Source organism: Rutidosis leptorrhynchoides, chromosome 1 (genome assembly GCF_046630445.1).
Source record: "Rutidosis leptorrhynchoides isolate AG116_Rl617_1_P2 chromosome 1, CSIRO_AGI_Rlap_v1, whole genome shotgun sequence".
Lineage (NCBI taxonomy): Eukaryota > Viridiplantae > Streptophyta > Magnoliopsida > Asterales > Asteraceae > Rutidosis > Rutidosis leptorrhynchoides.
The window spans coordinates 80,030,674-80,102,762 of record NC_092333.1 but is presented as its reverse complement, the minus strand read 5'-3'; the positions used below and the strand labels follow the sequence as shown (position 1 = coordinate 80,102,762).

General features: G+C 35.8%; 3 protein-coding genes and 1 non-coding gene across 4 annotated transcripts; 2 read left to right on the top strand and 2 right to left on the bottom strand.

Annotated features, from left to right (window-relative positions):
* Positions 1 to 15,950: 15,950 nt before the first annotated feature.
* Positions 15,951 to 16,057, bottom strand: LOC139887165 (small nucleolar RNA R71). Its single transcript, XR_011773006.1, has one exon. It is a non-coding gene; the product is annotated as a small nucleolar RNA R71 (small nucleolar RNA).
* Positions 16,058 to 28,401: 12,344 nt separating this feature from the next.
* On the bottom strand, positions 28,402 to 29,928 carry LOC139885967 (protein FAR1-RELATED SEQUENCE 7-like). Its single transcript, XM_071869713.1, has one exon. It carries the CDS (start codon positions 29,926 to 29,928, stop codon positions 28,402 to 28,404), a length of 1,527 nt encoding a protein of 508 aa, XP_071725814.1.
* An 8,465-nt stretch (positions 29,929 to 38,393) lies between these two features.
* On the top strand, positions 38,394 to 43,435 carry LOC139885957 (uncharacterized). Its single transcript, XM_071869707.1, has 6 exons — positions 38,394 to 38,511; positions 38,653 to 39,091; positions 39,239 to 40,182; positions 40,290 to 40,650; positions 40,794 to 41,665; positions 41,775 to 43,435. The coding sequence occupies exons 1-6, from the start codon at positions 38,394 to 38,396 to the stop codon at positions 43,433 to 43,435; spliced, it is 4,395 nt and encodes a 1,464-aa protein (XP_071725808.1).
* A 749-nt stretch (positions 43,436 to 44,184) lies between these two features.
* Positions 44,185 to 46,210, top strand: LOC139885946 (TGACG-sequence-specific DNA-binding protein TGA-2.1-like). Its single transcript, XM_071869697.1, has 8 exons — positions 44,185 to 44,223; positions 44,319 to 44,369; positions 44,842 to 44,901; positions 44,984 to 45,061; positions 45,172 to 45,199; positions 45,311 to 45,582; positions 45,719 to 45,964; positions 46,064 to 46,210. Exons 1-8 carry the CDS (start codon positions 44,185 to 44,187, stop codon positions 46,208 to 46,210), a joined length of 921 nt encoding a protein of 306 aa, XP_071725798.1.
* The last annotated feature ends 25,879 nt before the right edge of the window (positions 46,211 to 72,089 follow it).

The following is a 72,089-nucleotide window of genomic DNA, read 5'->3' as shown; positions in this document are numbered from 1 at the left end:
TAACGTTTTTGCAATAACGTGTTTTGACAAAACATTTGTTGTACGCATTTAGCGTTGATTATTTACTCATTTATCTCCACTATAAATTTATAGACATTTATTTTTAGTATGTTTTTGAGAGCAAAATATATGAAAAATGAAAGGATTTATACTCCGTAATATTGCAGTATTTTTTTGATTAAAAAAAGTTAGAAGATGCAACGGCCAACTGGACTTCGTATTTGGTAGCCACATGATTTGGTCAACAATTATTTTACTACTTTGACTTACCCCTTTACTCTCGATTAATCGAATAGGTGGTTTCGGTCGTGAGATAAAAAATTAGTTTTCCAACCCAATATCATATTTCGCTGCGGGATGATTTTGATCGGTTAACGATAAGTTAATTATACGTAAAAGGAAAACGGTTACCGGTAATATTAACATACTCTAAAGTTTATATAGAGTGTAATATAAGAATTTAATTTAATTGATGTTCGAAATATAAATCTTTACAATTTTATGTAGGTTCAATGTTTTGTGTAACACATATTGAAGCTAAAAAAAAAATTTAAAGTGGTAATGTTTATAACTTAGAGGTTCAGTTTGTCATTTTCATCGTAAATGGGGGTGTAAATAAAAAAAAATAAAGTAAAATGGGTTGATTTCATCCACATATCCATCCTACCCTATCTTTAGTACTCCGTATTTTCTCCTTTAACAGCTTATTATCCTCTCCACCTATCTTCTCCAATTTTCCATTCTCATTTTCACTACCATTATAATATCTTACACTAAAATCATTAAAAAAAAAATCAAGAAAAATTATATCGATGGTTGCGGTTGACTCGGTGGTTTCCAGTAGTTCCGACCACCTGAACTCGATTTAGTTTTTGGGTTTTTCTAACATCCCACTCTCAATAGAGTTGTACTATTTGTATGGTTAGTTGTACCGTGTGCATATTTAGTTGTAATATATATGTGAATAGCTAGTTGTACTCAAGAATGCAGGTAAGAAAAAAAATTATTATTTTTGATGTTTTTTTACAATAGTAAGGTGTTGGCCGACGGTGAAGGTCGACGGCGGCGTCGGCTGTTGTGATCGTAACTGTTGCCGGAAATAGCTTTCCACCGCCACTCTCGTGTTGTGTTGGGCTATTGTAGTTGTTCTCCTACAGGAGGTCCAGCGCTTGACATTTATCAGAGCCACGGTCGTGAAAAACCCGACTCAAAAACTTGACTTTTCCGGTATGTGTTTTTTCTAACCACTACCAAACCGTCCTATGTTCAGATTTGTTTATTGATCGGTTGATTTTTAGATTTGTTTTAGTTCCTTTAATATATATGTTTATCGTTCCCCCCCCCCCCCCCCCCCCGCCCCCCTTAAATCAGACAATTGGGTGGACTCGTGAGGTATTTGATATGCTGGGTGTCTTTTAAGTTTTCAGGTATGTTTATATATTTCATCAAACACTAAATTGCCCTTTGTTCCGGAAGTTTGTCTCATGTGTGGATCTGGATGTTTTTTCTTTAGATCAGATTTGATGGTGGTTGAAAGTTGTGGACGGTGACGGTCGTAGCCGGCCGTGAAATCGGCGGTGGTAGGTGGCAGTGCATGGTGGTGTACTGTGGCTGATGGTGGCGGTTGCAGGTGGTTGGTGGACATGGAATACTGGTGTAGATGGAAAAGAGACCCAAAAATTAATAAGTTCATGGTTTTTTTTTCTTTTTTTTTAATATATGTAAAAAGACGAATATTAACTGGTGGTTGTTGTATAAAATCAGAAAAATAAATAAATTATCTTAAAAAAAAAAAAAAAAAACAAAAAACTACTGTAGCTACAGTGCGCTACAGTAGCTACAGTGTTTTTGGGGGTATGTGGCGGGTTATGATTGGAGGATGTTGTCCATATTTAGTATATAGTATGCTACAGTAGCTACAGTGTTTTTGTGGGTATGTGGCGGGTTATGATTGGAGGGTGTTGTCCATATTTAGTATATAGTATAATATAATATAATAATAAGAATAAATGGTATGATAAAAGGTCGGTAATTCAAATTATTTGAAACCCGACTACATACTGACTACTCCTTATAATAGGGACGGTTAAATCGATCATTGCCAGCTCTAGAAAAAGAATGGATCATCAAAGTAGGCTTCTAGATAATAAGAAAGGCCCGGTAAGCTTCAACTGCATTAAGTTTTGTCACTCGGTCCAAGAGCAAAAAGATGTACCTTAATATACTGAAAATCAAAATAGGAAGAGACTTACTACGAAAGATGTAAAAAATGTATTGTGTGTAATAGTTTTGTTAGCATATTCAGAAATAAAAGAAAGGAAACTAAAATAACATCATAGTTAGAAGCAAAACACACCTTATCACTCTTCTTTCTTACTTTGGCTGCATCTTCCCCTTATGTTTTCCATGATCATAAATATGAGGAGATACAAGACTCCGAACATATATAACGGCGCCAATAATTGTTATGGACCTGAAAAAATGTATATCATGACACAACCACCAGTCATATGGAATGCCCTTCTTCAGTTCTTGCAACCAGTGTACCACATCGTTCTTATTCTCCCAACCATCATGTCCCACAGTTTCCCAAGAACCCTTTACATTCTAGTCGTTCATTTTCCATAAGTTTTTTGGAATCCATTGTGGATCAAATATGCATACACATTCCTCAATAGTTCCCAACATTGGACGTCTCATAAAAGATTGATATGTCACGTTGTTATCAGGTTGCGGAATTTCATTGAATTTATCTTCGGATAAATCAAAAGAAAGAATAACCTTATTCATATTTATGCCCATCATTAACCAATGAAGCGCTCTGTGGCCTAACACACCAACGCTACTAACATGACTATACTTCACTTGCCCAACAAGTTTCCAAACACTGGATTTCAAACTCAGAACGTGAAAACACGTCACATTCTCACTTTTCATAAACCCGATTATAACCTTAGTCACCCATAACCAAATCGTATCCAAAACCCCAACATAAGGAACTTTCCAAAACTTTTATGCCAAAGCTAGACAATCACCTTTAAACCGGTTATCTAACTTGCAATATCAATAGGCGGTCATGGTATCTGTACATCCAAACGTGCCTTGAAGAAACAAACATATGTATTAATCATTAATTAATATTGACATACCAAAAACAAACATATGTATTAATCATTATGGTTTACTTACGTATGAATCATTAATTAATATAGTTTACTTATCATGTCACACTCCCACCATGGTGGAGATAGGTCATAGGTCCCGAGTACCATCAGCAAATCCCTTAACATACTTGGAGTCAATACCCGTATCTACTAGGCACTCGACCCATCCAAAGCTTTATCTTTTTTCTTTAGGACTTGAGGTGCATCTTTCTTGAATTTAATCAAACTAATATCAATAAATGCAATAGGAATTATCGTCCACCGCAATGGAATTCTGAGGTAACTCAAACGCGATCGATATCTCCATCACAATACTATGTTTGACCAACCGTCAATATGTTGTAATGGTTAAAAAACAGGATAGAAAACTAAATATAACGTATATGTATAATATGAAATATAACGTATATGTATAATATGAAATAAAATCTCACAATATATATTTTCAATTTCACCAAACAACCGACCCCACCAATCTCCTCCACTCAAAATTATTTAAGTATACAAGTTCCAAATAAACATGCATTCAAAATCATAGCGACAATCATATAGATCTTCAATAGTGGATGGACCTAGAATCTCTCAGCTTATTTACTATCGTTGTTGGACAAGGAGTGAGAAGACGAGTGTCATTAACAAAATTGCCGATCATTTCAACAATATCACCAATCTCGATAACTTCATGTGCTTTATTAGCTTTATGCTTCTTAGCCGGCTTACAACCATATCCAGAATAGTCTTAGAATGCTCAACGACATGATCCAACGTCTGCTCATCCTCTATAGGTGGCTCGATACCATCTACAACATCCTTTACATGTGACTCGCTATTCTGGTTATATACATCCTTTACATCATCACCTAGAAGTGACCTGGTATTATATGTTTTCTTAACTTCACGTCTTTAACTCTTCCATTGTCTCAGCCACATCAAAATTAAATTCTCAACCCCCTACCTAGCTCCACTACATTGGGATTAAATCCAAAACCTTGTGTCTAGAATACTCGTGATGATGTGCACGTTGGTTGATGAGTCATTGCATCATCTATTAGGTTTCCGTCATTTATACCCAAATCGATCGCCTTCTCCAAAGCTTTCCAGTCTCGAGGCTGAGAAGCTTTGAGGAAGGTCGCCGATTTTAGGTTCAGATGCCGGAAACATGGTGAATAATGTAGTGAATTATATCAAGCAACGTATACATCATCAAGAGTGTTTTGAGATACAGATTCCACATATTTAAATCCAGTATTGTTGGGTTAGGTAAGAGGCCAGAATTTAATTTAGATGTGACTGAGACAATGGGACCAACTAAGAGAAGTAATGTTAAGAAGACATATAATACCAAGCCACCTGTAAGGGATAATGTAGAGGATGTATACGATCAGGATATCAGCCACATGTTGAGGATATAGTAGACGGTCCTGAGCCACTTATAGAGGATGACTTGACGTTGGATAATGTTATTGATCGTATTGAGTACTTGTAGGATTAATGTGCAAGGTACAACATATAACTATATGGCCAACCTCATTTGAGCCTTCGGGGTCACACACATATACACCGAGACGTCAAATAAAATATATATATGATGTATATATATTACTCAAGTAACAAAATAGTAAATCGAAATTAATTCATTTACTATTCATGTGAATAGTAAATGAAATGAAATTAATTAATTTACTATTCACATGAAAGTGACATGATAGAAATTATTAATTATAAGTTTCATAAACTACCCCTAAAGTATTTGAGAAATACGACTTTTTAAAATATAGCATTGTATTTGAAAATGATCTTGATTTCTTTTGATTTGCTTTTTGCTATCAAACAAACGAATCTTGATTTCTTTTGATTTACTTTATGCTACCAAACAAATGGGATATATTATATATTCATATATGTGTATCATATTACGAAGTAATTTTTGAATCATTCTAATGCTTTCGATGAACTAAAAGGAAAAACATATATTACATATTTTGGGTTCATAATATTAATCAAAGGTTGATTGATTATTACTTGGGTTTGGACTAGCATCCATTGACGTTGTTTGAAGTGTAGTGTGGACTATCCAAAGAGACGGTCATATTTTTGATCGTAGGTTTCTCTCCTTCAATCAGGTTCTTCAAGAAAGGTTTCTCTCCTTCAATCAGTTTCTTCAAGAAAGGTATATCGTTTACTCATCTTATGATTTATATTCTTGACAATTATTATGGTGTAACTGGATTTTTGGGATCGTTAATCATGTGCATGTTTCATTAAATAAGTGAAAATTTAATCTTGTTAAATTTTGTTCATAAAATAATAAAAGATTATTATTTTAACTATCCGCTGCGTTAATCTGTTTTGGTAAAAGTACACACGATTATCAACAGTGGTATCCGAGCCGCTTTTACACCATCTTAATTGTCGCGTGATTTTCTTTAAATTTAGCTTTGTGGTGAATTGGTAAAAGTCGAAACCTTTTTGGTTTTTAAAGTCAACGCGGTTGATTTAGACTTAACCTCATGACGCACAAATATGATTGAAAGAATATCACTATTTTAAATTGTAGATTTAATTGTTATGGCTTGAATATTTATTATAATTGTTGATTGTTATATTCCATGGTTATACACATGCATTGTAACCATGGACAAGCCATATATAGGTTTTAATAATGTAGTTATTAAAATTGTGATTGCATACATAGCCCGTAATGCCCCGACCTATGTGATTGTTGTGATTGTTGATTACGGCAATATTATATCATGTTGATTATTTATTTTATTAGAAATGCCATTTTGAAGCCAAAGTTGTATTGTATTTATTTTTCATTTTCATAGTATTGTATTTCAGTTTATTTTAATTTGTAAAAGTACTAGTTTAGTTGTATTTTCAAATTTAAATAAATGTAACAAGATGAAAATTGAAGATAAAGATGCAACACGAAGTTTGACTTAGAAGATGGCGAACAGGTCAAGTTGACAACGATGGCGTTTGTCAAGTTTTCACTTGATTCTTGAATTAAGTGGGAGCTACGATATTACCCTTAGTTTGACCTCTTGATCCCATGTCGGCTCATGGGATTAAGCATAGGATTTTTTGGGCTAGGCTATGTGTGTGTGATGCATGGTTGTGTTTTATTTTACGCATTTATATTTAATGGTTGATTATAATATATGCTAAATGTTTTTGATGAAAACATTAAATAAAACCGGTAACGAGTTTCAAATATTAAAATTGATGATTTTAAAAGGTTAAATTCTAACGAGTTTAAAGTTAAATAATTTTGAGACTCAAATTATATATATATGTTTTTTTGATGAAAACATTAACTAAAACTCTAAACGAGTTTCAAAGATTAAAATTGATGATTTTAAAATAAGTTAAACTCTAACGAGTTTAATGATAAATGATTTTGAAAGTCAAATAAAATATATGGACGACATCTTTTAAAACTGTTTTAAAACGATACACGTTTGTGTATTTGTTATTTTTATATCCTATAAATTAAATAACAAATTAGATCACAAACATAATCGACATATACAATTGGTTAAAATGTTTTTTTAACTAGTAGTGTAGCGAATCTTGTGTGCATGCATTATTCGTTGACACAAACTTTTTACAAAATACCCGTCAAATTTAAGTCATGCCATCCAATGAGCTTGCAAACACTCCTCGTTATTTTTCTGATCTAGTGAGACTAGGCTGAATTATAGCCACGAGGTGGATTTTTCGATCTAGTGAGACTAGCGTGAATTTCCACTGTTTTCAAATTGGACGACTTAATCGTATTCGCGGTGAGACCTGAGTTCGAGGCAAGGATGAGACAAACATGTTAGTAGATAATAGTGGTTTGTTGAACTACACATATCTCAAGGTCTCATAAAGATCTAAGAGTTGCACTTGTAATGCAATTGGTACCCGTTACCTACCAATAGACTCCATAACTGCTAGCTGATCAACAGATGTGGCTATGGAACCTCTATGTGGATCTTAGGCTTTCGTAAATTAATTGTTTTTTTTATAATATTATAAAAACTTGGGTAGTTAATTTATTAAAGCTCAATATCGAAAATACTAAATTGAATCTTATATCTATTGTAGATGTCAAATAATCAAGACGTAAACCAAAACACACTTCCTTCTTTGTTGGAGAAGGATAAACTCAATGTTCAAACTTCCTAGACTGACACTGCAACCTGAGAATTGTTCTCAAGCATACATGGAAGTTGAACAAAATTTAGAACCCTTATTCATACTTCCTGTTGTGGCAGTTGCTGCTGCTCAGCAAAATTTCTATCGGATGTTGTTCGATGATCAGGAAGAAATATGATTGAAGGGTGAAAAAGAATAAGCCGAATATTTTGTGGAAGGAAAATGACAAATCATTTGCTAGGAAAAATATTCCACCTTCCAAGAAGGAAAGCCCAACAAAAGACGCCGAATGTTTCCATTGTGGAAAGGTTGGCAATTGGAGAAGGAAGTTGTCCTATCTTCCAATCTGAGCTGAGAAAAGGCAACGCTGGTGAGACTAGCAAATCAGGTATATTCCATAAATAGTTATATACTTCTTCTAGTGATTCCTATATCTTTGTTAACTGGTTGTGGCCTTCACACCTGTAACAATATGAAGGGAATGAGAAGAAATAATAGACTAAAGAAAGGCACACTGGATTTGCAAGTAGGCAAGGGGGATCAAGCTTTTGTTAAAGCTATTGGTACCTCTGAACTTACTTCTCTAAGTGGTCTTATTGTTTTGTTGGAACAATAGCATTATGCTCTCAATACTGCGAGCGACATAGTTTGAAAGATGCTAGTTTTGAACTTGCATTTACACACTTAGATATTTCAGTTTCTAAGGATAATATATTTATCTTAATACCTATCCACGTGATGGTATTTTTGAAATTGATATGCATAGTGTAATTTCAAATGAGAATTCTGTGTATACCTACATCGCCAAAGTCTTCAAGCAAGACTTGAATAAGACCTATCTATGACATTGTCATATGAGTCATATAAACAAACAATGCATTTCAAAACTCCAGTCTAATGGACTTTTGGAATCAATTGGCTCTGAGTCATTTGATGTATGCGAGTCATGTTTATGTGAAAAGATGACAAATGCTTCTTTCTCCGATTTAGGTAAAAGAGCTAAAGATCTTTTAGGACTAATACATACTGTTGTATGTAGCCCTTTAAGAACAATGTATAGATTTAGTTAATTTTACTTCATTACATTTACTGATGAGTATAGTAGCTATGATTATGTTCACTTGCTGAAACATAAACATACAACTATTTTACCATTCAAAAGTATTCCAAAATGAAGTAGATAATCAGCTTGGAAAGACCATTAAAGCACTTCGCTCCGATGGAGTAAGTGAGTTTATGAGTCAAGAGTTTTTGGACCACCTAAAGAATTGTGGGATTGTCTCATGGTTCACTCTACCTTACACACCACAACACGATGGTGTGTCTGAGTAAGAGGAATCAACTTTACTTGATATAGTTTGATTTATGATGAGTCTGATTTCTCTACTACCGTCTTTTAGGGATATGTATGAGAGTCTGCTGCAGGCATACTCAATGTGATTCCAACTATGAAGGTAGAAAACACACCATATGAGTTATGGCATGGGAAGAATCCCAAGTTGTCTTATCTCAAATTCTGGGGTTGTGAAGCGTATGTGAAGCATGACACTTCAAACAAATTAGTACCCAGAACTATCCAATGTTACTTTGTACGATACATAAAGGAAACAACAGGTTACTACTTTTACTACCAAGCTGAAGACAACGTGTTTTCTGCTCGGTCTGCTGAATTCCTAGAAAGAGATCTTCTCTTACAAGAAGTCAGTGGGAGTAAAGTAGATCTTGAAGAAATTCAAGTACTTTAAAGTAACATACCTTCAATAAGCACTAGCAATCCACACGTTGAAACTGAGCACACTGTTGGTAAGCCAGAACGTGTTACACCTGCACTTTATAGATCTAGTAGAGCTCATCGGCTTATGAGGTTTAATTATCTGATTAATTCAGATAAACCTCAACTAAGGGATTATGATGAACCCTCTAGCTGTGTGAGGCCATATCAGATTCTGAATCTGAAAATGACTAGATTCTATGAATACAGATATGCAGTCCATGAAGGATAATCAAGTATGAGACTTGATTGATCTTCTACCCAATTGTAAGACAATGAGGTAAAAATGGGTCTTCAAAGGAAGACTGATATGGACGGTAATGTAAACAATTTTAAAGCTCTATTGGTGACAAAAGGTTATGATGAAAGTTTTTCACCAGTCGTGAGCCCTAAAACAATTAGGATACTTATTGCCATGGTTACTTTTCATGATAATAAAATATGGCTAATGGATGTCAAAACCGCTTTCCTAAATGGCGACCTAAGCGAGGACGTATATATGGTTCAGCCGGAAGGGTTTATGAATCCTAAGCATCCTAATAAAGTATGCAAGCTTCTAAAATCCATTTATGGATAAAAGCAAGCATCCAGGAGCTAGAATCTTAAGTTTAATGAGAAAATCAATTCTCAAAACCAAGATAAGCTCTGAGTTTACATTAGAGCTAGTGGGAGCAGAGTAGTCTTCTTGATCTTATATGTTGATGACATATTACTTATTAGAAATAACATTCCAACTTGCAAGATGTCAAGTCTTGGCTTGGAAAATGTATTTCCATAAAGGATCTTGATGAAGCTACTTATATTATTAGAATGAGGATCTATACAATAGATCCAATTGGCTTATTGGTTTGAATCAAAGTACATACATTATCTTGCAGAGATTTAGCATGCAAAACTCCAAGCATGGAGCTTTGCCAATGCAAAAGGGCATAACCTTGAGAAAGTCTCAAAAGTCCTATCACAGTAGATGAGATGAGACAAATGAAATGTATCACATATGCTTCGGCTATATGATCCATTATGTATGCCATGATATGTACTATACTCGATGTTTCGTTAGTTTTGAGTTTGACGAATCATTGTCAACATAATCCGGGTGAAGTACATTGGATTGTTGTTAAGAATATTCTTTAGTATTTGCATAGTACTAATGATATGTTCTTGGTTTACGGTGGTTTGAAAAAAGAGTTAAGTATTAAGTTTTATACTTATTCTAGTTTCCAAACTGATCAAGATGATTCTCGATCCAGTCACGTTGTTTCTTTGTCATGATGGGCAAGACATTTGATTGGAAGAGCTCTAGGCAGAGCACTATTGAACAATCTACAACAAAAACAGAATACATTGTTGACTGAGAAGCTACTCAGAAAGCTGTCTGGGTAAGGAAGTTCGTTGTTATACTCAGAGTAGTACACAACATTTAATCTTCTATAATATGTACTGTGATAGTTCGAGTGTTAATATACTTTTGAAAGAATCACATGTATATAAAAGTATCCGGCACATTCTTCAAAAGTTTGACTACATTCATTAAGTCATTAAGAGGAATGATATTAGTATTCTTAAAGGTTCATACAAATGATAATGTGGCTGACCCGTTCACGAAGCCCATGATGCACAACAAGCATGATGATCATGCTAGTAATATTGGACTTCGTTATGCTGCTGATCTTTTTCATTTGTAATTTAATATTTGGATATTTTTGGAACATTAAGCAGTTTTATATTAATGAACTGACATACTTGATATGGTCGTTTTCATTTATATCACTGTGTTCTATATTAGCATGTTTAATCCATGAATAATTGTTGATTATTCAAAATCTCCATAATCGGTCATGTTATGGGAATAACATGAATTAAGATTAATGTGAAATTTTGGTTATATTCATTGATGATGAATAGTTAACTTGTTGAGACCAAAATTCATATGTATTCATTGATGATGAATATTGGAATGACCCAACCATGAGATGTCACTACATGGATCGTAGTCAGTAGTGAATCTTTTAGTGATTATGTCTTTGTGTCCTTAGACTTGAGATGCACGCCCGTCTTGATGAGTGTAGCATTGTATTTTGATATGGTTAAACGCTGTCCTGAATAAGGCTGTTATAAAGGCCATTATTGGGTATAATGTAAAGCTCGTGATAGACACGTGTATGCAATATAGGATTTGTTCCTCTAAAATGTTTGGAGTTAGATACTTTTTGAGCTCCTCTATGAATGAATAAGATATTTGTGTGGCCGCACCCAGATGTAATTAAGATGATACTTAATTAATTTGGTGATCTAATTCAGTTCTAAGATCGATAAATAAAATTGTTAAACAAATGAGAATGACCGATGATCCATATCTCAAGTTTAACTAAAGTATCTGAAACAAAAGGACGAATGACATTTAACACTTACCATAAACAGTTTCGAGAAACTATCCTCACGTGAATTTGGGGACAATGACGTGTTGCTAGACGCTTATCATTGTTTGTATAGTTACTTGGTGTTGTGCCATGCACAAGTGGGAGTCTGTAGGATTAATGTGCAAGGTACAACATATAACTATATGGCCAACCTCATTTGAGCCTTCGGGGTCACACACATATACACCGAGACGTCAAATAAAATATATATATGATGTATATATATTACTCAAGTAACAAAATAGTAAATCGAAATTAATTCATTTACTATTCATGTGAATAGTAAATGAAATGAAATTAATTAATTTACTATTCACATGAAAGTGACATGATAGAAATTATTAATTATAAGTTTCATAAACTACCTCTAAAGTATTTGAGAAATACGACTTTTTAAAATATAGCATTGTATTTGAAAATGATCTTGATTTCTTTTGATTTGCTTTTTGCTATCAAACAAACGAATCTTGATTTCTTTTGATTTACTTTATGCTACCAAACAAATGGGATATATTATATATTCATATATGTGTATCATATTACGAAGTAATTTTTGAATCATTCTAATGCTTTCGATGAACTAAAAGGAAAAACATATATTACATATTTTGGGTTCATAATATTAATCAAAGGTTGATTGATTATTACTTGGGTTTGGACTAGCATCCATTGACGTTGTTTGAAGTGTAGTGTGGACTATCCAAAGAGACGGTCATATTTTTGATCGTAGGTTTCTCTCCTTCAATCAGGTTCTTCAAGAAAGGTTTCTCTCCTTCAATCAGTTTCTTCAAGAAAGGTATATCGTTTACTCATCTTATGATTTATATTCTTGACAATTATTATGGTGTAACTGGATTTTTGGGATCGTTAATCATGTGCATGTTTCATTAAATAAGTGAAAATTTAATCTTGTTAAATTTTGTTCATAAAATAATAAAAGATTATTATTTTAACTATCCGCTGCGTTAATCTGTTTTGGTAAAAGTACACACGATTTTCCAACAGTACTTGAGACAGTGGAGCAGGTACTTAATTCAGATATGGTGGGAGCCAATTAAGCCGGCTAAGAAGTGTAAAATTAAGAAAGCACATGAAGCTATCGCGATTGATGATATGGTTGAAATGATCGACAGTATTTTTAATGATGTTGGTCTTCTCACTCCCCCTCTTTGTCCAACAACGATTATAAATAAGCACTAGATTCTCGATCCATACACTGTTGAAGATCTATATGATTGTCGAATGATTTTAATGCATGTTTATTTAAAACTTGGATACGTACATAATTTAAATTGAGGAGATTGGTAGTGTTAGTTGGTGAAATTGACAATGGATATCTTGAAAACATTGTAAGGGTTTAGTTTTTTTATATTTTTTTATTATATACACATATACATCATTATTTGGTTCGCTGATATCGGCCAAAAAGTCACGTTTTTACCCCCGATATTGAGCCCTAAAACCATAAAGTTCCAAATTTTATCGCCAAAATAATCATTTTGTTGGTTAATTGGGTAGATTTAGTCATTACAAAGGCTATGTTTCAAGAATCACTAAAAACAGATGAGAAACGAGGAAAAGCGAGCAAAACCGGCTAAGACGATTAACTCGCGTTTAAATAACTTATTTTATAATTTTTGGGAAAGTTTAATTACTTAACCTCATGTTGTAGGATATTCAATTACGAACGCGTGGGCGCAAGAATCGTCAAAAACGGAGCTAAAACGAAGATTCTATAGCGAAAACGAGAAATCAAGTTACGATCCAGGGAATCAAGGCTGACCAGCACAAAAATCCGCCCTGCCAAACGGCCTGCCAAACGGCTTGCCAGTATGGAAACGGCCTGCTAAAAACGACCTGCCACACTGCCTGCCAAACGGCTTGCCAAGCAAACGGCCTGCCAAGCGGCCTGCCAAGCGGCAGGCCGTTTTTCAGCCAAAAAATTACAATTTTGCCATCAAGCTTTGCTTATAAAAGGAGGGCTTCATTTCTCATTTCAACACACCAAAAACACACACCAATTCTTCACTTCTCTCTCTAAATATCTCTCTATAGTCGCTCTCTAGTGATCTATAGGAGATTAGTTCTCTCTCTACTTTCTCTCTCTAGTTCCTAGAGAGAGAAAAATACAGAGATTAGGAAATGTAGTTATCTCTCTATTGTCGCTCTCTAGTGATCAATAGGAGATTAGTATGTAGTTAGTAGTAGAAGCTATCAAGCATTGTAACGCTATGGATATTATGAAGTAATACAAGTGTTATTCTGCCGACATTATCCGGTACTATCTATCCTTTTCTTTTATTAATTCATCATAATGTTCTTGTTTGTTGTTTGTGATTTATTAATGATTGAAATGCTTATTGCCATAACGTGTGAGTAATTGCTTGATTGTTTGCCATGATTTATTAATGTTAGTTAGGGATGATTATCGTTTCGTACTCACTTTCTGTCTATGATATTAAACCTCGTTATTATCGTCCTTCCACCAATAAACGTGATTAAAACCTTTTATAAAGTCGACATTATAAAGGTAATTAGTTATCTGTGTTTATACATTGATCAAGGTATGAACCCATCGGAAATACTATAAAGTACATGGGAATTACCATAGGACCAGATCAAGACATTGGTCAAGAGTATAAGACTCGAGGAAATACTGTTACAACAGTAGAGTACAGTGTTGATGTACTATAGGACCACTTGAGCATGGTCAAGGTTAGAAGCTATGGAACCACTATAAGTCTAGTACATGGTGGATAACTAAGGGATTTATTGGGTAGATTTAAGTAAGAGATGGTTTAAATAATAAATGAGAATCTAACGCACTACAATACAAACTAAGCTTATAAATCTTTAAGGATGACTGAGAACTATTTGATGTTCTAATTTGTCTACAAACCCTTAGATTTTACCAAACCATTGACAGAAAGGGATTCGAAGCACAATCATAACTACTCACTTGGGTGATACACTAAGGTGTTAAGAAAGGTTGGATATTCTATGGCTATGCTACTTTATTCGTGCGCTCAAGGTATGCACTGCATCCAAGATGGGCCGCTTATATCCTTAAACCAGATAAAGCGTCGGGAGTTGAGCATAGTTCATCCGATCAGAATCTTCAAAGCATAGTTCCTCGTGACATGCTAACCGGGAAACCGCTTAGTAGGGAATCTAGTGTTCACACCAAGGTATATCTATCCAAGGAGTGTCTCACAATCATCCCGACACTACGTTATCTTAAATCATGGTGAACCACGTCTTCTCTGTCCTTAGCTGTTGCATGCTAGCTAGCTTATTTTAATTATATTGCTTTAATATCTTATTTACAATTATATAAACTATTCAACCCAACTATTGCCTTTACACAATTTGATATTCCGGATAAAGTGGTGTCTAGAATAAACCGGTTGGACTTGGTTGTTGGATTTTCCGAACAGTCGCCAATTTATTGGGACCAAAAGGATCCTGCCACTCCACACAAGGTGTACCTTGCCACTAATCTTGGATACTAAATTGTGTATAAACACAATCTTAATTACTAAATTATCTAGATAAGCTCCGTTTCAAATTCGACCGCTCAAAGAATGACCTTAGGTCATATTTGCCCTTACTAACCCATAGGAAGGAATAATAGATTTAGGCCCCGCACATATAAATTAAACATTCAGCTTCTCCCGTTGGTATCCTGAATTGACGTTTTGTGACCTAACGACACCGCATAAATAAACCGTTCGATTCCGGCATATCACGGGGTAGTTAGATTTTTGGCGCCGCTGCCGGGGAGCGGTTGTACGATTTGGAGCTTGTTTAGATCAGTTAGTTTTTAAGAGAACCTTCTGACCGAGACTAGCTTTGTCAAAAGTTACTAGTTTACCGTAGTTAGGTTAGATAATATTAGCTTAATTTAGATTAATTAGAAAATTTAAAATGGACTTCTTTATTAGTGAACCTTTAGGATGGTTTAACCTACTTAGACCGCTAAGAATTCTTCCGACACATCCTTTCTTCTATCCGATATCATGCATTGTACCCATCCGACGAGATCCACACTTACATGCCGATAGTTCGACGATGGCCGCACGCATCACTCTCGCTGACATCACCAAACCCTCGTTAGAAGGACGAGGAGGACCGATACTTTATCTAGAGGTTAATGGAGCGTCTTTCGTGCTTAAGCATAGCATCATACAACTCATTCAGAATCACTGTCTATTCCATGGCTTACCAATTGACGATCCCAACTCTCACTTAAATAGATTCCTCTCCTTATCTAACTCATATAAGCAAAACAGGGTTGAACAAGATGTAGTTCGTCTGTATCTGTTCCCCTATTCCTTAAATCTTCATGCAAAAGCCTGGTTCGGGGAGTTAGAACCCAATTCTATCACCTCATGGGAGGAAATGGCAACAACTTTCTTAATCAAGTACTTTCCCCCATCAAAACGAATCAGACTTAGGAATGACATCGTAAACTTTCAACAAGCTTCCGATGAATCACTCTACACTGCATGGGAAAGATTCAAACATTTGCTTCGAAGATGCCCGAATCACCGTCTTGAGAGCTCTGATCAGATTTTGACCTTCTACAAAGGTCTGAATCAGAACAATAAGTCTACTCTTGATGCTGTTTCTCAAGGTAACTTCATGAAATTCACTGCTGACGAGGCCTGGAGATTGATCGAGGAAATGACTATGCACCATTACGATTGGAACAAGGAAGAGCACATTTCATCAGCAACACCGCTTTCCGCCTTCGATCCTATCAAAACCATAAAATATCTCTCGGACCAAATGGAAACCCTCACCAAAGAAGTTGGAGAGCTAAAGAAACTCCCGCAACATGTGTCTCAAGTGCAATTATGCCAGAATTGTACTGAACCACATTCGGCCAAGGTATACGAGGCTGAATGTGAGGACTCTGTTGCCTACACTGATCAGATCCTAGCTCATCCACACAACTCACCCACTAAACCCACTACCTCACCAGAGATAAGTCCAGACGATGTCCTACTACGTATCATTTCCATGATCACAGCAAGACAAGACGCAACTGACTTAGTCATGACTAATCACCTGAGTAGTCTTGAAAATCAAATAAGCCAGCTAAATCAACGTCTCGATTCTCTAGGTTGCCCTAAAAATGACTCAAAGGTGGCACATAGCCAACCTTCAGTTTCTTCTAAGGAGAAGAAACTAACTAATACCGGTTCGGTAGTAGTCATTGAGTCATCACCTAAACCCAATGGGAAAGCACCCATTCCATTCCCTAGCCATCTCAAGCAAAGACATAACAAGATGAAATCTTTCAACCTTGACGGTAAATTTTTGGACACTATGTCTAAAAATCCTCATAGTAAGAAGTATTTTAGGAAACTGCTATCAACCAAGGATAAGGTACCCGAAGTACCCAATGTCCCGCTGAACGCGAATTGTTCAGCCATTCTCTTAAATACTCTTCCTGAAAAACTAGGGGACACCGGATGATTCACCCTTCCTTGTTCTATCTACCAATCTGGTACTATCTATTCTCTCGCCGACCTTGGTGCCATCATCAATCTCATGCCCTACTCACTGTTCCAGAGACTCGAAATTGGAAACCTTAATCCTACCAAAATGAGCATCCAGCTAGTTGACCAATCTACTAGATATCCTAAGGGAATAGCTAAGAACGTCATGGTTAAGGTCGACAAATTCCTCTTTCCGACTGACTTTGTGGTTACGAACTATAAAGAAGACATGAAAACCCCTATCATCTTAGGAAGGCCTTTCATGAATACAGCCAAAGCGATCGTTGACGTTTATTCACGGACTATCATCTTGAGAGCCCGTGGAGAAGAGGTCACTTTCACGATTGACGAGTCTGTATGTCCTTCTGATGGGAACGCCGAAGTAAATACCATCTCCACTAGGAAAGTCACCTCTTATTCCAAGAATGAAGAGAAGAAGATAGAAGTAGAAGATAAGAAGAATAACCACTCCACACCTACCCAATCTTCACTCCCACCTTATTTTGATCTTTTAATGACTGGAAAGGATTTCGTTCTAGAAGAACTCCCTGAACCAATTATACTTGAAACTCCTGACCAGAGTGATGAGGAGGTAGATGAAGAAATTGAAATGGAGAGCCCAGAGAAGAAGAAAGAGATGAAGGATTCTAGCACCGAAGTAGTTGTTAATGTTGCTACCGTATTGGAGACGTCAATGGACATCGTCCCACCTCCATCCTTAGAGTACAACATTTCGACCAACCCAAAGTCACAAAGAAGAAAAACGGGTTTTGCGTCAGGGCTACCCTATAAACCATCACTCAAATACATAATGACATACACATCATGGAGTGATGAGGACCCCTTTGACCAACCCGCACAAACCAAGGAGGTAAAAGAAGTTGATAGCTTTGTTACACCTCAAGTTAAACAAATCATTCACTTCAAACCACCTTCTCCTCTCATTGGGCATACATTGTTCTATGTCCGCTTCAATCTCATCAGTATGTTCCAATATTACCTTTTGTGTCTACTGATGGATGCAAGGGAGCCGCCTGGATTTCCTGAGAAATAAGGCTAGAGTCAGGCTCGTGACTCGAACAAAAACAAGCGCTTCTCGGGAGGCAACCCGCGTGTGTTTATTTTTCTATAACCTTAGTAGTAGTTAGATTAGGATAATTAGGTTAATTGAATAAATGAATAAATGAGAAAAGTGAAATTTAAAATGAGATTTTCAAAGTTTCTTACTTGTCATGAACTTAATTGCAATATTTACATTATTTCAAAAGTCTTAAAATTAAAGGCAGTCAACACTTTAAGTGTGGGATTAAGATTTTAAGTCATACACTGATTTGTTAAATTTTCAAAAAACTAATTTTGAAACCGTTAAGTTTCAAATGACTTTTTCATCAAAACACAAATCAGTGAGTCCATGGCCTAAAGCTTAATCACCTGTCTAGGTTTAATGTTTTCCATTTTTACAAGTAATAGACAGTTATTGACGCCTATGGAGGAGACTCTTTGAATAATGATGAAACGACAAGGAAACTCGTTGATTATTTCATTGCAAGTTATTGGTGGATGTTGTATGGAGGATGAAAGCGCCCTAATGAGCTCGAGTACACTTCAAGAAGACCGATTCGAATCCAGTGGTAGATGGTTACGACTCAGTCTACCTTCAGATCCTCAGCTCACAACCGCAAAGGGGAGTAATTCGTTTCTTTCTCTTTTTTTAGTTATTTTGCTTCGCTATATCCTTAAACTATACCCTATCCTAAGCTTATCACTAAGTGTGGGATTCCAACCCAATATTGAGCTTAGATACATTTTCCGACATGTTCAAACTCTAAGTGTGGGATTTTAGTCCCTAAAATCTAAGAATGAACATTAGGGACAATGTTCATCTAAGTGTGGGATAGCGGTGTAGTACACCGTAATTAGCTATGGGATGCTCGAAAAATGTTCTTAACTTAAAATTTTACTAAGCTTTTCGAGTATACCTACTATTAGATTCTTTGTCTTCAACGTAAATTTTTCAAAAATTTTGACTAAATGATACTTTCTGAAAAAGTACTTTCGAAAATCAAGCGTGTTTGTTCAAAAAAAAAAAAATTAAGACAAATTAAGACATAAATCTTCTTAAGGATGAACCAATTCTCTAAAAGAGCATTGCATGACTAGGCACTTTCAACCCAGTATAATTATTGTGAATCACCCCAAAAATGGCCCAATAAGCATTCATTTTTAATGCTTCACTATCTTTTCCGTTGAGAGTGCCGATGTTAGCATTTAGAGTTAGAACTTGACATTGACATACATTTCGAGGCCAATGGTTAGTAAGCGCCATACGTGGTGTAGGTGCGATACTCCTTCCGAAATCATTCTGAATAGAGAAGACAAAAACCATCCGTTTCTGTTTCCACTCCACGCATTTAAACCGACCAACTCACATCAAGGAGTTGATGAATCAGAAAATACTCACCCCAAATTCACTATCAAATACGTTACCCTTTCCACCCTCTTTCCTTTCTCATTTCCCAAAAATTTAGAAATTCAAAGAGATAGATCGACCAAGTTTACTTCAAACACTTGTCGAAAAATTCCAAAATTTCAGACTGTTTTTGATAGGTCAAAAAGACCTATTTCTGGTGAAATACCTTTCTCTCTGGGCACAAGAAGAAATAGATAAAATTATGAAGATGGGATAAAAAAAAAAGTAGTTGAGCAAAGTCTCAAAAATAAAAAAGAGAAAAGTCTTCAAATAAAAGCATAGATCCCCAAGAAAATGAAGATTGTGACTCAGGAGGACTGCAGAAAAGAAGCAAAGTCTTCGCTGAAAATCAGAACCCTCTAAAGGAACTCTTCAACAAAAATAGAGTACCATCTTCCCTAGAAAAAGTATATCCTCATGAAATCGAAATCTATCAAATCTCTCTAAATTTCAATGATTCGAAAATCACCCTTTTCTCCATATCAAAACCTTCTCTTTTCTCCGCAAACCAACCTTTAAACCCACTCTTCCTCTTGAAAGAATGATTAGGGAGAAGATCAGTGACGTCCTTATCTAACCGGTGGAAATTTGATTCTTGGTCAAGCCTATGACAATACTTGCAACATGACAGGCTATGAGCGAATTCATTTCATAGATTGATAGGGAACCCCAAACACTTGAGTGATTGAGTGACCCGTGTAAGAAAGCCAATGTCATGTAACCTCCTCTCATGCTTGCAGAGATAGTTTCTACCCTTTTAGAAGACGATTTGTCTGATCTTGCTCTTATAATAAATAACAAGCCACTTGAATAATAGAACGGAAACCTCAGAAGCATCCTTGAACTCAAAATAAAAGAAAGGTTTGCTCGAGGACAAGCAAAGTCTAAGTGTGGGATATTTGATATCGGCCAAAAAGTCACGTTTTTACCCCCGATATTGAGCCCTAAAACCATAAAGTTCCAAATTTTATTGCCAAAATAATCACTTTGTTGGTTAATTGGGTAGATTTAGTCATTACAAAGGCTATGTTTCAAGAATCACTAAAACGGATGAGAAACGAGGAAAAACGAGCAAAACCGGCTAAGACGATTAACTCGCGTTTAAATAACTTATTTTATAATTTTTGGGAAAGTTTAATTACTTAACCTCATGTTGTAGGATATTCAATTACGAACGCGTGGGCGCAAGAATCGTCAAAAACGGAGCTAAAACGAAGATTCTAGAGCGAAAACGAGAAATCAAGTTACGATCCAGGGAATCAAGGCTGACCAGCACAAAAATCCGCCCTGCTAAACGGCTTGCTAGTATGGAAATGGCCTGCAAAAACGGCCTGCCAAATGGCTTGCCAAGCAAACGGCTTGCCAAATACGGCCTTCCAAACGGCCTGCCAAGCGGCAGGCCGTTTTTCAGCCAAAAAATTACAATTTTGCCATCAAGCTTTGCTTATAAAAGGAGGGCTTCATTTCTCATTTCAACACACTAAAAACACACACCAATTCTTCACTTCTCTCTCTAAATATCTCTCTATAGTCGCTCTCTAGTAATCTATAGGAGATTAGTTCTCTCTCTACTTTCTCTCTCTAGTTCCTAGAGAGAGAAAAATACAGAGATTAGGAAATGTAGTTATCTCTCTATTGTCGCTCTCTAGTGATCAATAGGAGATTAGTATGTAGTTAGTAGTAGAAGCTATCAAGCATTGTAACGCTATGGATATTATGAAGTAATACAAGTGTTATTCTGCCGACATTATCCGGTACTATCTATCCTTTTTTTTTATTAATTCGTCATAATGTTCTTCTTTGATGTTTGTGATTTATTAATGATTGAAATGCTTGTTGCCATAACGTGTGAGTAATTGCTTGATTGTTTGCCATGATTTATTAATGTTAGTTAGGGATGATTATCGTTTCGTACTCACTTTCTGTCTATGATATTAAACCTCGTTATTATCGTCCTTCCACCAATAAACGTGATTAAAACCTTTTATAAAGTCGACATTATAAAGGTAATTAGTTATCTGTGTTTATACATTGGTCAAGGTATGAACCCATCGGAAATACTATAAAGTACATGGGGAATTACCATAGGACCAGATCAAGACATTGGTCAAGAGTATAAGACTTGAGGAAATACTGTTACAACAGTAGAGTACAGTGTTGATGTACTATAGGACCACTTGAGCATGGTCAAGGTTAGAAGCTATGGAACCACTTGAGCATGGTCAAGGTTAACTAAAGTATCTGAAACAAAAGGACGAATGACATTTAACACTTACCATAAACAGTTTCGAGAAACTATCCTCACGTGAATTTGGGGACAATGACGTGTTGCTAGACGCTTATCATTGTTTGTATAGTTACTTGGTGTTGTGCCATGCACAAGTGGGAGTCTGTAGGATTAATGTGCAAGGTACAACATATAACTATATGGCCAACCTCATTTGAGCCTTCGGGGTCACACACATATACACCGAGACGTCAAATAAAATATATATATGATGTATATATATTACTCAAGTAACAAAATAGTAAATCGAAATTAATTCATTTACTATTCATGTGAATAGTAAATGAAATGAAATTAATTAATTTACTATTCACATGAAAGTGACATGATAGAAATTATTAATTATAAGTTTCATAAACTACCTCTAAAGTATTTGAGAAATACGACTTTTTAAAATATAGCATTGTATTTGAAAATGATCTTGATTTCTTTTGATTTGCTTTTTGCTATCAAACAAACGAATCTTGATTTCTTTTGATTTACTTTATGCTACCAAACAAATGGGATATATTATATATTCATATATGTGTATCATATTACGAAGTAATTTTTGAATCATTCTAATGCTTTCGATGAACTAAAAGGAAAAACATATATTACATATTTTGGGTTCATAATATTAATCAAAGGTTGATTGATTATTACTTGGGTTTGGACTAGCATCCATTGACGTTGTTTGAAGTGTAGTGTGGACTATCCAAAGAGACGGTCATATTTTTGATCGTAGGTTTCTCTCCTTCAATCAGGTTCTTCAAGAAAGGTTTCTCTCCTTCAATCAGTTTCTTCAAGAAAGGTATATCGTTTACTCATCTTATGATTTATATTCTTGACAATTATTATGGTGTAACTGGATTTTTGGGATCGTTAATCATGTGCATGTTTCATTAAATAAGTGAAAATTTAATCTTGTTAAATTTTGTTCATAAAATAATAAAAGATTATTATTTTAACTATCCGCTGCGTTAATCTGTTTTGGTAAAAGTACACACGATTTTCCAACAGTACTTGAGACAGTGGAGCAGGTACTTAATTCAGATATGGTGGGAGCCAATTAAGCCGGCTAAGAAGTGTAAAATTAAGAAAGCACATGAAGCTATCGCGATTGATGATATGGTTGAAATGATCGACAGTATTTTTAATGATGTTGGTCTTCTCACTCCCCCTCTTTGTCCAACAACGATTATAAATAAGCACTAGATTCTCGATCCATACACTGTTGAAGATCTATATGATTGTCGAATGATTTTAATGCATGTTTATTTAAAACTTGGATACGTACATAATTTAAATTGAGGAGATTGGTAGTGTTAGTTGGTGAAATTGACAATGGATATCTTGAAAACATTGTAAGGGTTTAGTTTTTTTATATTTTTTTATTATATACACATATACATCATTATTTGGTTCGCTGATATCGGCCAAAAAGTCACGTTTTTACCCCCGATATTGAGCCCTAAAACCATAAAGTTCCAAATTTTATCGCCAAAATAATCACTTTGTTGGTTAATTGGGTAGATTTAGTCATTACAAAGGCTATGTTTCAAGAATCACTAAAAACAGATGAGAAACGAGGAAAAGCGAGCAAAACTGGCTAAGACGATTAACTCGCGTTTAAATAACTTATTTTATAATTTTTGGGAAAGTTTAATTACTTAACCTCATGTTGTAGGATATTCAATTACGAACGCGTGGGCGCAAGAATCGTCAAAAACGGAGCTAAAACGAAGATTCTATAGCGAAAACGAGAAATCAAGTTACGATCCAGGGAATCAAGGCTGACCAGCACAAAAATCCGCCCTGCCAAACGGCCTGCCAAACGGCTTGCCAGTATGGAAACGGCCTGCTAAAAACGACCTGCCACACTGCCTGCCAAACGGCTTGCCAAGCAAACGGCCTGCCAAGCGGCCTGCCAAGCGGCAGGCCGTTTTTCAGCCAAAAAATTACAATTTTGCCATCAAGCTTTGCTTATAAAAGGAGGGCTTCATTTCTCATTTCAACACACCAAAAACACACACCAATTCTTCACTTCTCTCTCTAAATATCTCTCTATAGTCGCTCTCTAGTGATCTATAGGAGATTAGTTCTCTCTCTACTTTCTCTCTCTAGTTCCTAGAGAGAGAAAAATACAGAGATTAGGAAATGTAGTTATCTCTCTATTGTCGCTCTCTAGTGATCAATAGGAGATTAGTATGTAGTTAGTAGTAGAAGCTATCAAGCATTGTAACGCTATGGATATTATGAAGTAATACAAGTGTTATTCTGCCGACATTATCCGGTACTATCTATCCTTTTTTTTTATTAATTCGTCATAATGTTCTTCTTTGATGTTTGTGATTTATTAATGATTGAAATGCTTGTTGCCATAACGTGTGAGTAATTGCTTGATTGTTTGCCATGATTTATTAATGTTAGTTAGGGATGATTATCGTTTCGTACTCACTTTCTGTCTATGATATTAAACCTCGTTATTATCGTCCTTCCACCAATAAACGTGATTAAAACCTTTTATAAAGTCGACATTATAAAGGTAATTAGTTATCTGTGTTTATACATTGGTCAAGGTATGAACCCATCGGAAATACTATAAAGTACATGGGGAATTACCATAGGACCAGATCAAGACATTGGTCAAGAGTATAAGACTTGAGGAAATACTGTTACAACAGTAGAGTACAGTGTTGATGTACTATAGGACCACTTGAGCATGGTCAAGGTTAGAAGCTATGGAACCACTATAAGTCTAGTACATGGTGGATAACTAAGGGATTTATTGGGTAGATTTAAGTAAGGGCTGGTTTAAATCATAAATGGGAATCTAACGCACTACAATACAAACTAAGCTTATAAATCTTTAAGGATGACTGAGAACTATCTGATGTTCTAATTTGTCTACAAACCCTTAGATTTTACCAAACCATTGACAGAAAGGGATTCGAAGCACAATCATAACTACTCACTTGGGTGATACACTAAGGTGTTAAGAAAGGTTGGATATCTATGGCTATGCTACTTTATTCGTGCGCTCAAGGTATGCACTACATCGAAGATGGGCCGCTTATATCCTTAAACCAGATAAAGCGTCGGGAGTTGAGCATAGTCCATCCGATCAGAATCTTCAAAGCCTAGTTCCTCGTGACATGCTTACCGGGAAACCGCTTAGTAGGGAATCTAGTGTTCACACCAAGGTATATCTATCCAAGGAGTGTCTCACAATCATCCCGACACTACGTTATCTTAAATCATGGTGAACCACGTCTTCTCTGTCCTTAGCTGTTGCATGCTAGCTAGCTTATTTTAATTATATTGCTTTAATATCTCATTTACAATTATATAAACTATTCAACCCAACTATTGCCTTTACACAATTTGATATTCCGGATAAAGTAGTGTCTAGAATAAACCGGTTGGACTTAGTTATTGGATTTTCCGAACAGTCGCTAATTTATTGGGACCAAAAGGATCCTGCCTCTCCACACAAAGTGTACCTGGCCACTAATCGTGGATACTAAATTGTGTATAAACCCAATCTTAATTACTAAATTATCTAGATAAGCTCCGTTTCAAATTCGACCGCTCAAAGAACGACCTTAGGTCATATTTGCCCTTGCTAACTCATAGGAAGGAATAATAGATTTAGGCCCCGCACATATAAATTAAACATTCAGCTTCTCCCGTTGGTATACTGAATTGACGTTTTGCGACCTAACGATACCGCATAAATAAACCGTCCGATTCCGGCATATCATTCGCTATCCTAGTTTCTTTTTTACTATTATCGCATATTGAGGGTTGGGCCAACATGCTACTGTGGTGGAGATATCGATAACGTTTAAGTCACCTCAGAGTCCCATTGCGTTGGAAGGGGTTGAGTGCTTAGGAGATATGGGTATTGACTCAATTATGTTGTTAAGGGGTTTGTTGATGGTACTCGGGACCTATATCCGCAATGATGAGAGTGTGACATGGTAAGTACACTATATTTATTAATGATTCATATATAAGTAAACCATATTAATTAATCTTTAATACATATGTTTGTTTCCGGTACACCAATATTAATTAATGATTAATGCATATGTTTGTTTTCCGTTTAAACTACGGATATGTGATCATTGGATTTTGCTAGTACTTGATCTTATGCATTTCAAAGTGAGCGATTGCCTGGATTTGGTACACATGCCAATAGACTAGAGATTGTTAAATACTTGGAAGATGCCCTTCCCGAATATTTGAGTGCTATAGATTAATGGAGCAAGATCAACCAGGGTTTTATTAATGAGTTTGACAAGCAACAATATGAGCCAGTGGAGGTGCCGAAACAGAGCATCTTACTAGGAGACTGTGGAGTATGGGTTTGCCTACACATGGAGAGGACGCCATCTAGGATATGTGACCCTATCAAAGAAAAGACACAGAAGATAGCCGAGAATTACAGGAGGAGGATGATAGATACCTTCTTAAGGCACGTTTTGATGTATAGATACCCTGACCGCCTATTGATATTGCAAGTCAGATAACCAGTTTAAAGGTGATTCTTGTTAGTATTAGTAGAGGTTAGTTTTAGTTGATGCTTACACACGTTTGGTCTATCTTCTTATTAATAATGGATGTGGTAAACAAAATTAGAAAAACTTGCAGTTCTACAGTAATTTCAGTACATATGAGTTTTTCTATTTAATGAACTTTAGCTGATTTAGATATTGTTTCAATCTCTCTAAATATTCAGTAAAAGTGACAAGATTAAAATAAAAACATTTATTATGATGCAAAAACCTGAAACCTAATTTTAGCCGACCCAACTGGCCCACCATCCTGTGTACTCCAAACCCAAAAAAACAATATTTAAGTCTTGAAATACGAGAAACCGAACTTGACTTATCCTTGTTTAGGGCCATCATTGCCACTCCAAAGCAAGCATCAGTAAAGCAAGGTCTTTGGTAATAGGCAAAGCCCCAAGCAGCTTCATCGGCGTCAAATTCTAGAATTTTTTTTTAAAATAGTAATTTTTTCAAACCAATTTTTAAAAATGGAAACTGAAGCAAAATCGTTGCAATAATGGTAAAACCGAAGTTTGGAACTTCGGTTTTGCCATTTCCGAAGTTTCAAACTTCGGTTTTGGGTGATCTGTCACCAGAAACCCTAAACCGAAGTTTGGAACTTCGGTTTTACCAAATCCGAAGTTCCAAACTTCGGTTTTGGTATTTGTTTTTTTTTTTTTAACACTAATTATATAAATAACTTGGTTTTGATAGTTAATTTACAGTTTCATACGCTAAAATTACTTTAATAATATATAATAACATTACAAACAATAAAATATTAATATTAGTAAGATGCAAATACAAATTTTTTGAACAACACTTTTATTAATATCAGAATAACGGTTACATTTTTTTGAAAATAAAAATACATAATTTAAAACAACACATAGAAATTTAACACATATTTAAATTAGATGCAATGGAAGAGGTTGGTTTTTCACAATTGCTTCGTTTTTGATCATAATCCATTCATCTTCCTCACAAAGATGCTCGAATTTTCCTTTACCTTCATTCCAGAACATCACGCCCGAATGTTCAACCGTTATGTTTTCTTTGAGCCACTCAAACACTTTCGAAATTGTTGTCATCTGACTAACATCCACATTTTGAAAGTACATATATTTGTACCCCCAGTAAAACTTTTTTTGTGTTGAAAACTGTCCATTCCAATAGACATTAATTTGAACAGGAATTGGTGACATGTTTATGTTTACAAAATTAAAATTTATGTTTGGAGAAGGGAGAATAGAGTGATACATCCGTTTGTTGTAATAGATGTCGGTTTATATAGTGTAGTTAAAATTGAAAAACCGACCTTTTAAAGTTCGGTTTCAGTAAAAGCTGCCGAACAGTAAAAGGTAATAGTAAAAGGTAACAATATTGCTTTTTATGACATGTCTAGTACCTGACAAACCGAAGTTTCAAACTTCGGTTTTGCATGCTTTTTTCTGATAGGTCTGAAACCGAACTTTAAAACTTCGGTTATATGTAGATTCGGGATTATAAAAGTGATCTGTGATTGTTTCATAAATACATAACAAAAAATGAATCCGATATACGTATCAATTGACATGTATCATGGTTGTGATTTTGAATGGAATGATGGTAAAACGGAACTCTCTAAAGGGCCTAAAATGACGTTTGATAACGTAGATGTTCGGGGCTTTAATATGGAAAAGTTGAATGAGTTTCTTAGAAGAAAAGCTACCAAAGAATCCACGTTCAATGGACATATACTACTACAAAGCAGGAGCAAGTGAAGCCGAAGCAACGTGCTATGATGAAGAATGGTATTCATTAGTAGGGAAAGCGTGTATACTTTCAGAAAACATCGAGTTGTATGTTTTATTTGGAGTTTTTGAAGATGCACTAGAGTTCGATACGATGTATGATAGTCATGGTGAATACTATTATGCACCTAGACCTTTTATAAATTAAAGTTACTTGTAATAGATTAGTAACTAGAATAAGATTGGTAACATGGCAATATTATTATTTCAACAACACCTTTTTATTCATAAGAAACAAAGTACAAGAAACAAACTACAAGAAACAAAGTACAACAAACTAAATACAACAAATTACTAATGAAAACCTATGGGTTTCTAGTACGTGGACAAGTATTCCTGTTGTGACCTTCAGTTCTGCATATACCACACTTTGGAGCTTGCTTTTCACGTTCATCCATCTGGTTCTTAATACGTTTTGATTGCTTCCGCCCTCTGTGCTTAATCAATCTTGATGGATCGGCCATAATTTTCCATTCTATATGTGTCCAGTAGCTCGCATCTCTTAAAGGATTAAAATGATCGCTATATTGCTCTCTCCATGTAGGAGTTGTATACTTTTTACTGATTTGTTTATTTATATCCTCGTTTAGATGGCTACATACGGAAATGGCATGAGAGCAAGGTAATCTTTGGTGTTGCCAAATACCACATGAACACCTTTTCCTTTTAAACTCCACTGTGTAATCAGTGCCACCCTCACCACTTCTTTGATACGTTGAATGAACCTTGTAGATACCTTGTTCTTCGTGATAACATGTTGTTTTGTAACGTTGAGCTCTTTTTGCCCGTTCGTTAAAGATGTTAAACATGTACTTCGAAAGTGGTGAATTACATATCCTTGCTTCTCGACTTTGGTCGTAGAAGTGTTGTCTGGTGTAATCAAAGGTATATTCGATACACGCTTTGATCGACATCATTCGGGCATGACGGAACAAATTGTTGAGGGACTCAGTAATATTTGTCGTTGTGTTACCCCAACGACTCCTCTGACTGTCCCTATACACAGTCCATTTACCTACATCAGCATCTTGCAAATATTGCCAAGCCTCAACACTAGCTTGTTTGATGGCCCTAAAAGCATTCTTGTACCATATTTGATTTGTTGTTGAACCGACTGTCCAACACAAGTGTTTGAGCGATTTCACTTTAGTGTATTTGCTCAACAAGTTACTACGAATGTGGCGCAAGCAGTACCTATGTTCCCAACCATATGTTTGAGCACCCATTGCATGTAAGATACCTTGGTGTCGATCAGAGATGACACACAACTTTTCGTCTCCAATAACATTTTCTTGGAGCATTTGCAAAAGCCAAGACCAACTTTCGTTACTTTCTTCATCAACTAGGGCAAAGGCAATAGGTAGAATTTGATTGTTAGCATTTTTGGCAACCGCTGTTAACAGTTTACCCTTATAACTACCTTTCAAATGGGTGCCATCGATGCAAATCATTGGAATACACAGTTTAAACGCTTTAATGGCTGGACTGAATGCCCAAAACACAAATTTAAAGGTGGCGAAACCTTCATAAATTTCAGGTCCATTTTCAAACATAACAATTGTGTCTGGATTAGTAGTAACTAATTCATTTATATAATTTGGTAAATGAATAAAGTTACTTTCCCAAGTTCCAAACAATCGTTCGATTGCAATACGCCTAGCGTTCCATGCTTTGCTGTAATGGACATCTACATGCCATGTATTTTTTATTTGGGCTTGGATGTTTTTAACAGGATAAGCAACGTCCACACATATTTGATGTTCAATTTCAGTAGCAATTAAGCTAGCGGTTAAACAACGATTGTTGTTTTCTGATACGTGTCCATAACACATGTGTTCATCTTTCCATTTTGTTATTTTCCATACCTTAGATGATTGTGAGACGAACCACTAACAATCCAGGCACAATGGTATCTTTCTTGTGGACCCTTAAAACTTGAGCTAGTTGTTCTACAATGTGCTTGCCAATAACCCGGCTTGCTTTGTGTAACAACTATTTCTCTATTATGATGTATATTCCATTTTCGAACAGCATAAATAAGTTTGGATTTGTTCTGGAACACCATTCCTTTGGAAACATTACCGATCTCCTTATCATAAAAAACCCATGAAGCTTCTTGGTCGTCATCGTATGGAAAACTATTACTACCCTCACCTGAATTAACAAACCCAAAACGTGAAACTGGGGCAGGTTCCAATTGTGGTTCCACTTGCTCCTCTCTACCTTCGTCACCCGAAACATTATCTTCAATGCTATATTCAGAAACTGTATCGTCGGTTGCAGTAGACATACCATCATCGGGGTCTACTACATTTTCTACTTCGTCTCTTCGTTCTTGTTCATATTCAACAACTGTTGAATGGAGGTTTGATGTTGATGGACCACCCTCTAAAGTTTGAATAAGATCAATATAACCCGAACCTTGGGTGGTTGAAAAAACTTCCTCAAACTGAATTTCAATTTGAGCCTCGTAATTTGGATCATTCTGAGAATAAAAATATATTGTTTCCAAAGTGTTATCATCAGTAAGTTCACTTTTCCATTCATTTCCATTGAAAAGAACCCACAAGAACATTTTTAACGTGTGTGATCTTTGACTCGCACCTACATAATTATACGCCATTTCATTTAACTGCATACAGTTAACCTTGGTTGTCAACACAAAACTCCTTCTAATCGTTGTGTTATCACCAGTAAGCCAACCATTTTGGAATGAAATTTGCCCTCCCCAAAGAAAATGAACCATGAATGGACGAATTATAGACATTTTTTTAATTATTGATGTATGAAACTGATTAAGATTAGTTTGAATTGTGTTGTTGGTATTTGAAACTGACTTTGAAATGCTTGAATTGTGTTCTTGGTGATGTTTGTGTTTGAGTCCATGATAAGGGTGATATAAATAAATGAAAAAAGATGATAAATCAGATTTTGACATGATAGGTTAGCAGGTTTCAGTACATAATTGAGACTAGGGTTGCAGGTTTCAGTCCATAATTGTGACTGGTTATGCAAACTGCAAAACCGAAGTTTGAAACTTCGGTTTTGCTGAAAAGCCTGCAAAACCGAAGTTCCAAACTTCGGTTTAGGGTTTCTGGTGACAGATCACCCAAAACCGAAGTTTGAAACTTCGGAAATGGCAAAACCGAAGTTCCAAACTTCGGTTTTACCATTTTTGCAACGATTTTGCTTCAGTTTCCATTTTTAAAAGTTGGTTTGAAAAAATTACCATTTTAAAAAAAAATCTCAAATTCTATCACTGGATCAGTAAAGGCAAAATGTCCCTTAGACTGATACTAACCCGACGTGTAATCAAGCTCGTCAGATGATGTGTCGCCATTTAACGGAAAGTGACGCCCCTAACCGGGCGTCAAAAACTGACGGAGTAGGGCGTCAGTCGGAGATTTGACCTGCACATCATGTGGCGTGAGATGAAGGGGGACCAATCAAATAATTTACTTTTTGTTTTTTATTTTGTTTTTTGTTATTTATTTATTATTTTCTCACCCAATTTCAATCAGATTTTACCACCTCACCCTCCAAATATTTGACACAAAAACTTGACATTTTGGGTTAACGGGGGTCAAATACAGTCACAGTCAAAAACCCACTTTTTTACCAAAAAGTGCATAATCCGACTCTGACATCACAGTGTTAGAAATAGTCTTAATAGGGTTAGAAATAGTGTTAATAAACTGAAAAACCAAAACGGGAGGTGAGCTATTATGATCGAATCAAAATAATATATAATACTCCAATATATTATATTTTTGGATTATAAGAAACAAATATAATATGTACAATATATAATTATACAATACACAATAAACGAAGGGACAATGAGAACACACCTTTCTTTCTATTCTTTGACTGCATCTTTCTCTTCTTTTTGCTATGATTGTGAATAAGAGGAGGTAAAAGACTCTCCACAAATACAGGTGCGCCAAAATCGATATCGTCTTGCACATATGACATAACCACTCGTCATATGGACTTCCCTTCTTCAGATCTTGCAACCAGCGCACGACATCGTTCTTATTCTCCCAATCATCGTGCCCGACTGTTGCCCAAGAACCCTTTACATTGAAATCGTTGATTTTCCATAAGTTTTTTTGGAAGCCATTCCTGACCAAATATCCATAGAAATTCTTCTATAGTTCCTACTAAACAAGTAATTGTAATTGTTGTATGTAATTGTGAAGATTACATGGATATTTATAAGGGAATTGATCCGTACACCACCTCAAATTTGCCATACACCACCAAATAAATTATTTAGACATTTATACCCTTCGTTTAGTGGTGTATAACAAATTTGATAGTGTAAAAGAAAGGGTAAAAATGTCTAAATAATTTATTTGATGGTGTATGGCAAATTTGCAAAAAGCTGTATTTAAAACGTATTTTTACAAAAACGTATTTTTCTTGCATCTCCTTTAACTTTCTTTTCAGCAGCTTCTTCGGCAAGCTTTTTTACTACGGATCAACCCCTTATTTATAAAGTGATACAAGGGACAAATAACATGCATATTTATAAAGTGATACAAGGGACATATAACAAATATGTCAGAAGTTGTTATAACAACTTGTACTATCTAATTATCTAGACTAATATTATGTGATCAGAGGTTGTTATAACAACTTGTAGATTGTTATAACAACTTGTACTATCTAATATCTGATATCTAGACTAATAGTTCCAAACATGGGCATTCAGAGCGACACATAAAAGATTGATACGTCACATCATTATCAGGTTGCGGGATTTCTTAAATTTATTTTCGATTAAATCAGAAGAAAGAATAACCTTATTCTCATTTCGTTCCATCATTAACCAGTGAAGCGCCCTGTTACATAACACACCAACGCTACTAAAATGACTATACTTCACTTGCCCAACAAGTTTCCAAACACTCAATTTCAAATTCAGAACGTGAAAATGTGTTACATTCTCACTTTTCATAAACTCGATTATAACCATATAGTCATTCATACCACAATCGTAGCCAAAACCCCAACATAAGGAACTTTCCGCATAACAATATAAACTGATAGCGCGATTAGGACATTGGTGGTGATTTCTAAGTTTTTTACTTGTCTAGTTAAAGGATTGAGTAACAGCAAATCAGTATTGGCAATCATGACGCATATCAAGCCATTCGAAGCACCAAGAAGTTGACAACGAAAGTAAACATTATAGAACCACGAACTGGATTCAAATTGAAAATAAGAGACGGGTGAATCAGGCATAACAACCCTTCGATATAAGGCTTTGACTTTTATGTTATCATTGTGGTCATCATCATCGTTGTTGCAGCTACGGTTGAGATGATTTTCGATAAAACGAGTGTCATTTATCAAAGAAAACCATGATTTACATACACTCTTACATATGATCATATCCTCAACATCTAACTTTATCAATATCTTCTCATAGATGTCAGCTTGCTACAGCACTGTCATGGAGTTTAAACCCTAGTAGATATATGGGATGAGTGCAAGAGCTTTTTGACTTGGAGATGTCTTAGACCTACCTTTTATTTTAAATAATCTAAATTTACGTTTATGATTTCAGATTTTAAGTTTTAATAGAGACACCAATTGCAGTGGATTTAGACATTGTCATTTATTGTAATAAGGTTTTTTTTTTTTTTTTTTTTTTTTTTTGCAAAAATACGAAAACTCATATAAAAACGGAAAAACGTGTTCGAATAGAAAACTTCTTCAACAAAGAATACAACGAGAGAAAACTCCGATGAAGCTCGATCCTAGAGAGCGGCAACCTTACAAACTATCTATACCGAACCTCATCTTATCCGTACCGAACCAAAATCCGAAACTAATTAGGATAACTACAAACCGGAAAAAATACAACATTATGAACCAACTATCAAACTTAACAAAGACACCGAACTCAAAACAAAAACTACCCTAGGAGAAACGAAGCCGAGACCAACAAGATCAATTATCTTTGATAAAAACGCCGAATTCTTCCATCTCGGCACCTTGAACCAATTTCTTCTTCCTTTTTTTGTTAATATTTGTTTTTGAGCGGTGTATTAAGGATCTCGAGAGAATTAATACGTAAAAAAATCCAATACGCTCTCATCGCCATGTTCGTCAGCATTTCGTCAAAATCAGCGAAAGCCTCTTTAGTCATTTTTCCATTCTCGAATGCCGAAGAACCGCCTTTGTTACCCGCAACCGTTGAGACACCCCTCTTGACATCCAAGCCTCCCATAAAAAAATTTGAATTGCTTCCCCGTAATCCACATCTTCAAGGTTATCCTTGAGCTTATAAGAACCTGAGGTGTACGCCTCGTTCGTCGTCTTTCTTGATCTCGAAACAAGTTCACCAATTAGACTTCTTGAAACATTTCTAATCAAAACATACCACGATTTACAAAAACCATCGCAAGAAGGAACCTCGCAATCGCAATAATATCTACCGCTACGTCCAACCAACACCTGCAATGGCTTGTCTCCATTCAGTTCCTTCTTGCTAATAGCCAACAATTGTTCTTTCTTTCTCTTCTCCCTCTTGAATCGCACCAATCTTTCCGCGAACGTAAGATTGTCTTCGTTTGGATCCGAGTCTGGAAACAGATAAGTGGCAACAGCAGGAATTTGGTCCTGATCAGGCCCAACCCTCGGCCCATCAAAAACAGAAACTGGGTTAGGAAACATAACAGTAGCATTTGGCCTTGCAGCAACAGTTTCTGGATCTGAATTAATAGCAGCTGTCTTGGTGGTACTTCGGTTCAGATTGCACTTTTTCTTTTCAATCTTTAAGTTGATTGTTGTGATGGGATCGGTTTTTACTTGTTTAAACCAAGACGCATTAAAATCTTTGCGAGTTGCTTAACTATGCTCTGTTCCAACCTTTTACGTTCTCTGTTAACCATTGACCCAAATCACTTAAACGAGTAGACCTCAAAAATATTAGCCTTTTGGTTAGTCATCCACATCATTCCTTAATCTCAGTTTCTTGTTATTATGAAACAAGATATGGAAGATTAAGAAAAGTGGTGTGTTTTTTATTCATTGTGTTTAAAATTGACGTTTGTGTTCTTATTTGAAGTTTTAGAAAACTAGTTTAGGACACGTGAATTCACAGGTTCTATCAAAAAAATAAATATAAAAATTACACATAATAATCATATACGCAAACCTTAAATCAAACAACTGATATTATAACCCAAGTTTGGAGTTCAGACAAAAGACAACTTCATCAAATTAAGTAGGCCACAAGTGAAATACAAACAATTGTACCAAACCATATTATTTATTACTATTATAAATAAGACAAATTTACCTATCACTTAGTCCCTTCGACCCGCCCATATTGCCACACCTATATGTAGTTTCAATATGGTAGATAATTTCAAAATTATGTTTAGTAGTTACCAGAACTCCTATTTTTTAGAAGTAAGATTATCTTTCTTTTCAATTATCACATTCTATTACTATTAATTTACTATCATTATTATACCAATCAATCAATCACATTATTTTTCATCCAATAAATCGAATTACCTCGAAAAAGTCTCTTAGCTCGGGGATCTCATATATCTTCTGGTCATGGAAACGTGCTTTGTGTAAAAAAAGTAATTAACTCGCATATGAAGGAAATAAATACTTCATAATAACATTATTGGGCTCTTCTATAACACATGTTTCTACTATAACTTTTTAAAAACATGTAAAAAAAATCATCAAGCCTGCAATGGCCAACGATAATCTTCCAAAATCATATTAAAATATATTTTAGACAATTTAAATTGTATAAGTGTTACCTGCTCAATCTAAGGTCGGTTCCTTCTCTTATTCCGTGTTCTTACAGCAACTTATAAATAAATAGTACTCCAAAAATAGTAAATTAGTAGATATTATTGTAACATTATTGAAACTCAGAGATGCATATAAACCTTATATATGTAAAATTAAAATATTATCATGAACAAAACAATAAAAGAGAGAACTTTTTAAAAACCACTTTGAAGGAGCCCAACTGCATAAGTTGAAATCATGTTTTCATGATGACTTGTACATACAGTTTTCGTTACCTAAGATGTAGAGGGCGCATAACTGGCTTGTACATACACTTTTGTTGATAATGATGATGATTATTGGTAAAAATCAGTCTATTACACCTCTTATAAACTGATTTTGGGTAAAGAAAGAGTTAAGAGTTCTTTTTAATTGGAATAGTGATGTTTTGATATGCTTGATATATGTGGACGTGGGTGGCTTATTGGACGGGTTAAAACTATGTTGAAGCAAACAAGGATCCATATTAATTTAGATACTACAATCTCAACATCGATGATCAAGCAAAAGAAGCGTTTCATGGTAATTATATACAATGAGTACATACCCTTCATCCTCCATCCCTATCTTAGTGACACGTTCTGGGTCGGGTTTAAAAACATAAAGTCCATCCCGCTGCTTATCGTAATCTCTCATAGTAATTATAGGTGTGCCACTCTTTGTGAATCCCATAACCCCGTATCCTAACATATTTGATGGTGTAATAATGTTGTATACCTTCGTAAACCACACACCATTTTTCATCATCATCCATACATCACACACTACTTTACCGATTTCCGATCTTGAATGTTTAAGTACCACAAGAGAGTCTCTTAGTTTGGAGATCTCATATTCGGGATGTGCTATAAAAGTCGGGATGCCAATCACCGTAAATTCTTCACTTGTCAAATCAAATGAAACAATCATATAAACTTCCCGAAAGCTACCATCTTTTGCATCAATAATTGAGTCTGTAGCTTTCCAATAGATATTTCTATTTATAACTACGACACTACCTGGATCAAGTGTAACAGTTCCCCTGCTCAAATTGTTACAAATATTCCTCCAACGGGCTGAAAGTGTATAAATTTTTACAAGCCACGTCAGACCATCAAGATTGGTAATCCTAACTAGTTTTGGGTCACGAGTCACATGACAAACTCCAAAATAAACATTGTCGTATGAAAGATTATCGATAAGCGTTGGAACCTTAATAGCAGCCATTTTTCTAATTGATGGATTCCAAATAACATACATATTTTTGGTACAACCATCAGTGTAATATCTACAACGCAGCAGAACAAACCGTGGGAGCTACCTAGAATTCCATGAATAATAATTTCCCTCGGAAGCATAGGAACAATAATTTGACCAACCAAGAAAGTGTCATCATGATCTACAAACGACATATAATTGTCGTTATAAGAGGACTCTTTTAGGTACGATACAAGTAAAAGATGATGTTGAATATGGTGGATTCCGTAACTAGCAATAAACTTGACAGCAAGACTTTTTAAGATTTTTATTTGGATATCAAAAGGGATGTGCTCTGACATTGATCTGCTTTGGTTAAGTTTTGGTTATGGAAATGAGATTAATTTGTCGTCGGAGTTTTTTATTTTGGTTGCGCTGCCTGCTTTTTCTTCGTTTATACGAATTAACGTGATAGCAACCCTAGATTCAATGAACTGAAAGCCCGTTTAGGCCCAATTTTCTTATACAACTTGACCAGCATGTTCACCTAATGTTTGGGAAGAAAATTTTTAAAAAATGAAAAAAAAAAAAAAAAAATTACCTTTTCCTTCCCCTAAAAATTACAATACGTTGGAAGAAACTCGATAGCACAGTGACTTACAGTATTGCTTGTCAATTTTGGATTCAAGTTTTTCTGACCAGGGTATGCACCAGTTTAACAATCTATCTGCATATGCTTACTGATTAAACCAAAATCGTTATGTGTGCTTAGATTTCGGGTTTGAGTGCTTAATTTGGAAAAAAGACTAGGTTGGTTGTTTTAACTCCAATAATTGTGCAAACCCCGATTTGGAATCTGGATTCCAAGGGCGTAAAACAACCAAGTGGATTAACCTTATTCGATCGGAATCGAATAAGTTAATATCTTAGTGTGGATTAACTCGGACGGTGATCGGAGCACCGGTCGGAATTAAGTTAACGACTGGAGTAACGTTATCGCAATTGATTTTGGCAGAGTAACGTTTATGCATCCAGTGTTGTCCTGATGAATGATTTCACTTGCATATTTATAGATGTTATGGAGGGAATGATGACGTGGCACATGTCCCTTTCATGGTTGTAACAAACTTTGTCAATCCCGAGGGATGACGTGGCACCTGTCCCTTTCATGGGGAATAACATATCCTAACGAACTCCCCTAGATTTGCAGGCTGATGTGGCATACAACTTGCTTGCATGCTCGCTCCGTCACCGAGTGGTCATTCCGGGACGAGGTGCCTGTTCCGGGGCGATGTGGCATACGACTTGCCTGCATGCTTGCTCTGTGGTGATGTACTCTTGTTCCGGGACAACGTGCTTGTCCCGGGAGTGTACTCGTGTCGGTTTATTGGACCGAGATGGTGGTGTCGGTAAGTTGATACCGGTTACGACATTACGATGCTCTCAGTCCAACCGGGAATACACCATGGTAAATACATTATCTTTCAACAAGTTAAACTCTTCAAATTCTTGGATTTTTTTTTCCTAACATGGATTTTGTTTACAAACAGAGTATAGAGACATAGGTGATCCTGAATACATTTGTAATGATTGTCATGCGAGGTTGTGGAAATCAGAGGCACAACGTGGAAATAAATTTTTGCGAAAAAAGGTTTACTCACTTTGTTGTTATAATGGAAAAGTTGAATTACCAAAACTCAATCAACCACCTCATTTACTGCTACAACTTTTGAGAGGTGATTCCAAAACAAGTAAGAATTTTATTGAGAATGTCAGACGATATAATATGATGTTTAGCTTTACATCGATGGGCGGTAAACTTGACTATAAAGTAAATTCTGGTAATGCTCCTTTTGTATACCGTATGCATGGTCAAAACTATCATTTGTGCGGCAGCTTACTACCTCAAGATGGTGAAGATCCTAGATTTTGTCAACTTTACATTTACGACACTTATAATGAGGTGGACCACCGGATAAATGCTCATGGGTTCGGATCTATTCCAACTTTAACATTCTTTTAAACTTTATTTTATGCAATTATACGTGTATTTTATGAACAAATTTGCTTAATTGTATCTGTGTAATTTATATTGAATGTTTACTAATCAATATGATCTCGACTATTATCTAACAGTAATTCAAACAAAGCAAAGCCAAAGAACACGCGTACTGACATTGATAAATCCATTGTATTTCAACTAAAGGGTCTATTGGATATTACGAATCCTTTAGTTGAACAATTCCGGCAGGCCAGAGATAGGTTTGACATGAATTCATCTGAACCTATACGTCTTAAGATAATAGGCAGTAGAAGCAAGGATGGACGTACACATAATCTACCAACAGCCCATGAAGTTGCCGCTTTGATAATAGGTGATATAGATGGCACGACTGACAAAAGAGACATAATAGTCGAAACTAAATCAAAGCGATTAGAACGTATCAGTGAGTTACATCCTTCTTATCTTGCACTACAGTACCCCTTATTATTTACATACGCAGAAGATGGATATAGGCCAAACATTTATCATAAAGGTGTTGAAATAGAAGATGCAGTTGGTCACGCACGTCTTACTATACGAGAGTTCTTCGCATATCGTCTGCAGTTTAGAGATTCTGAAACTTCATTATTATTAATTTCTCGGACACTCTTACAGCAGTTTCTTGTCGACGCTTATACAATGGTTGAAAATACGAGGTTGAATTACATACGTAACAATCAGAAGGCATTCAGATGTGCACAAATTTCAAGTCTTCATGATGCTCAAGAATCTGGACAATATGATGTCTCAATCATGGGAACAAGGATTACGCTTCCATCTTCTTATACTGGTGGTCCTAGGTATATGAGACAAAATTACTTGGATGCCATGGCTATTGTTAGGGCTTACGGATATCCATCTCTCTTCATTACATTCACGTGCAATCCTAACTGGCCGGAAATACTTAGGTATCTGGCCCCACTAAACTTGAAACCCGAAGACAGACCGGATATCAGTACACGCGTTTTTAAAATCAAGTTGGATTCGCTCATTCATCAGATTAGGGATGAGAAGTTGTTTGGTCAAGTTATTGGAGGTAATTGTAACTTTAAACACAATTTTATTCAAGATATTTTACTAATCATATATTTACTAAATGTTGATCATACATGATTTAATTGTATTTTTCGTAAATACTTGCAGAATTGTACGTAATCGAATTCCAAAAACGAGGTCTACCACACGCTCATATATGCTTATTCATAGACAGAAAAGATAGAAGCCCTAATGTAAATGATATAGACGATGTGATATGTGCTGAAATCCCAAATAAAGATGATGAACCTGAATTATACCAGCTTGTCTCAGATTTTATGATGCATGGACCTTGCGGGCCAGAACACCCATCTATGCCATGTATGAAAGGTGTTGTTAAAAAATGTTCCAAACGTTTTCCAAAAGATTTTACAAATGAGACGCACTTTGACCCTGAAGGATATCCATTGTATAGGAGACGTGATGATGGTAATTTTATCATGAAATCAGGCGAGAAACTAGACAACAGGTTACAAACCACCAAACTTTATATTATTAAAATTCGTAAACTTAATTTACCTATCTCATTAAATTTTTGAATTTTTCTACACTATAATTGTATTAAGCATACTTCATACACACTTCTTTTTGTGTTGTTCATTTTCATAACAGACATGTCGTTGGCTACAACAAGACTCTGCTAAAACAATATCAAGCACATATCAATGTGGAGTGGTGTAATCAGATCGGATCCATTAAATACTTATTCAAATATATCAACAAGGGTCCAGACCGATTAACTGTTGGATTTGTGAAAAACAACTCTTCAAGTTCTACCAATAATCCCTCAAAAAGTAATGATGAGATTGCTGAATATTACAGCTGTCGTTATATTTCAGCATGTGAGGTAGCATGGCGGTTGTTTGAATACGAGATTGTACACAGAACACCAGCTGTTTATAGACTCTCCTTTCACTTACCCGACCAACAACCGATTGTGTTTGATGCAGAATCAGTCATGGAAGTTGTACTTAATAAACCATCTGTTGGTGCATCACAGTTTTTAGAGTGGATGAACCGTAATAGGATTGATCCAGAAGCACGCCAGTACACTTACATTGAATTTCCTCGCCATTATGTATGGAATGGACCCGCCAGAAAGTGGACTAAACGTAAAGAGGGTAGAGTTGTTGGTCGAATGCATTTTGTACCACCAAAATCAGGTGAATGCTATTACTTACGTATCCTTCTTAACAAAGTGAAAGGGCCAACTTGTTATGAGGACATACGCACAGTAAATGGAACCCTCTACAATACTTTTAAGGAAGCATGCTACGCTATGGGTCTATTAAATGACGATAAAGAATACATTGCTTCTATCAAAGAGACCCATCAGTGGGCTTCCGGTGAATTTTGTAGATCCTTGTTTGTCTCCTTGATAACTTCAGACAGTATTTCATGCCCTGATCGGGTATGGAAAGAAACATGTAACCTACTTTCAGATGATTTGAACCATGAATGCCCTGAACAACTTAGATCTAATGGTATCAACTATTAATTCAGTATCTTCTGAATAATTTTATTCACTAGAATAGTCATTATGATAGTATACAACCATCTAATTTTTTTTACTTAACCTTTAATGTTTCTCAGATCCAGAAATTTTGAAGAAGGTGTTGCACAACATTGCTCTTGCGAAAATAGAAAGGCAGTTAAACAGTTGTGGGTCCACTTTGAGAAACATACCAAATATGCCTTTCCCGGATTATGAGTTTATTCAACAATCGTGTAACATGCTTATTCAAGATGAGTTGGCATATGACAGAGCTGCTCTACAGGAGGAACACCACACTTTGCACTCAACATTGACCCCTGAACAGAAAATTGCTTATGACACAATAATTGATTCAATTGAAAAGGATGATGGTGGTCTTTTTTTCCTTTATGGTTATGGAGGCACTGGGAAGACATTTGTCTGGAAGACTCTTGCAGCAGCTGTACGTTCACGTGGTGATATTGTTATAAATGTCGCTTCTAGTGGTATTGCAGCATTACTTTTAACAGGAGGACGCACTGCACACTCACGGTTTGCAATACCTATTAACGTACTTGAAGATTCTTTTTGTAAAATACAACCCGATAGTGATTTGGCTGCATTATTAAACCAAGCAAAATTAATAATTTGGGATGAGGCACCGATGATGCACAGGCATTGTTTTGAGGCATTTGATAGGACAATGCGAGACATCATTAAAGTCGAAGGCAGGGATTGTAGTTCCTTACCGTTTGGTGGTAAGGTTGTTGTTTTCGGAGGCGATTTTAGACAGATCCTGCCTGTTATTCAAAGAGGAACCCGTGCTGAAATTGTAGATGCATCACTACATTCTTCCCATTTATGGAATAAATGCAAAGTCTTGAGGTTAACTAAGAACATGCGGCTTAGAAGTGACAATGATAATTCTGAAATCAATGATTTACGCGCATTTGCTGACTGGATTTTAAAAATTGGTGAAGGGAGATTAAATGAGCCAAATGATGGTGAAGCTGAGATTGAATTCCCAAATGAGCTTTTGCTAAAATCTGGCTCAAACGCCGTCGAAACTATTGTTAGTTCAACATACCCGTCACTTCATGATCACTTAACAGATCCTCAATTCTTTCAAGATAGAGCCATACTTGCTACAACAAATGAAGAAGTAGACTCCATAAACGAGCATATTTTATCAAACATACCGGGTGCAGAAAGAGTATACTACAGCTCTGATAGTCTATGTCCTGATGAGGAAAATGACGTATTTGCACAACAATTATACTCAACGGAAACTCTAAATACGCTCAAAGTCCCAGGTGTTCCTAACCATGTTCTTGCTTTGAAACCAGGAGTTCCGATAATGTTACTTCGTAACATTGACCAAACAAAAGGATTGTGCAATGGGACAAGACTACAAATTGAAAGGTTAGGTGAACATACCATTGAAGCGCGGATTATTACTGGACATTGCTTTGGTAACCTCACCTATATACCAAGAATGATTGTTGCTCCATCTGACAATAAGATTGCAGTCAAGTTTCAACGAAGACAATTTCCAGTAACAGTTTGCTATGCAATGACCATCAATAAAAGTCAAGGTCAATCACTATCTAATGTTGGATTATACCTACGAAAACCGGTATTCACTCATGGTCAATTGTATGTAGCAGTTTCTCGTGTCACTACAAAAAAGGGATTAAAAGTCATCATAATGGATGACGATGGGAAAGATTCAAATATAACCAAAAATGTTGTATACAAGGAAGTCTTGAGACGTATTTGAGTTATATGTATATGTCTTATGTTTTTTGATCAATTATTTTTATTTATTATATGTTTGTTAACTCAAGAACTTTTCAATTTGTTACCAACCAAAACATACATAAAGTCTTTAGATTTTGTTAACATTTGTTCAAGTAAAGTCTAAATGGGCGTGATCATTTTGTAGCAACATGTATCGTATGGAAAATCAAATGGAGCAGACAAAATATAACCAATTTAAAGCCTGTATATGGACTGAAAAATCTTTGGCCCAAGCCAGAAATTACAATGGGCTTTGTTAGTCCATAAATTTATATAAAGAAGGCACAGAAAATTAAAATCACAAGTATCTAGCGTATATAGTTGGAGAAGAAGTTATGCATGTTTAGTACACTTGAAAAAAAAAAAAGGTATAATGTTTCGGATATACTTCAACTTATAATACCCGTTTTATTATTTAGATATCTGTTTCACAAGATGAACATCGATAGAATAATCAACACAATCTCTTATACTTCTAATTTAATTTCCGAAATTTATGGCTAATAGTAGCAAAAATCGGATATACTTTTAAGTTGTACATATCATGTTTTTTTTTTCCAAATATTTTGTTTCTAAAAATCAATGACAGTCGGATGGAGCATTTTCGGCTGGAATTAAGGAATATATATGTTACAAAATAAAATAAAAAGGGAACGAAGTATATAAAGCAAAAAAACCTCAACCGTAAAACAATACAGGCTGCTTATCATAAACAATAAAAGATAAACAATGGTTGCAAATACAGACGTGGTACAAGAACAAGAAAAGGTAAATGTCTTCTGCAATTTATAACATATTCGATTACTGTATTGAATCCGTTGTGTATAGTGATCCCTGGAGTTATCTTTAACTGTCTGATATAGTTTGCATACCCTGTAACAATGGCGGAGCTACATGGAGATGAGGGTGGGCCTGTGACACCACTCATCAGTCCAAATGCTCACAGGCTATACATATTCTTGCAGTGAAAATTTAAGAATAGTTGTTGGGTGACACCAGTTGACCTTCTTAGGACCTCATTCTATTATTATTAAAGCCCAAAACTTTGATGAAAAGATCCAATAGATGATGAAAGTCAAAAAGGCCCAATACCCACCAACAATTATCACTAATAAGTACGGAGCAATAACCAAATACTCCGTAATATCAATTTATGAAAAACCAACGTTGCATAAGTCAGTTAACAATTAGATTTTGTTTAAATATATGTAATTCACAAACTCTTTTGATAGTGGCTGTCTTTAACTAATGTTGTATATTTAAATGTATTTATCCTGAGTCAATGCATTGAAATTACGTGTGACATCTTAATATAGTTCATAATGCATGTTCACAGTTTAAACCAAATATACAATCATGAATAATATGTTGTCTACATTTTCTCAGATAGAAAAGAAAAAAGCTAAGAATAGAGAAGCAGTTATGAAACACCGCCTCAAAAAGCAGGTTTTATGTAGTTAATTGACAATAGAATTTGTTAAATAGAAAACGCTATAACTAACATGCTATTAGCTTTTTATAAATGTAGACATACTTGAATAAGTTGGAGCTTAAAGTTATACAACTAAACAAGGATATACAACTGAAAAACGAACAACTACATCAGGTACTTTTACTAATATATGCTTGGAAGAATTATTGTAAATCTAAATCATATTTTTTGATTCATCTTTTATTCAATCTAATATTTGTAATCTAAATTCATATATATTACAGGTTGCCAACCAGCAAGACATCAATCGTGGTAGAACTTAATTAAAATCTATTATTTTCAATTTAACTTCATTTTTTGTAGAACTGCTTAACTAACTATTATTAGCGTCTTCATATTAACTTGTTATAATTTTTCATGAAGATCCAATTAACTTCAACAAACAATATAATGATTGGTTTGTTGAACATCATCAACGTATATTACACCTTCGTAGAAGATTGATTGGAGAATTCGTTGAAGACGACATTCTACCGATTGTCGAAAACATATTATCACAATTCTATACTATATTCAATATTAAAAAAAATGCTGCAAAAGTTGATGTCTTTAGTATTCTTTATGGTACATGGATGTCTCCTGCTCATCTGTCTACAATGTGGGTTGGTGGATTCCGTCCAACTGATATGCTAAAGGCAAGTACACGAGACTTTTACTTTAACTATTTTACTATTAATTATTAATTATAATATATAAACTGCTCAACTTAACACCTTTACAATACTTTAAATTCTATATTAACAACAATTATCTAATGTTTGTCTGTGGCAGTTAATCAGCAACCATATCGAGATTTATGGACCTCAAATTGAAAAAATGAAATTTTTGAATTCTGATATTATGAACGAAGAGATTGCACTAACTACAAAGTTTACAAATTTAGAAGCCAACATTTCAAATACTTTAACTGGCAAAGAATTTGTGAATAAAGGTGATGAAGCAGCAATGTCAAGTTATGCCAACTCTATGTCATCTTTAGTCGGAAAGTTTACTATTATGCACAACTTTTTGAATGAGGTATTATAAATAATAAACATTTTACTTTTTATAAATTTTATGAATAATTATACAACTACATGCATATGCTACAAAATATATTGTTTAAACACATGATAGGCTGACGAGTTACGCCAAAAGACAATATCAGGGATGCACAAAGTACTAACAACAAGACAGAGAGTTACTGCATTATTCGCAATTCATGATCACCTCAAACGATTGTCTACATTGTCGAATATGTTGCTAAGTACAACGACGATTTGAGATGAGCATCGACAACTATTGAGTCAATATCTTTCAACTACCTCAACAAATAAAAAAATTTTTATTTATATGCAACATGTTTCGTTTATTTGTAATAATTTTCATAGATTTTCATACTATTATAATTTGCAGCGGGTAAAAAACATTACATGGTATTTTGTTACTATACTTTGTTAACAAATATTTCTGTCGTATTTAACACATTCTTTATCTTTTAAAATCATAACTACATAAACCCGCGATTTCGCGGGTCTTTAACTAGTTCTATTACTATTAATTTACTATCATTATTATACCAATCAATCAATCACATTATTTTTCATCCAATAAATCGAATTACCTCGAAAAAGTCTCTTAGCTCGGGGATCTCATATATCTTCTGGTCATGGAAACGTGCTTTGTGTAAAAAAAGTAATTAACTCGCATATGAAGGAAATAAATACTTCATAATAACATTATTGGGCTCTTCTATAACACATGTTTCTACTATAACTTTTTAAAAACATGTAAAAAAAATCATCAAGCCTGCAATGGCCAACGATAATCTTCCAAAATCATATTAAAATATATTTTAGACAATTTAAATTGTATAAGTGTTACCTGCTCAATCTAAGGTCGGTTCCTTCTCTTATTCCGTGTTCTTACAGCAACTTATAAATAAATAGTACTCCAAAAATAGTAAATTAGTAGATATTATTGTAACATTATTGAAACTCAGAGATGCATATAAACCTTATATATGTAAAATTAAAATATTATCATGAACAAAACAATAAAAGAGAGAACTTTTTAAAAACCACTTTGAAGGAGCCCAACTGCATAAGTTGAAATCATGTTTTCATGATGACTTGTACATACAGTTTTCGTTACCTAAGATGTAGAGGGCGCATAACTGGCTTGTACATACACTTTTGTTGATAATGATGATGATTATTGGTAAAAATCAGTCTATTACACCTCTTATAAACTGATTTTGGGTAAAGAAAGAGTTAAGAGTTCTTTTTAATTGGAATAGTGATGTTTTGATATGCTTGATATATGTGGACGTGGGTGGCTTATTGGACGGGTTAAAACTATGTTGAAGCAAACAAGGATCCATATTAATTTAGATACTACAATCTCAACATCGATGATCAAGCAAAAGAAGCGTTTCATGGTAATTATATACAATGAGTACATACCCTTCATCCTCCATCCCTATCTTAGTGACACGTTCTGGGTCGGGTTTAAAAACATAAAGTCCATCCCGCTGCTTATCGTAATCTCTCATAGTAATTATAGGTGTGCCACTCTTTGTGAATCCCATAACCCCGTATCCTAACATATTTGATGGTGTAATAATGTTGTATACCTTCGTAAACCACACACCATTTTTCATCATCATCCATACATCACACACTACTTTACCGATTTCCGATCTTGAATGTTTAAGTACCACAAGAGAGTCTCTTAGTTTGGAGATCTCATATTCGGGATGTGCTATAAAAGTCGGGATGCCAATCACCGTAAATTCTTCACTTGTCAAATCAAATGAAACAATCATATAAACTTCCCGAAAGCTACCATCTTTTGCATCAATAATTGAGTCTGTAGCTTTCCAATAGATATTTCTATTTATAACTACGACACTACCCGGATCAAGTGTAACAGTTCCCCTGCTCAAATTGTTACAAATATTCCTCCAACGGGCTGAAAGTGTATAAATTTTTACAAGCCACGTCAGACCATCAAGATTGGTAATCCTAACTAGTTTTGGGTCACGAGTCACATGACAAACTCCAAAATAAACATTGTCGTATGAAAGATTATCGATAAGCGTTGGAACCTTAATAGCAGCCATTTTTCTAATTGATGGATTCCAAATAACATACATATTTTTGGTACAACCATCAGTGTAATATCTACAACGCAGCAGAACAAACCGTGGGAGCTACCTAGAATTCCATGAATAATAATTTCCCTCGGAAGCATAGGAACAATAATTTGACCAACCAAGAAAGTGTCATCATGATCTACAAACGACATATAATTGTCGTTATAAGAGGACTCTTTTAGGTACGATACAAGTAAAAGATGATGTTGAATATGGTGGATTCCGTAACTAGCAATAAACTTGACAGCAAGACTTTTTAAGATTTTTATTTGGATATCAAAAGGGATGTGCTCTGACATTGATCTGCTTTGGTTAAGTTTTGGTTATGGAAATGAGATTAATTTGTCGTCGGAGTTTTTTATTTTGGTTGCGCTGCCTGCTTTTTCTTCGTTTATACGAATTAACGTGATAGCAACCCTAGATTCAATGAACTGAAAGCCCGTTTAGGCCCAATTTTCTTATACAACTTGACCAGCATGTTCACCTAATGTTTGGGAAGAAAATTTTTAAAAAATGAAAAAAAAAAAAAAAATTACTTTTTCCTTCCCCTAAAAATTACAATACGTTGGAAGAAACTCGATAGCACAGTGACTTACAGTATTGCTTGTCAATTTTGGATTCAAGTTTTTCTGACCAGGGTATGCACCAGTTTAACAATCTATCTGCATATGCTTACTGATTAAACCAAAATCGTTATGTGTGCTTAGATTTCGGGTTTGAGTGCTTAATTTGGAAAAAAGACTAGGTTGGTTGTTTTAACTCCAATAATTGTGCAAACCCCGATTTGGAATCTGGATTCCAAGGGCGTAAAACAACCAAGTGGATTAACCTTATTCGATCGGAATCGAATAAGTTAATATCTTAGTGTGGATTAACTCGGACGGTGATCGGAGCACCGGTCGGAATTAAGTTAACGACTGGAGTAACGTTATCGCAATTGATTTTGGCAGAGTAACGTTTATGCATCCAGTGTTGTCCTGATGAATGATTTCACTTGCGTATTTATAGATGTTATGGAGGGAATGATGACGTGGCACATGTCCCTTTCATGGTTGTAACAAACTTTGTCAATCCCGAGGGATGACGTGGCACCTGTCCCTTTCATGGGGAATAACATATCCTAACGAACTCCCCTAGATTTGCAGGCTGATGTGGCATACAACTTGCTTGCATGCTCGCTCCGTCACCGAGTGGTCATTCCGGGACGAGGTGCCTGTTCCGGGGCGATGTGGCATACGACTTGCCTGCATGCTTGCTCTGTGGTGATGTACTCTTGTTCCGGGACAACGTGCTTGTCCCGGGAGTGTACTCGTGTCGGTTTATTGGAACGAGATGGTGGTGTCGGTAAGTTGATACCGGTTACGACATTACGATGCTCTCAGTCCAACCGGGTAGGTTTCGCCTAGGCACGTTCGAAGTGTTTCTTGTCGGTCACGATTACGGTGGTTGGTCTTGTGGTGCCTAGTTACGATTGTCTTGACCGGTTGCGTGGTACCGGTTGCGTGTATGTCGTTCCGGCTCTTAGCTTTGCATTCGTTCGACGTGGTGAGGTATCCGGGGATACACCAGTCGGGTGAAGGAAAAGGGATTGGCAACCCGGGACGCGTGGTGTCGGGTATGGTTTTTGCCTAGATGCTTGCCTATTTTGAGACGGATCATTATGCGTATCATCAAGTCCCCCCAGTTTGATGAGGGTATCCGGAACGGGTACCGTTGTCAAACTTCCGAGACAAGGCCACGCTTCCTGATTGGACATGCATTTAATGCTTGTCAGTGTGAGAGGACAGTTTCTGCAAATGCGCCTCTTTTTTACGCTTTTTCCTCTTATCAATGTCTTGGAACATTTTCCAAGGAGCAATTTTTTCCCTTTTTGTCATTATTTCTTATTGTCTTGTTGGCTATAAGTAGCCTTGCTTTTCTCCTGAGTTTCTCACTTTTGCTTCCTTCTGACAAATTGTTCTTCAATAAGTTGTTGTTCTTCAATAGCACTATCTTTGTAAATCTTCAGCCTTCGAAAGTTGTCTGTCAATGTTATGAATAACGTATTTGCTTGGTTATTCATTGATGTTGTTGTTGTTGTTGTTGATGCTCAAAGGACGGTGTTGCCGTTACTTTTTGAGCCATTTTACCCACGGCATTGGTGAGTATTTGTGCCTTTTCTTCTGTCTTCTTTTTTTCGTTCTTTCTTCTCATTGCTGATTTGTTTTATTTCAGGCTTCGATTTGGATCCGAAGATTTGTTTCGAATCCTTGAATTTTTTCGAATGTGTTCCGCCTTCAACTGCGGATAGATTGGGGACAATCGGATGCCGATGTTCGTTCGATGCATCTTACGTCATCCGGCTAGTCCTTGGGTCGTTTAATATTCCGGAGACGAGGAACATCACTCGTTCATGGTTGATGATGATGTCGTATGCTCATCCCTTGCGAATGAGAGTTGTTTCTCGTGCGTCCGGTTGATTTTAAGACCGGAACATCGACCTGCGGGACTGTCGGTGTAACACCCTAATCCTGTTTCTGACTTTTTAGTTGTTCGGGACGCCGTCCAGGATGGTGGGACGCCGTCCAGATGTAAAAGGCTGGACGCCGTCCGGAATTTGGGACGCCGTCCAGTTTGTCTGTCGGGCCAGCTGGGTTATTTTAAGATTTTTAGAGGGGCAAATTGATATTTTCACTTACGGAACGAGTTAAGGCCACAAGATCAGTTCTAGGAGCCTCATTTGCTCCACTAACACCCACACAAACACTCTCATCTTGTTCTAGTGAGAGAGTAAGGGTTTTAGAGAGAGAGAGGTGGATTTGGAGAAGAAGGAGTCGGATTCTCGCAAAAGCTCGGGTTCTAAAGTTGTTCATCTCGCTCCTAGCTACGTTGTGGTGGTATTGGTAAGCTCAAACTCCGAATTTCATTTGTTAGATTTGATATTCAAGTTAGGGTTTTGAGCTAGATTGTTGTGAAACCCTTTTTGATGATGAAGTAGGTTCATGGTGACTTGGTAATCTTGTCACTTAGCGGGTTTTGGGTTGGTTGACGATTTGGGCTTGATTAGGGTTTGATAATGAGTTTAATCACTAGGTTTAGTGATTATGGAAGTGTTGGAACACTTTTGGGTGTGTTTGGTTAACTAATTTTGAAATGGGTCAAAATTAGGGTTTTGGTGTCAAAATGGGTATGACACGTGTTTAACACTTGTGTTTGGGTTTGATTGGTGTGTTAGGACCATTTTCACTCGTGTTAGTGATTATTGGTTAGTTTGGGCGCGGTTTGTGCTTGGAAGTGCATTTGGGTCGAAAAATGCACTAAGTGTAAATTGGGTTGGTTTGTAAGTCAACCCTAATTGTGTTGTTTGTATTGTGATAATGGAATAGGTACTTTCCATTGACGAGTTGCGGATTATTCGGAAGCATTTCATCAAGGCGACAAGGTGAGTGTTAATATCTTATGTGCATATGTATGTGTAAGATGGGTGCGGGTCGGGTGAAGTGATTCTCGGCTATAGAGTTCACTTCACATATAGGTGGATTTTGATGGACGTTTGTATGAGTCCAATTGGCACGGGTGTGCGTTTTGGTTGACCACCTTTGGCGAGGTACACGTTTGTGTGTACATTATCACACGTGGTTGTGATTTGGATGTTATAACCCCAATGGCGAAGGGTTGATATTGTTGTGATGTGGATAACCCCGATGTGGTGGATTTTATAATCCCGTGACCATGGGTTTTGGTATTTGGGAAGTGAATCTCGGGTAGTGCGGATTCATGATGACTCGGGTTGTTCGGTCATCCGTTTGATGAGGCGATGAATTTCGGGTTGTGCGAATTCATTAAGGCTCAGGTAGTTCGGCCAACCTCGGTTGTTGAATTGGTGGAGAAGTGAATTTCGGGTTGTGCGAATTCACTAAGGCTCGGGTTGTTCGGCCAATGTTCGTATGATTGAGGTTAAGGGGTTAACCTTGTAGCTTGGTTACCTATTATGTACGCGTATTTACTTATATTGTTGTAACTAATCTTGTGGTTTGGCTTGGTGGTACGTTAGGTATAACATTGCTTAGTTATGCTTGGATTGCGATATGTGACTTGTATTTGTGTGTTAGCGATGCGCATTTCATTTTATGCATATATATGTATGTAGTATATTCTCACTCACTAAGCGTTAGCTTACCCTCTCGTTGTTTACATTTTTATAGATTGCATGGATGTGGTGGCTCGGGTAAGCACGGGGACTAGTGGACTTGCGTAGTTGCTTTAGAAGACTTGCGTTTGGATTTGTTTAGGGTTGGGTAGTGTGTCCCCAATCCCATGCTCGGTCTTTGTTTTGTATAAACTAATGGGTCGAAATGGTCACTTGTGGTATTTTGGGTCGTTGTGGGCCCGGTGTCGTAAAACTCGGATCTTATTATGGAAACCTCTTAGTTTAATTAACATTAACATATTGTGAAAGTGTTTTAGTTTAAAAGTGTCGGGAAGCGGGTTTTCGCCCGTGTGTGTTTGAAAAACTGATCAGAATGTTTTAATTCATTTGGACGACGTCCCATATGGCTGGACGCCGTCCTGGCCTTTACCACTGGACGCCGTCCAGATCAACTGTTCCAGAAAAAAAAATTGTGGCACATTTTCGGATGGTTAACGGGTTGGGTTGTTACAAGTGGTATCAGAGCATGGTCTAAGGGATTTAGGTGACATGAGATAGGTGCCTAGACTTAGACTTTTGTGTGTGCTTAATTGTTGTGGGACTTGTAGGATTACGGGTCGGAATGGGTTATAGTTAGTGCCTTGTTTATAGGTTGACTAACGTTTATATTAGTAATGCGGATATTATTAATATATTATTGTGTTGTGTTAATAATTCTCGCGTGTGTTTATATCGCGTAGAATTTTGTTTGTGTTTGTTGATATCATCGAGCGAGGCGGTCGTTGTACTAACGAGCCGATACGGCGTGTATGCGTAATAAGGACTTGCAAACCTTATTACGGGTGCAAATAGTGTCTAGCAAGTGATGTACGACGAGTGTTTAGCAAGATGGACCGGTGTGGTGTGTGTGGTTTTATACGTTCGTGATCTAATCGTTTTGCATTCCTTAGAATGGCGGTGGGAAATGGGATCGAGACGAACGATGCGGAGTTTAACGCTAGAGTTGCGGCCGCCGTTGCGGATCAAGTGGGTGCGTTTCGAGAAGAAATGGATAGGAAGTATTCCGAACTTCAAAGTAGTGGTGAAATGGAGCGTTATCTCAAGAGCTTCATGAGGACTAAACCCCCGAGGTATGATGGGAAACCGGATCCTTTGATAAGTACAACTTGAATCTCGGATGTCGAAGGGTGTTTTCGCACTATTGAATGCCCTCCCGAGAAAAAGACCAGAATCGCTACTAGTTTGTTGTGGGGTAGGGCGAGGGATTGGTTGGATGGTAAGATTGATCTTGTCGGTGGAGTGACATTTATGGCTTTATCGTGGGACAAATTTAAGGAGGAATTCTTCGAGGAGTTCCGGACTTCGGCCGATTTGTGGGAATTGCGTAAAGAGTTGCGAAATTTGCGACAAGGATCTATGGATTTGAGTACTCTCAAGATGACCTTTATGGCGAAGGCTCGTTTTTGCCCGGAGTATTTGGGGAATGATCGTTTGTTGATGGGAGATTTCTATCGGACCTTGAATGACGACTTGAAGGGTAAAATTAGCCGGGGTCAAGCGAAATCGTTTGCGGAATTATTCGACTTGGCTAGAGGTTTCGAGTCGTATACGCGATCAAAGATGTGTGAACCTTCAAGTAAGAGAAGGGTTATTTCGTATGGTGCTCCAAGTAAGAAAAGTAAGGGTGCAAGTGCGAGTACGGGTAAGGTGGAAAAAGGCACGGTGGATTCTTGTGCACCTAGATGTTTCAATTGTGGTGTTATGGGCCATAAGTTATGGGAGTGCACAATACCGAGAAGTGATGACGGGATGTGCTACTATTGTCATAAGGAGGGGCATCGCAAGCCGGATTGTCCCGAGTTGGCGGCGGCGAATGCCGCAAGGAGACGTTGAGGAATGTTTCGATTTAATAAATATGTCCTTTGATTATTTATTAAGTGCCATTTGAATTTGAGTTAAATAAATGTCTTGTGTTGTGCATATTGTTGATATGGGTGACGTTCCTAATGGAAGTACCCTATGGTGATGTTGATTTTTGGACGAAGGGCGTAAGACTTGGTGCAACCAAGCATTCCTTAGTATTTGGGAAATGTTTCTACCAAACCATGGAAATGGGTTTTGGTGTTCGTTTGTTAAGCGCGTGTTCACTTTTGTGTTGAGGTCGATGAACCGTGAGGATTCGACGGGTGAATGAAAACCTTGAGATCGAGTGTTTTGAAATGTCCCGTTCTTATTGATTAAAAACGTTCCATATTAATTGATTTCGTTGCGAGGTTTTGACCTCTATATGAGACGTTTTTCAAAGACTGCATTCATTTTAAAACAAACCATAACCTTTGTTTCTTCAATAAAGGTTTAAAAAGCTTTATGTAGATTATCAAATAATGATAATCTAAAATATCCTGTTTACACACGACCATTACATAATGGTTTACAATACAAATATGTTACAACAAAATAAGTTTCTTGAATGCAGTTTTTACACAATATCATACAAGCATGGACTCCAAATCTCGTCCTTATTTAAGTATGCGACTGCGGAAGCTCTTAATAATCACCTGAGAATAAACATGCTTAAAACGTCAACAAAAATGTTGGTGAGTTATAGGTTTAACCTATATATATCAGATCATAATAATAGACCACAAGATTTAATATTTCAATACACATCCCATACATAGAGATAAAAATCATTCATATGGTGAACACCTGGTAACCGACATTAACAAGATGCATATATAAGAATATCCCCATCATTCCGGGACACCCTTCGGATATGATATAATTTTCGAAGTACTAAAGCATCCGGTACTTTGGATGGGGTTTGTTAGGCCCAATAGATCTATCTTTAGGATTCGCGTCAATTAGGGTGTCTGTTCCCTAATTCTTAGATTACCAGACTTAATAAAAAGGGGCATATTCGATTTCGATAATTCAACCATAGAATGTAGTTTCACGTACTTGTGTCTATTTTGTAAATCATTTATAAAACCTGCATGTATTCTCATCCCAAAAATATTAGATTTTAAAAGTGGGACTATAACTCACTTTCACAGATTTTTACTTCGTCGGGAAGTAAGACTTGGCCACTGGTTGATTCACGAACCTATAACAATATATACATATATATCAAAGTATGTTTAAAATATATTTACAACACTTTTAATATATTTTGATGTTTTAAGTTTATTAAGTCAGCTGTCCTCGTTAGTAACCTACAACTAGTTGTCCACAGTTAGATGTACAGAAATAAATCGATAAATATTATCTTGAATCAATCCACGACCCAGTGTATACGTATCTCAGTATTGATCACAACTCAAACTATATATATTTTGGAATCAACCTCAACCCTGTATAGCTAACTCCAACATTCACATATAGAGTGTCTATGGTTGTTCCGAAATATATATAGATGTGTCGACATGATAGGTCGAAACATTGTATACGTATCTATGGTATCTCAAGATTACATAATATACAATACAAGTTGATTAAGTTATGATTGGAATAGATTTGTTACCAATTTTCACGTAGCTAAAATGAGAAAAATTATCCAATCTTGTTTTACCCATAACTTCTTCATTTTAAATCCGTTTTGAGGGAATCAAATTGCTATGGTTTCATATTGAACTCTATTTTATGAATCTAAATAGAAAAAGTATAGGTTTATAGTCGGAAAAATAAGTTACAAGTCGTTTTTGTAAAGGTAGTCATTTCAGTCGAAAGAACGACGTCTAGATGACCATTTTAGAAAACATACTTCCACTTTGAGTTTAACCATAATTTTTGGATATAGTTTCATGTTCATAATAAAAATCATTTTCTCAGAATAACAACTTTTAAATCAAAGTTTATCATAGTTTTTAATTAACTAACCCAAAACAGCCCGCGGTGTTACTACTACGGCGTAAATCTGGTTTTACGGTGTTTTTCGTGTTTCCAGGTTTTAAATCATTAAGTTAGCATATCATATAGATATAGAACATGTGTGTAGTTAATTTTAAAAGTCAAGTTAGAAGGATTAACTTTTGTTTGCGAACAAGTTTAGAATTAACTAAACTATGTTCTAGTGATTACGAGTTTAAACCTTCGAATAAGATAGTTTTATATATATGAATCGAATGATGTTATGAACATCATTACTACCTCAAGTTTAGTAGGTAAACCTACTGGAAGTGACAAGAAATGATCTAGCTTCAAAGGATCTTGGATGACTTGAAAGTTCTTGAAGTAGGATCATGACACAAAAACAAGTTCAAGTAAGATTTTTACTCGAATTAAGATAGTTTATAGTTATAGAAATTGAATCAAAGTTTGAATATGAATATTAACTTGAATAAGAAAGATAACCTACTATATATAACAAAGGTTTCTTGATCTTAGATGATTACTTGGAATGGATTAGAAAGCTTGGAAGTAAATTAGTAAACTTGAAGGGATTTTTGAAGTATTCTTGAAGTGTTCTTCCTATGATGATTATAGCTTGATTCTTGAAGTGATTTTTGATGAAGATGATGATTAAATACTGGAAAAATACCTTCATAATAGTGTGTGTGTGTGTTGAGAGAGAATTAAAAAGAGAATTGGAAGTGAAATGGAGTGAATGATGAGTGGTAATTGGTGAGTGGTGAGTGGGGTTAAAAGGAGTTCTAGTTAGTTGACTAGCTCATGGTAGAAGTTAAAATTGATTAGTCATACATGACATAATCAAGAGTGGAATCACATGCTAGTTCCTATTGGTATATACTCATAGTAAGTACGTTTTGAAGCTGTGTATAATACGGGTAAGAATACGACTAGAATTCTTGATGAAAGAAAAGAATGGAAAAGTAACTGTAACCATTTTTGTTAAGTATGAGTGTTTTGATATATGTCTTGAAGTCTTCCAAAAGTATTTTAATACATCTAAATACACTACATGTATATACATTTTAACTGAGTCGTTAAGTCATCGTTAGTCGTTACATGTAAGTGTTGTTTTGAAACCTTTAAGTTAACGATCTCAATTAATGTTGTTAACCCATTGTTTATTATATCTAATGAGATGTTAAATTATTATATTATCATGATATTATGATATATTAATATATCTAATATGATATATATACATTTAAATGTCGTTACAACGATAATCGTTACATATATGTCTCGTTTCGAAATCCTTAAGTTAGTAGTCTTGTTTATATGTATATAACTCATTGTTAATATACTTATGGAGATACTTACTTATCATAATCTCATGTTAACCATATGTATATCCATATATATATATCGTCATGTCATTTTTACAAGTTTTAACGTTCGTGAATCGCCGGTCAACTTGGGTGGTCAATTGTCTATATGAAACATATTTCAATTAATCAAGTCTTAACAAGTTTGATTGCTTAACATGTTGGAAACATTTAATCATGTAAATATCAATCTCAATTAATATATATAAACATGGAAAAGTTCGGGTCACTACAGTACCTACCCGTTAAATAAATTTCGTCCCGAAATTTTAAGCTGTTGAAGGTGTTGACAAATCTTCTGGAAATAGATGCGGGTATTTCTTATTCATCTGATCTTCACGCTCCCAGGTGAACTCGGGTCCTCTACGAGCATTCCATCGAACCTTAACAATTGGTATCTTGTTTTGCTTAAGTCTTTTAACCTCACGATCCATTATTTCGACGGGTTCTTCGATGAATTGGAGTTTTTCGTTGATTTGGATTTCATCTAACGGAATAGTGAGATCTTCTTTAGCAAAACATTTCTTCAAATTCGAGACGTGGAAAGTGTTATGTACAGCCGCGAGTTGTTGAGGTAACTCAAGTCGGTAAGCTACTGGCCCGACACGATCAATAATCTTGAATGGTCCAATATACCTTGGATTTAATTTCCCTCGTTTACCAAATCGAACAACGCCTTTCCAAGGTGCAACTTTAAGCATGACCATCTCTCCAATTTCAAATTCTATATCTTTTCTTTTAATGTCAGCGTAGCTCTTTTGTTGACTTTGGGCGGTTTTCAACCGTTGTTGAATTTGGATGATCTTCTCGGTAGTTTCTTGTATAATATCCGGACCCATAATCTATCTATCCCCCACTTCACTCCAACAAATCGGAGACCTGCACTTTCTACCATAAAGTGCTTCAAACGGCGCCATCTCAATGCTTGAATGGTAGCTGTTGTTGTAGGAAAATTCTGCTAATGGTAGATGTTGATCCCAACTGTTTCTGAAATCAATAACACATGCTCTTAGTATGTCTTCAAGCGTTTGTATCGTCCTTTCGCTCTGCCCATCAGTTTGTGGATGATAGGCAGTACTCATGTCTAGACGAGTTCCTAATGCTTGCTGTAATGTCTGCCAGAATCTTGAAATAAATCTGCCATCCCTATCAGAGATAATAGAGATTGGTATTCCATGTCTGGAGATGACTTCCTTCAAATACAGTCGTGCTAACTTCTCCATCTTGTCATCTTCTCTTATTGGCAGGAAGTGTGCTGATTTAGTGAGACGATCAACTATTACCCAAATAGTATCAAAACCACTTGCAGTCCTTGGCAATTTAGTGATGAAATCCATGGTAATGTTTTCCCATTTCCATTCCGAGATTTCGGGTTGTTGAAGTAGACCTGATGGTTTCTGATGCTCAGCTTTGACCTTAGAACACGTCAAACATTCTCCTACGTATTTAGCAACATCGGCTTTCATACCCGGCCACCAAAAATGTTTTTTGAGATCCTTGTACATCTTCCCCGTTCCAGGATGTATTGAGTATCTGGTTTTATGAGCTTCTCTAAGTACCATTTCTCTCATATCTCCAAATTTTGGTACCCAAATCCTTTCAGCCCTATACCGGGTTCCGTCTTCTCGAATATTAAGATGCTTCTCCGATCCTTTGGGTATTTCATCCTTTAAATTTCCCTCTTTTAAAACTCCTTGTTGCGCCTCCTTTATTTGAGTAGTAAGGTTATTATGAATCATTATATTCATAGATTTTACTCGAATGGGTTCTCTGTCCTTCCTGCTCAAGGCATCGGCTACCACATTTGCCTTCCCCGGGTGGTAACGAATCTCAAAGTCGTAATCATTCAATAATTCAATCCACCTACGCTGCCTCATATTCAGTTGTTTCTGATTAAATATGTGTTGAAGACTTTTGTGGTCGGTATATATAATACTTTTGACCCCATATAAGTAGTGCCTCAAAGTCTTTAATACAAAAACAACCGCGCCTAATTCCAAATCATGCGTCGTATAATTTTGTTCGTGAATCTTCAATTGTCTAGACGCATAAGCAATCACCTTTGTTCGTTGCATTAATACACAACTGAGACCTTGCTTTGATGCGTCACAATAAATCACAAAATCATCATTCCCTTCAGGCAATGACAATATAGGTGCCGTAGTTAGCTTTTTCTTCAATAATTGAAACGCTTTCTCTTGTTCATCATTCCATTCAAATTTCTTCCCTTTATGCGTTAATGCAGTCAAGGGTTTTGCTATTCTGGAAAAGTCTTGGATGAACCTTCTGTAGTAACCAGCTAGTCCTAAAAACTGGCGTATGTGTTTCAGAGTTTTCGGGGTTTCCCACTTTTCAACAGTTTCTATCTTTGCCGGATCCACCTTAATACCTTCTTTGTTCACTATGTGACCGAGGAATTGAACTTCTTCCAACCAAAATGCACACTTTGAAAACTTAGCGTACAATTCTTCCTTCCTCAATACTTCTAACACCTTTCTCAAATGTTCACCGTGTTCTTGGCCATTCTTTGAGTAAATAAGTATGTCATCAATGAAAACAATGACAAACTTGTCAAGGTATGGTCCACACACTCGGTTTATAAGGTCCATGAACACAGCTGGTGCATTAGTTAAACCAAACGGCATGACCATAAACTCGTAATGACCGTAACGTGTTCTGAAAGCAGTCTTTGGAATATCATCTTTTTTCACCCGCATTTGATGATACCCGGAACGTAAGTCAATCTTTAAATAAACAGACGAGCCTTGTAGTTGATCAAATAAGTCGTCGATTCTCGGTAGTGGGTAGCGGTTCTTGATGGTAAGTTTGTTCAACTCTCGGTAGTCGATACACAACCTGAATGTACCATCTTTCTTCTTGACAAACAAAACAGGAGCTCCCCACGGTGATGTGCTTGGTCGAATGAAACCACGCTCTAAAAGTTCTTGTAATTGGCTTTGCAGTTCTTTCATCTCGCTGGGTGCGAGTCTGTAAGGAGCACGAGCTATTGGTGCAGCTCCTGGTACAAGATCTATTTGAAATTCAACCGATCGATGTGGGGGTAATCCCGGTAATTCTTTCGGAAATACATCGGGAAATTCTTTTGCAATGGGAACATCATTGATGCTCTTTTCTTCAGTTTGTACTTTCTCGACGTGTGCTAGAACAGCATAGCAACCTTTTCTTATTAGTTTTTGTGCGTTCAAATTACTAATAATATGTAGCTTCGTGTTGCCCTTTTCTCCGTACACCATTAAGGGTTTTCCTTTTTTTCGTATAATGCGAATTGTATTTTTGTAACAAACGATCTCTGCTTTCACTTCTTTCAACCAGTCCATACCGATTATCACATCAAAACTCCCTAACTCTACTGGTATCAAATCAATCTTAAATGTTTCGCTAACCAGTTTAATTTCTCGATTCCGACATATATTATCTGCTGAAATTAATTTACCATTTGCTAATTCGAGTAAAAATTTACTATCCAAAGGCGTCAATGGACAACTTAATTTAGCACAAAAATCTCTACTCATATAACTTCTATCCGCACCCGAATCAAATAAAACGTAAGCAGATTTATTGTCAATAAGAAACGTACCCGTAACAAACTCCGGGTCTTCCTGTGCCTCTGCCGCATTAATATTGAAAACTCTTCCGCGGCCTTGTCCATTCGTGTTCTCCTGGTTCGGGCAATTTCTAATAATGTGGCCCGGTTTTCCACATTTATAACAAACTACATTGGCATAACTTTCTCCGACACTACTTGCTCTGCCATTACTCGTTCCGACACCATTTGTTCCTTTCGTTCTATTAACCCCTGGTCTGTAGACCTCACACTTCGCCGTGCTATGACCATTTCTTTTACACTTGTTGCAAAATTTGGTGCAGAACCCCGAGTGATACTTTTCACACCTTTGGCATAGCTGCTTCTGATTGTTGTTGTTGTTGCGGTTATTATTATTGTTGGGATGATTGTTGGGATGATTGTTGTAGTTGCTGTTGTTGTTGTTGTTGTTGTTGTTGTTGGGCCGTTTGTTGTAGTTGCGATTGATGTTGCGATTGTTGGGATAATTGTTGCGATTATTGTTGTAATTGCTGTTGTTGTTGTATTGGTGATTCTTATCACCGTTTTCCTCCCACTTTCTTTTGACTTGCTTCACATTGGCCTCTTCAGCAGTCTGTTCTTTAATTCTTTCTTCAATCTGGTTCACTAGTTTGTGAGCCATTCTACATGCCTGTTGTATGGAGGCGGGCTCGTGTGAACTTATATCTTCTTGGATTCTTTCCGGTAATCCTTTCACAAATGCGTCGATCTTCTCTTCCTCATCTTCGAATGCTCCCGGACACAATAGGCACAATTCTGTGAATCGTCTTTCGTACGTGGTAATATCAAATCCTTGGGTTCGTAACCCTCTAAGTTCTGTCTTGAGCTTATTGACTTCGGTTCTGGGACGGTACTTCTCGTTCATCAAGTGCTTGAATGCTGACCACGGTAGTGCGTACGCATCATCTTGTCCCACTTGCTCTAGATAGGTATTCCACCATGTTAACGCAGAACCTGTGAAGGTATGCGTAGCGTACTTCACTTTGTCCTGTTTAGTACACTTACTTATGGCAAACACCGATTCGACCTTCTCGGTCCACCGTTTCAATCCGATCGGTCCTTCGGTTCCATCAAATTCTAAAGGTTTGCAGGCAGTGAATTCTTTGTAGGTGCATCCTACACGATTTCCTGTACTGCCAGATCCAAGGTTATTGTTGGTATGTAGCGCAGCCTGTACTGCGGCTATGTTTGAAGCTAGAAAAGTACGGAATTCCTCTTCATTCATATTCACGGTGTGTCGAGTAGTCGGTGCCATTTCCTTCAAAATAGTCAAATGGAACAAGTTAATCATACAGAATATTAAGAGTAGTTAATAGTATTTCGTAGCATAATATGAACTCATTTATAAAAGCTTTTTCTTCATATTAGCGTTTTATAAGTTTAAATTCGGGTAGTACCTACCCGTTAAGTTCATACTTAGTAGCTAATATACAATTCAACTACTACAATTCTATATGAAAAACTGATTGTAATAATATTTCGCGTTCAAACTTTTATACAATATTTTACAAATTTACAATACCGCTTATTTTACATAAAGCATGAAATATAGCACACAATAACTTTGATACAAGATAGTTGTGAAGATAATTCTAGCTAGTACACAAGTCGTTCAGCAAAGGCAATAAAGACACGTAATTCATACGTCCAGAAACAAGTCATGCATTCTGGTTTTACTAGGACTACTTCCCATCCTTGGTCTTGTGGAACATAACCGTTATGGCCGTTGATAAGACAGCGTGTTGTAACGTCGTCAAAGGGACGAGGGTTACGTAATGACCAACAGTCTCGTAATAACCTAAAAACCTCATTTCTTACCCCAATTACCGACTCCGTCACTTGTGGGAACGTTTTGTTTAATAGTTGTAGCCCGATGTTCTTGTTCTCACTTTGGTGAGAAGCGAACATTACTAACCTGTAAGCATAACATGCTTCTTTATGTTGCATGTTAGCCGCTTTTTCTAAATCACGAAGTCCTATATTCGGATATACTGAGTCAAAATAATTTCTTAACCCGTTGCGTAAAATAGCATTTGGGTTCCCCGCAATATATGCGTCAAAGTAAACACATCGTAACTTATGGATTTCCCAATGTGATATCCCTCATGTTTCGAACGAAAGCCTTTTATAAACCAAGGCATTATTGGAACGTTCTTCGAATGTCTTACAAACTGATCTCGCCTTAAATAGTTGTGCCGAGGAATTCTGACCGACTCTAGACAAGATTTCATCAATCATGTCTCCGGGTAGGTCTCTTAAAATATTGGGTTGTCTATCCATTTTGTGTTTTTATACTGTAAAATAGACAAGAGTTAGATTCATAAAAAAAATACTTATTAATACAAGCAATTTTTACATATATCATAAAGCATAAGCACACTATATTACATATATTACACCACACGAATACAACTATCTTATTCCGACTCGCTCGTTTCTTCTTGTTCGGTTTTGGTTCGTTTTGCCAAGTTTCTAGGGATATATGATGTTCCCCTAATACGAGCCGTCGTTTTCCACATTGGTTTAGAAAAACCTGGTGGTTTAGAGGTTCCCGGGTCATTGTTACAACTTAAGGACTTCGGGGGTTGACGATACATATAAAGTTCATCGGGGTTGGAATTAGATTTCTCTATTTTTATGCCCTTTCCCTTATTATTTTCTTTTGCCTTTTTAAATTCAATTGGGGTAATTTCTATAACATCATCGGAATTCTCGTCGGAATCCGATTCATCGGAGAATTGGTAATCCTCCCAATATTTTGCTTCCTTGGCGGAAACACCATTGACCATAATTAACCTTGGTCGGTTGGTTGAGGATTCTATTTTACTTAACCGTTTTATTATTTCCCCCACCGGTTCTATTTCTTCTTCCAGTTCCGATTCTTCTTCCGGTTCCGATTCTTCTTCCGGTTCCTCTTCGGGAACTTGTGAATCAGTCCACGAATCATTCTAATTTACATTTGACTCTTCATTATTATTAGGTGAGTCAATGGGACTTGTTCTAGAGGTAGACATCTATCACATAATATCAAACGCGTTAAGAGATTAATATATCACATAATATTCACATGTTAAAAATATATAGTTTCCAACAAAATTTGTTAAGCAATCATTTTTCAAGTAAACACGGTCGAAGTCCAGACTCACTAATGCATCCTAAAAAAATCGATAAGACACACTAATGCAAAATTCTGGTTCTCTAAGACCAACGCTCGGATACCAACTGAAATGTCCCGTTCTTATTGATTAAAAACGTTCCATATTAATTGATTTCGTTGCGAGGTTTTGACCTCTATATGAGACGTTTTTCAAAGACTGCATTCATTTTAAAACAAACCATAACCTTTGTTTCTTCAATAAAGGTTTAAAAAGCTTTATGTAGATTATCAAATAATGATAATCTAAAATATCCTGTTTACACACGACCATTACATAATGGTTTACAATACAAATATGTTACAACAAAATAAGTTTCTTGAATGCAGTTTTTACACAATATCATACAAGCATGGACTCCAAATCTCGTCCTTATTTAAGTATGCGACTGCGGAAGCTCTTAATAATCACTTGAGAATAAACATGCTTAAAACGTCAACAAAAATGTTGGTGAGTTATAGGTTTAACCTATATATATCAAATCATAATAATAGACCACAAGATTTCATATTTCAATACACATCCCATACATAGAGATAAAAATCATTCATATGGTGAACACCTGGTAACCGACATTAACAAGATGCATATATAAGAATATCCCCATCATTCCGGGACACCCTTCGGATATGATATAAATTTCGAAGTACTAAAGCATCCGGTACTTTGGATGGGGTTTGTTAGGCCCAATAGATCTATCTTTAGGATTCGCGTCAATTAGGGTGTCTGTTCCCTAATTCTTAGATTACCAGACTTAATAAAAAGGGGCATATTCGATTTCGATAATTCAACCATAGAATGTAGTTTCATGTACTTGTGTCTATTTTGTAAATCATTTATAAAACCTGCATGTATTCTCATCCCAAAAATATTAGATTTTAAAAGTGGGACTATAACTCACTTTCACAGATTTTTACTTCGTCGAGAAGTAAGACTTGGCCACTGGTTGATTCACGAACCTATAACAATATATACATATATATCAAAGTATGTTTAAAATATATTTACAACACTTTTAATATATTTTGATGTTTTAAGTTTATTAAGTCAGCTGTCCTCGTTAGTAACCTACAACTAGTTGTCCACAGTTAGATGTACAGAAATAAATCGATAAATATTATCTTGAATCAATCCACGACCCAGTGTATACGTATCTCAGTATTGATCACAACTCAAACTATATATATTTTGGAATCAACCTCAACCCTGTATAGCTAACTCCAACATTCACATATAGAGTGTCTATGGTTGTTCCGAAATATATATAGATGTGTCAACATGATAGGTCGAAACATTGTATACGTGTCTATGGTATCTCAAGATTACATAATATACAATACAAGTTGATTAAGTTATGATTGGAATAGATTTGTTACCAATTTTCACGTAGCTAAAATGAGAAAAATTATCCAATCTTGTTTTACCCATAACTTCTTCATTTTAAATCCGTTTTGAGTGAATCAAATTGCTATGGTTTCATATTGAACTCTATTTTATGAATCTAAACAGAAAAAGTATAGGTTTATAGTCGGAAAAATAAGTTACAAGTCGTTTTTGTAAAGGTAGTCATTTCAGTCGAAAGAACGACGTCTAGATGACCATTTTAGAAAACATACTTCCACTTTGAGTTTAACCATAATTTTTGGATATAGTTTCATGTTCATAATAAAAATCATTTTCTCAGAATAACAACTTTTAAATCAAAGTTTATCATAGTTTTTAATTAACTAACCCAAAACAGCCAGCGGTGTTACTACGACGGCGTAAATCTGGTTTTACGGTGTTTTTCGTATTTCCAGGTTTTAAATCATTAAGTTAGCATATCATATAGATATAGAACATGTGTGTAGTTAATTTTAAAAGTCAAGTTAGAAGGATTAACTTTTGTTTGCGAACAAGTTTAGAATTAACTAAACTATGTTCTAGTGATTACGAGTTTAAACCTTCGAATAAGATAGTTTTATATATATGAATTGAATGATGTTATGAACATCATTACTACCTCAAGTTTAGTAGGTAAACCTACTGGAAGTGACAAGAAATGATCTAACTTCAAAGGATCTTGGATGGCTTGAAAGTTCTTGAAGTAGGATCATGACACAAAAACAAGTTCAAGTAAGATTTTTACTCGAATTAAGATAGTTTATAGTTATAGAAATTGAATCAAAGTTTGAATATGAATATTACCTTGAATAAGAAATATAACCTACTGTATATAACAAAGGTTTCTTGATCTTAGATGATTACTTGGAATGGATTAGAAAGCTTGGAAGTAAATTAGTAAACTTGAAGGGATTTTGGAAGTGTTCTTGAAGTGTTCTTCCTATGATGATTATAGCTTGATTCTTGAAGTGATTTTTGATGAAAATGATGATTAACTACTGGAAAAATACCTTCATAATAGTGTGTGTGTGTGTTGAGAGAGAATTAGAAAGAGAATTGGAAGTGAAATGGAGTGAATGATGAGTGGTAATTGGTGAGTGGTGAGTGGGGTTAAAAGAAGTTCTAGTTAGTTGACTAGCTCATGGTAGAAGTTAAAATTGATTAGTCATAGATGACATAATCAAGAGTGTAATCCCATGCTAGTTCCTATTGGTATATACTCATAGTAAGTACGTTTTGAAGCTGTGTATAATACGGGTAAGAATACGACTAGAATTCTTGATGAAAGAAAAGAATGGAAAAGTAACTGTAACCATTTTCGTTAAGTATGAGTGTTTTGATATATGTCTTGAAGTCTTCCAAAAGTATTTTAATACATCTAAATACACTACATGTATATACATTTTAACTGAGTCGTTAAGTCATCGTTAGTCGTTACATGTAAGTGTTGTTTTGAAACCTTTAAGTTAACGATCTCAGTTAATGTTGTTAACCCATTGTTTATTATATCTAATGAGATGTTAAATTATTATATTATCATGATATTATGATATATTAATATATCTTAATATGATATATATACATTTAAATGTCGTTACAACGATAATCATTACATATATGTCTCGTTTCGAAATCCTTAAGTTAGTAGTCTTGTTTATATGTATATAACTCATTGTTAATATACTTATGGAGATACTTACTTATCATAATCTCATGTTAACCATATGTATATCCATATATATATCGTCATGTCGTTTTTACAAGTTTTAACGTTCGTGAATCGCCGGTCAACTTGGGTGGTCAATTGTCTATATGAAACATATTTCAATTAATCAAGTCTTAACAAGTTTGATTGCTTAACATGTTGGAAACATTTAATCATGTAAATATCAATCTCAATTAATATATATAAACATGGAAAAGTTCGGGTCACTACATGTTTTGAATCTCGATGTATGATTGGTGAAGGAGTCTACATGATGCGGCGTTAGGTGCCTCGTTCTGTCATAACCCGACCTTAACCATAAGGACAAATACAATAACATATGATTTCATCGCGAGGTATTGACCTCTATATGCGACATTCTTCAAAAACTACATTCGTTTTTACAATACACTCCATAGCTTTTATTACAAATACAAGGTTTAAACAACTTAATAATGATTATCGTTTAGCGATAATCTTAGACTTACAAACTTTACATGTGATAATAACAATACGACCTCCAACATAATTTACATTACAAATCCTCCGATATGCAGTTTTATTTTTGACACAAATATGCATACTCAAGATCTTGCTTAAATTCAACATGTTGCAGCGGAAGCTTTTAGTTATCACCTGAGAATAAACATGCTTAAAACGTCAACATAAAGTTGGTGAGATATAGGTTTAATGCCGACAACGTTATAAATATAGACCACAAGATTTCATATATAAACGTTTTAATAAAAATATTCTAAGTTGTTGAGCACTTGATAACCATACTTAACATTTAATCAACGTCGCATATTCCCTTTATTATGAAATCTTACTACACCGTACCAAGTGTAGTTACCGAAACGAAGTACTGTGCAACCGTTGAATACTGGTCATCCAGTCCGGTTGGGGTTGTCAGGCCCGATAGATCTATCAACAGGATTCGCGTTTACAATACCTCATGTAAATAATAGTTACCAAGCTACAGGGAAGTATGCCAGTGGTACAACTCAACGTAGAATATATATTTTTAATCACTTGTGTCCATAATGTAAATCATAAAATGCATGTATTCTCATCCCGAAATATTTAGAGTTTAAAAGTGGGACTATATACTCACTTTTGCCTTGAAGGTAATAAACACGACTTGGTCTCCGATTGATATCACAAACCTAACCATATATATAATATATCAACATATTTTCTTTTCAAGTAATCGTTACATATATATATATATATATATATATATATATATATATATATATATATATATATATATATATATATATATATATATATATATATATATATATATATATACTTTTAATATTTTCTTAGTCCGTAGTTAGCAGTCCGATGTTAGTGGTCCACAATTAGTTGCTTAAATAAAATAAATAAAGACCCCATCGTATTTGTATTGATCAGAATTAATCTCGACCCATGGTACCATGTTGTCAAGTGACGTGTTGCGTACATAAAGTACCGTGTTGTCAAATGACGTGTTGCGTACAATCATGAGGTCTTATGATTAATCTTCTCGTGTTGTTTACGGGTGGTCCTGAAATATATAAAATCAAATCATAAGTAAATATATATTAAATATTATGTTAATTAGCCAAGATATGATTAATCCGATTTTGTCATAATATGATATATTACAGGTCTTGAAGTGTTTTTAAAAATCAAATTAGAAGGATCTATTTAGTTTGCGAACAAGTTTGAAATCACTCAAACTATGTTCTTGTTGTTAAAATTTTACAACACAAAATAAGATAGCTATATAAATATGAATCGAATAAGGTTATGAATAAGGTTACTACCTCAAGTTACTTGGACAAAGCTACTGGAAAAGGTAAGAAAAATCTTGGAATCAAAAGAGTGGTGGAGTGGGATTGAAAGATTGGAAGTAATCTCCTTGAAATCGGATGACTATATTGATACGTTCTTGAGTAGGTAAATGAAGAGAGATTAGGGAGTGAATTAACTTGAAAGAAAATTGGAAATGAAATTGTATGTGTGTGTGTGCAAAATAGCATGATTATGGGATGGATATATAGGAGATTTAGTTTGTTTTCTTGCACAAAAGTCACACATGAGGTTAAATGGCTGGTTCCCACATGTAACATCATGTCTAGTGGCTGATCATTGAAGTTTATTGTTGGTATATACCAATAGTAAATACGTATAGAAGCTGGGTATGATACGGTTACATATACCCTAGATATACTTGTAGAAATTTTGAGGAATCGGAACAAGAATTCAAATATGGACGGGTTTATAACTGTAAAAGAGGCTCAAAAACTGGGCTTTTATTTTTGGGTCAAACCGGGCCAAAATAAAATTTTAAGACATTTTTAATAAAGCAATGTTAGCCCAAAAAAAATTTTCCAACCTGACCTGGCAGCTCGACCCCAGCCAGGGGCTCTGCCCCTTGGACCCCGCTTATCGGGGGCGCTGCCCCCGAACCCCCGTCATAATCAAGATAAGTTCAAACAAGTGTGTACTCCACACTTCCCCAAACTTGTTCGATATTTATCAAGATTATTTTGGTTACAAATTAATCCCATTACACTTAAATCATATTGGTGACATAGATCACCAACACATTATAGATTGTAAGTATATATGTCAAAGAACGTTACATATAGTTATCGTTTTGAAAACTTAAGTTTGTGGTCTTAAAGTATACTTATAACTCATTGTTGTTAGTTCACAATGAAATGTTAAACCATCTTTAAATCATGTTAAATATGTATAGATATGTACATATACATAATCGTATAATTATCGTGTGTTATATAGTTCGTGATATCATCGGTCAAATTGGACGGTCAAACGTTGTGTGAAACTCTTTTCAAAAACATAAGTCTCAACAGTTTGGATTGCTTATCATGTTGGTAAGGTTTATTTTATGTAAATATTAATCTCATAAGTATAAAACGATCGAAAAATCCGGGTCGTTACAGTACCTACCCGTTAAATAAATTTCGTCCCGAAATTTTAAAGTTGTACCTATTTTGCGTTGTCGGGAAACAAATGTGGATACTTTTGTTTCATCTGATCCTCTCGTTCCCAAGTAAACTCGGGACCCCTTCGAGCATTCCAACGAACCTTGACGATTGGTATGTTGCTCTGCTTGAGTTGTTTAACTTCACGGTCCATGATTTTGACTGGTTCTTCTATGAATTGTAGTTTCTCGTCGACTTGGATTTCTTCAAGAGGAATGGTGAGATCTTCCTTTGCAAGACATTTCTTGAGGTTTGAGACGTGAAATGAATTATGTACCCCGGCGAGTTGTTGTGGTAACTCGAGTCGATAAGCTACCGGTCCGATGCGTTCGATGATCTTGAACGGGCCTACATACCTTGGGTTCAGTTTACCCCTTTTTCCAAAATGTATTACACCTTTCCAAGGTGACACCTTTAGCATAACCATGTCATCGATCTGAAACTCTAATGGTTTCCTTCGGACATCGGCGTAGCTCTTTTGGAAACTACGGGCTGTTTTCAATCTCTCCTTGATTTGCACTATCTTCTCAGTAGTTTCATGGATGATCTCGGGACCAGTTAATTGTCGATCTCCTACTTCATTCCAACAGATAGGGGATCTACACTTCCTTCCATACAGTGCTTCGAATAGTGTAGCTTTAATTCTCGCATGATGACTATTATTATACGAGAATTCTGCTAATGGTAGATATTTATCCCATCCGTTTCCAAAATCGATCACACATGCCCTGAGCATGTCTTCAAGAGTCTTAATTGTTCTTTCACTCTGCCCGTCAGTTTGCGAATGATATGCGGTGCTCATATCCAAACGGGTTCCCAGGGCCTCCTGTAGTGATTGCCAAAACTTTGATGTAAATCTACTATCACGATCGGATATAATGGAAATAGGTATTCCATGCATTGAAACAATTTCCTTTATGTATAATCGTAATAGTTTCTCCATTCTATCCGTTTCCTTTATAGGCAAGAAATGTGCAGATTTGGTGAGACGATCAACTATTACCCAAATGGTGTCATAACCCCAGGCAGTCTTAGGTAACTTTGTGATGAAATCCATGGTAATACCATCCCATTTCCATTCCGGGATTTCTGGTTGTTGAAGTAACCCTGACGGCTTCTGGTGTTCTGCTTTGACTTTGGAACAAGTTAAACATTCCCCAACATATGTTGCAACATCTGTCTTTAAATTAGGCCACCAATAATGCGTCTTAAGATCTTGATACATCTTTCCAACTCCAGGATGTATCGAGTATCTTGTCTTATGTGCCTCGTTCAATATCAACTTCCTTAATCCACCCAACTTCGGTACCCAAATACGGTTTGCGAAATATCGAATTCCGTCTTCCCGTATAACGAGTTGCTTCTCATACTTCTTCATTATTTCATTTCCTATGTTTTCTTTAGTAAGAGCTTCTCGTTGAGCCTCTTTGATTTGTGAGTTGAGATTCATGCGAATTTTTATGTTCATTGCTCATACTCGAATTGGTTCCCGTTCCTTTCTGCTTAGAGCGTCGGCCACTACATTCGCTTTCCCGGGATGATAGCGAATCTCACAATCATAGTCGTTTATCAGCTCGACCCACCTACGTTGCCTCATGTTCAGCTGTTTCTGATCAAAAATATGTTGAAGGCTTTTATGATCAGTAAACACAGTGCATTTAACCCCATATAAATAGTGTCTCCATATCTTCAATGCAAACAATACTGCTCCCAATTCTAAATTATGCGTCGTATAATTCCGCTCGTGAATCTTCAATTGTCGGGATGCGTATGCTATAACTTTCTTTCGTTGCA

Excerpts from the sequence above, each read along its gene's own strand:
- LOC139885967 (XM_071869713.1), bottom strand. The coding sequence starts at position 29,928 with ATGTGTTATGGACACGTATCAGAAAACAACAATCGTTGTTTAACCGCT.
- LOC139885957 (XM_071869707.1), top strand. The coding sequence starts at position 38,394 with ATGTGGCATACGACTTGCCTGCATGCTTGCTCTGTGGTGATGTACTCT. Across the intron at positions 38,512-38,652 it reads GGACCGAGATGGTGGTGTCG|AGTATAGAGACATAGGTGAT; the intron begins GTAAGTTGATAC and ends GTTTACAAACAG. Across the intron at positions 40,651-40,793 it reads GGCGAGAAACTAGACAACAG|ACATGTCGTTGGCTACAACA; the intron begins GTTACAAACCAC and ends TTTTCATAACAG.
- LOC139885946 (XM_071869697.1), top strand. The coding sequence starts at position 44,185 with ATGGTTGCAAATACAGACGTGGTACAAGAACAAGAAAAG. Across the intron at positions 44,902-44,983 it reads AACACCGCCTCAAAAAGCAG|ACATACTTGAATAAGTTGGA; the intron begins GTTTTATGTAGT and ends TTATAAATGTAG. Across the intron at positions 45,583-45,718 it reads GTCCAACTGATATGCTAAAG|TTAATCAGCAACCATATCGA; the intron begins GCAAGTACACGA and ends TGTCTGTGGCAG.